Source organism: Quercus suber, unplaced genomic scaffold, assembly GCF_002906115.3.
Source record: "Quercus suber isolate HL8 unplaced genomic scaffold, Cork oak 2.0 scaffold_850, whole genome shotgun sequence".
Taxonomy (NCBI): domain Eukaryota; kingdom Viridiplantae; phylum Streptophyta; class Magnoliopsida; order Fagales; family Fagaceae; genus Quercus; species Quercus suber.
In genome coordinates, this window is record NW_027070280.1 from 1 (window position 1) to 65,841 (window position 65,841).

The window sequence follows — 65,841 nt, forward strand, 5'->3', positions numbered from 1 at the left end:
CCCTAAAATACCTCCTGCAAAGATAAGCTAGCACAAAGGATGACCCACCACAATGAGTGCTTAAATAATAGTCCAGCGGTAAATAAGAAAAACGTCTAGCGGCAGATGTTTGGAAAATCAATAAATGTATTTGCATAGTAAAAATTATGCATTTCTTCCATAGTTGGTTAATATAAAAGTGCGCCTGTTATAACAAGTACACAAGAGAAAAAATGGTTTAACAGTGAATATGACAAACCTCCAATGGTAGACGTCTGACAAGTTAATAAGTTTGTTTACATAGTAAAAATCATATGTTTTCCTTATTATTATTAACATAAGGGAAAAATTCCATATTATCCAAAACATTGTGGCTTTCATTATAATAACAATAAACAAGGATTAAAGGCTTTATAATTACAAATAAAAGAGGAAAAAATAGGATGGAATGAAGGAAGAGAGAGATTCCAGCTCAGTGTAGCAAATGTTGAACTAAGATTCTTGGTAAATATATATGTGTAGGGCATGAATGGGGTAGTGTAGGCTATTTTGAGTGAGTGGGCATTTAAGCTTGTGGTGGTGTGATGGAGTTAATGCTGAGGCTAAGGCTTTAATGGATAAAGAGTTGTTTGTGACTGATTAGGATGTACTTATGGGCTGTGAATATGTGAAAAAAGAAGGTGAATGTCTAAACCTAAGTGAGTGTGGGCTAAAGGGAACTTGGGGAAAGCTAAACCATAAGCAAAGTTATAAGAAAATCAGAAATTTCAGAGGGGTTGGTGTGTGTTTTGTGGGTTGGTGTGCTTACCCTTTTATAGTGGTGTTTAGAGAGGTATTAATTAACAAAAGTCCAAAAATGTAGGACTGATCAAAGGAAGAATAGCAAACTTAATTATCCTAGGATTTGGCCATAAATGGAAGATTTGTTTTTGGGGTTGCTTTGCTTCTTTGGGTAATATGATACATGGTGAGTATTTGGGATAATCTTGCATTAAATGCTAAGAATTCTGAGATTGTATTCAGCTAATGGGATTAAAGCAGGTATTAAGGAGGAATCCTAGTGCTGCAACTGAGATTTGGACCTTAGGAAGTAGGATTCAACATCCCAAGCCAGTTGTCAAAGTTTAAGTCCACTTTAGCGGGTTTTGTTGGAGATCCCTTTATGCCTTCTAAACCACATGTTCCCAAATTTTCCACTTTAGGATTCATAGGCTTGGTTCATGAATTAATTACATACTTTTTTTTTTGTAATAAAATAAACTATTTAGTTGAGGATTTCATGAGCTTGGAGGTCTTGGTTATGGCTTCCTTGAGTTGTGAACAAAACTTGGAGAGGAAAGGTATTTATTGTCCATTAGCTTTAGATGTCAGCCTCTGGTACTGTTCACGTTAGAGTTGGCAGTGGGACAGGTGGCCAGCTCTAAATTTGATTTGGGAGCTTAGTTGCTTCTTGAGGTAATCTCCAGCGGAAGGCAATACTGAATGAAGTTCTCCAGCTGGGTTAGTTTGCACACATGGGTTGTTTTGGCTGAGACTTCATGTTGGACTTGGCCATCAGGGCTGAGTACTTTGGTGGGTCTCTGACTTAGTGGCTCTCTCCACTTGGGCCTATCCTTTTGCTTTCTCATTGTGAGTCTTACAAAATGGACAAAACTACCATATATTGCCATGGATTTTTATTCCACATGGGCTTTAGTTGTTAGTAAAAATAATATGAATCCATGAACTTTAATAAATATTTATGATAGGTTTTGGGTATTAATTTCCATGGGCTCTAAATAACAACTTGTATAATTTCTCATAATTTTTGCTATGGATTATTTTTGTAAATGATTTTTTTTTGGGGCTTTTAAATAATGACCTCAAATATTTCTTGAGAATAATATTTACCATGAGTTTTAAATAGAGGTAATATCCATGAGTTTTAAATAAAATATGGTAACAACCACTATAGTGGAATAATGTGATATTCTCATTTTTTTTTTAAATTATAGATATTCATAATAAGGTGAATAATAGATATTAAGAATGTATAAGATAAATAGTGACTATGCGTTCTTATATAAATTCCATAGGCTTGTAATATGGTATAAATAAACAAATGTCATGGATTTAAGATAATCATAACTTTCCATGGGCTTTTATAAGATGATTCTTATGAGTTGAGAATAGATAATTGCTATAAATTCCATGAGCTTGTAATATTATAGTAATAGGTTTAAGAACTTAAAGTATTGTTCATTATTGGACTTTTAAGTAAAATAATTATGATATAGTATTTTGCCAAGTATTAATAACCTTGAGCTTTTGATAAAATAATGCGAAGTAGATAGCTTGAGCTTTTAATAATGTCAACGTAAATTGGGCTTTTGATATTGCCAATGAAAATTGAGTTTTTGATGTTGTCAATGAGAATTGGGCTTGGTTTTTTGATGTTGCCAGTAAGAACTGAGTTTTTGTTGTTGCCAATGAGAATTGAGTTTTTGATGTTGCTAGCAAGAACTGGGCTTTTGATGTTGCCAATGAAAATTAGGCTTTTTGATGTTGTCAGTGAGAACTGGGTTTTTGATAAATAAATTGCCATGGGTTTAAACTATGGACTTTGACTATGGCTTTGAATTTCATGGATAAAATTGTGTTGCCATGGACTTGAATCATGGGCTTTTCAAATATTACTAAGTATAAGTATTCTTGGCCTTTAAATAGAATGGGATGTGTGTATTGAGCTCATAGGGCCGATTTTGGGCTTAACTAAATAATAATAATAATAAAATTTGTTAAGATATGAGTTTTTTGTGATAGTTTATATCATGACTCAATTTAGATAATAAAATATGAAATATTTGTGGTTAACATAATAATAGGGCAACAAATATTTTGTAAAAGCCCAATAACTTCTTAGTGGTGTTTGAAATTAAATAGGTGATACTTAAATAATATCAGATGTAAAAAAAAATGTACCATAATAACCAACAACCAAAACCACAGCTCAAGATCCTCGCTTGGCCTAAATCTAAGGTCATTATTTCCCATTCACCTACTATGTTCTGCTCTGATCCCTCCAAATAATAGTTCATAATATTTTGTATTAATCTTTTTAGACCAAAGCTTGTTAGAAGTTTGAACTTGTAGGACAATTTGACTTTACTAATGTTAGAGATATCAAACCCAAATCGTTAAGGCTCAAACTCAATCCTATTTGGTGTGCAAGTAAAGAATTATACTTATACTACAAGTAGGATTAGGCTTGGTAGGAGATAGAGAGTGAAAGCATAAAGGGAACACAATAGAGAATAAGGGGATTTGTAGTTCGGCTTAACAGTCTATGTTCATGGAAGGAAATTCCTAAAGGCTACATTTATATTGTATGCTTAAATCATGCATTACAATAAACCCAAGATGAGTAATTTATAGGAGGCTAAACCCTCCTTAGACTAATCATATATTAACTATAGTTAATATACTTATAGTACACATATAATTCTTTGCTTGGCCGCCAAGTAAGATTGGGCTACTTACAAGTTAGAAGATAACTTAATCCTACTACAATAGTGTTAGTCTACAGTTACTTTGCCCATAAATATTCTGTATTATACAGCTTTACATACACACCTCAATTCAAATTCGCTTTCTTTTCACATGTTGACTTTTCATTTCAAACTCTACAGTGTATTGATATATTTGGATGTTCGAGAGTAACTACTTGGGATTGCTACAATCAGTCGTGGGAACGCATTTGATTCCATATGGTGCGAGGCAGAGGATGGACTGCCATAAAGTCGCTGCACTAATCCTTCTTGTATTTTTCCCACCACGCCACCACTCTGAAGTTGACATGACCGGATGACCCCCATTCATTACCATGTTGAAAGTTCATGAAATAATTCTTGTAAAATTCCAGGTTCACAGTCCTTTGTAAATTTTTTTAAAAAGAATCCACAGAAGTTTCTAGTTCTACACACGTTCTTGTACGAGCACCAGAGCATGATGGTGAATGAAATTTCCTCAACTGTCTAACACGGTATCAAGAATAATTAGAAGTAATGATAGGGATACAAAAATGTTATCAAATTTTGTTCACAACAGTCAGATTTTTTATAAGAACAAATTACAACATGTCACCTCAATAATTAAGAAAAAGTATACTAACATGTTTGAGCTTATATCCTGTTTCATACCAAGTCTTTAGATTTTTAATTTTGTCAATTGAATTCTCAAACTTATGAAATTGTATCAATTTGAAACGCACTTTCGTTTTTGTTATTCATTCATGTTATTCTGAATAATAATGAAGAATAGAAAAACAAAAAATTCTTGATAAAACTTTGAGTTTCACTTGGTAAATCAACATTGATTTCATAGTGATCACATTTTCAGTATAAGCAAAACTTTTGTTCTTTAAGCAGAGCTTCCTCTCTCTAATCTTTCTATTATATGACTAACAAATTAATTTATAAATAAATCCTAGGTAAAATTTAGGGTTTAATTAATGATTTTTACTACCAAGAATAATAAAATAAGTAATGGAGATAGACAGACTTCTTTTGAGAAGAAGATAGACATAGACTTTAAATCAAAATCAATGATTTCATAAATCTAGATATTTAATTAAAAAATAAAAATTTAAGACTAATAAAAACTCTATTTTCCTTTTTATGTAAAATACTAAAATGAGAAATTTTGGATCCTTACAATATTCATTGAATAATTATTAGACCTTCCCCTTTTATTTTCGAATTGACATTCGTGTGACCCAGCCACCATGTCCCACCATGAAAGCTTTGGACATAGATTCTAACATGTGGAAAGTTGTTAGACAATGTGGATTGATTGCTGAAGCTATATCGGCTCAAGGACAACACACAATTATAAACTCATAGACTACTTTGGAAGAAAAGCCAAGATGTGACTTGACGAAACTGGCAAATCAACAGAGTTTAACAGAAAGACCATTTCGTTCTTCTGGCCTGCCTTTCCACATGGTCTCTTTAACTCAGATTCACAACTCACAAGCATCAAATTAAGAAGTCGGTGTGGATCAGAGAATATAGCAGCAAAAGCAACAAATTGAATAAAAACACTTTAGCATTCAACAAAAAAAGAAAAACACTTGAAGGCAATAGAAACTATGGCACCATACCAACCTCTAGGGATGGAACTAGAATTTCATTTTAGTAAGGACCAAGATAAAATAATAATAATAATAAATAAATAAATAAATCACCATTTAAGAATGAGATTTATACAAAGAATCAAGACTAAATTTATGTGCTTTCTCAAAATATATATATATATATATACACACACACATATAAAAAATATAGTGTCTATTCAATGTTAAAAAAAAATATAAATAAAATAAAATAAAAGGCAGTAATTATTTCTTAACACACCTCAACTTAATTATCTATAAAAACATAACTCGACATTCTTTTAAATTATAAAATTTATCTATGATTGATTATGTACTAAATTTCCTAGCAATTTTCATTAACTTAAAAGCTAGGTGATGCCTAAGTCAATATAAACGAAATTCATGTTATCTGAAAGTTTTGCGTTTAGACATTAATATGAATTGCTATTGATTTTTTAACCAATTTTAAATTAACCAAATGATTAATTAATCAAATTTTAATTTGCACGTATCATGGATAAAAACATCAATAACTAAAACTCAACACACACACACACACACAAAGACAATATGTGTTTACAAAGAGAAATTCGAAAGGGACAAAAACTCTCAAGCTTAGCCTAGTTAATGGAATCCATTATGAAGATAATTGCAATACATAACGACTTACAAAACTTCCAATTATACAAAGACAATATACATGTACTCGAGCCTTCAGTTCTTGCTAGCAACAAACATCACATCACCAATCATTTCTCTTTACAGACTCCAAACACAAGTTGAGATGCGGACTACCAATCCGCTATCTTGGACACTTCAAGGCCATGTGAAGATTTGATTGAAGGTCTCTATGGTTTCCAACAACTCACGAACACTCAAGATTGCACAAGGTGTTGGGATGANAAAAAAAAAAAAAAAAAAAAAACTCCATCAAACAAAAACAAAAATGGTGCACTATTCATAACTAATATTCGTTTTCTTCTTTTCATTAGAATGCAAATTTCAATAATTATTACTTTAAAGCACATATATCTTCAATTCTCAACTAGTACATAATCATACAACTGTACTTCTTAAGTTAGTATATAGAAAATTAAAGATGTTTGACTTTTGATTGACTTTTTCAAATTAGGAGACATCAACTTTGAAGGCTTTACAATTTTCACTTCAGCGTTATTTTATTTTATTTTTTTGGTTAATTTATTTTAATTCTTTATTTTTCTGCCCTACTCTTGTTTCTTCTCATTGACTACTTCAATGCCACAAATTGTTCCAACTTAAAATAACCCAAGGTCATCACCAATGACCGATAAACACCACCAATGCCTCCACCACTACAATAGTCACTGTTATCAGCGGAGAGAGGGGGCATTGTAGATATCGATGACACTCATGAATGTCTGCATATAGGAAAGAAAAGCAAGGAATCTAAGCTAAAAACAATAAAAGCATAAATAAAATAGAAGCAAAACAAAAAGAATTTGAACTAAGAACATAGAAATTTCTAGTGTAGGGGTAAGAATAGCTCAAAATATTTTCATAAATTCAAAAAAAAAAAAAATAACAAAACAAAACAAAACAAAACAAAACAAAACAAAGCAAAACATGTAAGTTAAAGTTGAAGTGAACATGAAGGTTGCATTCGAGTTCATAACAGAGTGTCATCTTATATATTTTCTTAAGTAAATGTGGGTGGTTGTCATCTTTTATCTTTTCTTATGCACATGCTTGACAAATGAATTAGTTAAAATAACTTTTTAGATCAAATTTCCAAGATACATATTTGGAAATATAAGAGGCATATATCTACAACATGATTTGTAAACAAATTTATGCGGTTAAAGATCTATGGAGTTAATATTTTTTGCCATTGTAACGCGTGAGATTAAATTAAAAAAAAAAAAAAATACATGTCAACATCTAAGACTAGATTATGTTTTACAATTTCTTTATCCTTGAGGATTGAAATTTTTTGTATCTATCTTGGAAAAAATATAATTAAAATTTTAAATTTATTATACTTCTACACATTACTATAATTATGTATATTTTATTATGTCTGTGCGTATGCATAGGTTACAAGCTAGTATAATTAAAAGATCAATTAATTAATTCTATCCATAAAGTATGTATATTGAATAAAAAAATTTCTAAGAAATTTTCATATTCCTCTCCATGGTAACAATATTTGTGTAAAATCTGTAGATTAGGAATTCTAAAAGCATGGGAGGAAAATCAATATCAGTTCACTAATGATTTTTTTTTTTTTTTTTTAATTTTTTCCTTTCCTTTTTTTGGTATTTGTTGATTTGATCGCGGCATCACACTTATGTAGTTATGTTAACAATTTATGTTTATGGCCGAAGGTTGCTATTTTAAGTGTGAACAATAAACGTTATCCAACTATCATATTCAAATTATTTCATGTTTGGTTTCAAAATAAAAAAATAAAAAATTTATCATCCAAATGGACTCTACCCGATAAAATTCCCTTTACTGCAAGCCTGTAAACATTTTTGTTTATATGGATTGGAGTCGTGATTTGATTATTTATAGTTAGTGGGTGAATGCTTTTTCATTACCATCTTTTGCACGGTGATCAAGTATGTAAAGGGATCAAGTACACCAATGTCAATTATTCCATGGTAGGGAGACTGGTTAGCAAAACATGAAAGCTTGGACGCCTAATTACTAGGTGCTGATTTAGACACCCAACTTTTAATTACAGCCTAATCAATTCTAAGCTTATTACAATTAATGTGAAATTTATGTGATTAACCAATTAACCAAGCACGCTACTATCAATTTGCAAGGATAAACATAATTGAGCAATGCCATAATGCAAAGGGCAATAGGTAAAGAGAGAGCAAACCAAAGATAACACCCAATACTAGAGAACTGGGTGTAAAAATCTCTCTTTGTACCTTGAAGTCGGAAATGATCAACTAGCAAATAAGTTGGATTACATGAATACACAAAGACCCTCTAAGCCCAAGCTACTCAATGTACTCGAGCCCTTCATGCTCTAATTACCAATGGACTTCTCGGAAACTTGTCTTTCAACTAGATTTTCGGATCCTGTAACACTGCCCAGTTGCACCACTAAGCCTCACCAGTTGAAAATGTGGTCCAGCTCCAATGCTTCCCAAATGTCCAAGCAACAAGCAAAAATCTATGTAGAGAAGGTTACAATCTCCTCTCATGGATATGTAATTGTAAATTGGGAGAGGGAAGGAGATGAGGCTATAAAGATTTTTCTCTTAAGGGAATGGGGGTACTCTCTCAAGGTGGGTGTTTTTTATTTATAAAACCCTTAATCTCTGCCAACAATTTTTTGGAAAATGCGGGTATTTATAGAGGAAAAAGAATCCCAACTTATTCTAAAAATATGAACTGTCCAGAGGCACTCACGAGTACTCCAACTCTGATTGAGTTTTGAACTTCCTCAAGTGCTCATCACATAAAAACTTGAGGGTGCTGTAGTCACAACCCACTATATGAGTTCCATTGATTTAGCATGTCTTCTCTAACTCTGAAACTGTAAAGTTGTGATTTACAACTATGTGTTTTGTTGGCTTTTATTCCATGCCAAATTTGATTGTAATTACTATCAATTGTTTATACCCTGTATTTGTTGTGGGAATTGTTGTAAGGGGTGTGTGATAGAGAGTGTGTGAAGACTCAAGCAATTTGGAAGCTGATGGAATCTCGCGGGTATCTCGCGACTAAGCTTCCCGCGAAGTGAAGCATGTGCCCTGCACATGCTGAAATGCGAAGAGTCATGACAGATGGAGACAGCTGTCTCTCGTGAGTATCTCGCGGGTAAGGCCTTCCCGCGAGACACCCGCGAGACATGCTGTTCTGCCAGCCTGTACTGACTGACTCACACATTTTGCACCTATCCTATATAAACCCCCATTACCCACAAATAAAATCTCTCTTTGTACCTTGAAGTCGGAAATGAACAACTAGCAAATAAGTTGGATTACATGAATACACAAAGACCCTCTAAGCCAAGCTACTCAATGTACTCGAGCCCTTCATGCTCTAATTACCAATGGACTTCTCGGAAACTTGTCTTTCAACTAGATTTTCGGATCCTGTAACACTGCCCAGTTGCACCACTAAGCCTCACCAGTTGAAAATGTAGTCAAGCTCCAATGCTTCCCAAATGTCCAAGCAACAAGCAAAAATCTATGTGGAGAAGGTTACAATCTCCTCTAATGGATATGTAATTGTAAATTGGGAGAGGGAAGGAGATGAGCCTGTAAAGATTTTTCTCTTAAGGGAATGGGGGTACTCTCTCAAGGTGGGTGTTTTTTATTTATAAAAACCTTAATCTCTGCCAACAATTTTCTAGAAAATGCGGGTATTTATAGAGGAAAAAGAATCCCAACTTATTCTAAAAATATGAACTGTCCAGAGGCACTCACGAGTACTCCAACTCTGATTGAGTTTTGAACTTCCTCAAGTGCTCATCACATAAAAACTTGAGGGTGCTGTAGTCACAACCCACTATATGAGTTCCATTGATTTAGCATGTCTTCTCTAACTCTGAAACCATACACAAAAACTCCACAAAATACAAGAAATTAAAAGCATGAAATTACAATAAATTTGGCACAGAATAATGCCATTAAAACACCTATGGAAATTCACAACTTAACAAAACAGAATTGGTAAAGTCCTTTCCTTTGAGCTTTAAACTCAAATTTGCAATCATGAAAACCTTGAATTAGCTTACCAGTAGGTTCCTTTATCTGAAAATCTCAATATAATAGTGAGATTAATAAAGATTAATGAGTGAAGGATTATAAGGAAAACAAATCAAGAAAATAATAGGGCAAAGATGTCCACAAAACAAAATATAAAGTTCATTAGTATCAAACTTCCACATAATTAAAATATATACATCCTGATTCAATCAAAGTATGCCACAAAAAGGTCTCAGCCAATCAATTGAATATTTTGAGCATAATGGGCATCATTTTTATAGGAACTTGTATGTATATATAATCAAAGCTCTCGTGAGATTAATATTTACTAATAGATTTAATAATCAACAATTCATATCTATTCGTGGAAATAGAATTCCAATACCTTTATTGATATGGCACATTAGTTTTGTTTTTGATTTTTTTTTTTAAATCAAGGCACATAAGTAATAAAAATAAAAAATACTGAGGATTCTAAATCACATTTAGACTAGGCATTTACTTTCCTCAGAAAAATAACAAATAAATAATAAAAAAAATCCTAAAAAGACAAAGCCTCTCAATTCTTTCTTATCATATAAGAAATGGCTAGCGTTAAGGGATTAAGAGATGAAAATTAATATGGAGAGAGAGAGAGAGAGAGAGAGAGAGAGAGAGAGAGAGAGAGAGAGTGCGCTCATTAAACTCTTCAATAAGGGTGTAAAAACGAAAATTCAATAAATGAGCTCTTTAGTGCGTTCCCAAGAGTTTCCATATCAAAATTATTTTTTCACCTATTTATGAACACAAGTATTTTCAATTAGTGATGCCAGTTCCATATATTCATTCTACAACTGAAGAAGACTAACACTTCAAGAATAAGTGTGAATGGAAGGCTACAAACAATTTGTTGTGAAGATTTTTATAGTCGTATTGATGGCATTCTTAGTTTTTATTAGAAGCACACAAGGGCAACCAATATGTTGCTATCGTGACCCATGTTGTTGCAACTCTTGTGGCGGGCCTCACTCTCATCTACACCCAAATTGAAATTTGCAAAAACATATAAAATGTATGAGTAAAGTAACGAATGAAATATGTGAGTAAAGTAAGAATAACATATGAAGTATAGTGCGCTCATTAAACTCTTCAATAAGGGTGTAAAAACGAAAATTCAATAAATGAGCTCTTTAGTGCATTCCCAAGAGTTTCCATATCAAAATTATTTTTTCACCTATTTATGAACACAAGTATTTTCAATTAGTGATGCCAATTCCATATATTCATTCTACAACTGAAGAAGACTAACACTTCAAGAATAAGTGTGAATGGAAGGCTACAAACAATTTGTTGTGAAGATTTTTATAGTCGTATTGATGGCATTCTTAGTTTTTATCAGAAGCACACAGGGGCAACCAATATGTTGCTATCGTGACCCATGTTGCTGCAACTCTTGTGGCGGGCCTCATTCTCATATACACCCCAATTGAAATTTGCAAAAACATATAAAATGTATGAGTAAAGTAACAAATGAAATATGTGAGTAAAGTAAGAATAACATATGAAATATTTAACTTTTGGTTTATTTGCTCTCTCTCTCTCTCTCTCTCTCTCTCTATATATATATATATATAAATCAAAAGCTTAAAGATACTTACATGATAGCATGGTACAAACATGAAACACCCCAATATCAAATTTCCACATGATTATACAATATACATCCTTGTTCTCACTCAAAGTATGCCACAAAAGGTCTTGGTTAATCAATTGAATCTTTTGAGTATAAATAAATCATATGTTGGGCATCACCTGTATAGGAATTAGTAAGCATGTATATGTAATCAAAGCTCTCATGAGATTAATATTTACTAATAGATTGAACAATCAACAATTCCCTTTTATTCTTGCAAATAGAATTTTATACCTTTTTTTATTAAGGCACATTAGTTTTTTTTTTTTTTTTAAATCAAAGCACATAAGTTATATAAAAAAAATACTTGGATTTCTAAATCACATTTGATTGTTAAATATTATCGTACTGCATTATAAAAAATAGTATATAAGAATATAATGGTATTCTATTACATAAGACGACTTGATTAATTTGGTGTTTATTGCTATGTATTTTTTTTTTTTTTCTCTTTTTCTTCTCATCTTTTTTTATTCAACATTTAAATTTAGTCATATCATCTATATCATTAAAAAGCTAAGTATAGAATTTATTGTTGCTACACTCAGGTTGAGTATATCAGTGATCATGTCATTATTCTTTTTCTTTACAATTTTTCTTATAATTTTTTCAACATTTACTCATTTAAGGTGAATTAAAAACTCTATTATTTAACAATCAAAATATCATATCTTTTAAATTATCTTCTTATTATTCATTTCCCAACAATTATTGTTACAATTTTTCTAACCTTTCTCCATCCCTTTTACCTTTTCATCTCCCTACTACTATCTACTTTAATACCACTCTTCCTTTATCCATTTATCTTCCTTTTTATGACTCTAATTAATCTCATACTCTCTATTCTTGGAAATAGAATATGAATACCTTTATTGTCAAGTCACATTAGTTTTGTTTTTGTTTTTGTTTTATTTTATTTTATTTTTATAGCCAAGGCACATAAGTTATATAAAGAAAAAATACTTAGGTTTCTAAATCAAATTCAGGCCGTGCATCTGCTATCCTAAAATAAATAATAAATAAAATAAATAAAAATAAATTAATAAAACCATAAAAAAAACAAAACCTCCTGTTTCTTTCTTATCATATCTGAAACGACTAATGTTAATGGATTAAGAAATGACAATTTATGTGGAGAGAGAGGAAATGTTCATTAAACTATTCAATAAGGGTGGAAAAACGAAAATTCAATAAATGAGCTCTTTAGTGTGTTCCCAAGAGTTTCCATATCAAAATTATTTTTTCACCTATTTATGAACACAATTATTTTTAATTAGTGGTGCCAACTCCATATTTTTCTATCAAAAATTATATACCTTTCATTCTACAACTAAAGACGACTAACACTTGCTATCTAAAGAATTTTAAGAGCATGTGTTAATGGAAGGCTACAAACAATTTGTTGTGAAGATTTTTATGATTGTATAGATGGCGTTCTTAACTTTTGTTGAAAGCAGACAAGGGCAACCAATTTGTTGCTTTTGTGACCCTTGTCGCTATAAAGTTTGTGTTGGTAACCATACACTCTATTGAAATTTGCATAAACATATAAAATGTATGATTGAAGTATGAATTACATATGAAATAGATGAGTAAAGTATTTTAAACTTTTTTTTTTTTTTTTTGGGAAAGTTTCAACCTATGGCGTCTACTCCTTATGATAGCTTTTATCATCAGATCAAGGCATCAATTAGTTTATGGTGTAAGTGAGAATTGAACCTCAGATCTCTTATACAACCCATCAGAGACTTTCCAGTCGAGCTAACTGAAACTCTAAAAAAAAAAAAAAAGTATTTTAAACTATGGTTGATTTGCTTCATTTTTTGTATGTTTCCATATACACATTCTCTCTCTCTCTCTCTCTCTCTCTCTCTCTCTCTCTCAATATATATATATATATATATATTCATTCTCTTTTTAAAGAAATTAAACGCTCAAAGATGCTTAAATGATAGCATGGTACAAATATGAAACACCACAATAGCAAAGGGTGTTGACATGACAAACTTCGCAAATGAGGAATTTTAGACCTTCCACTTAGCAAAAATAAAAATTGGGATTTAATGAAATTGCATTTTCTTTTAAATTAAGCGTTAACTTTCTTTTTTTTGGGTTATTTTATGAGCTTTAAATTGATTAGAAGTTGCTTTTGGATGAAACACTATGATGGAGTTACACTATGGCTAGGGGGCCTTGGCTTTTGCTTACACTAATGATTGTGTTTCTTCCCGACTTTGTTCATACTAACAAAAAAATAGATCCAACTTCATATATATATTGATAAATCAGGGGGGGAAAAAAACTCCATCAAACAAAAACAACAATGGTGCACTATTCATTACTAATATTCATTTTCTTCTTTTCATTAGAATGAAAATTTCAATAATTATTACTTTAAAGCACATATATTTTCAATTCTCAACTAGTACATAATCATACAAGTGCACTTCTTAAGTTAGTATATATAAAATTGAAGATGTTTGACTTTTTATTGACTTTTTCAAATTAGGACACATCAACTTTGAAAGCTTTACAATTTTCACTTCAGCGTTATTTTTTTATTTAATTTATTTTAAGTCTTTAATTTTCTGCCCAACTCTTGTTTCTTCTCATTGACTACTTCAGTGCCACAAATTGTTCCAACTTAAAATAACCCAAGGTCATCACCAATGACCGATAAACACCACCAATGCCTCCACCACTACAATAGTCACAGTTATCAGCGGAGAGAGGGGGCGTTGTAGATATCGTTGACACTCATGAATCTCTGCATATAGGAAAGAAAAGCAAGGAATCTAAGCTAAAAACATTAAAAGCATAAATAAAATAGTAGCAAAACAAAAAGAATCTGAACTAAGAACATAGAAAATTTCTAGTGTAGGGGTAAGAATAACTCAAAATATTTTCATAAATTCAAAAGAAGAAAAAAAAAAAACAAAAAACAAAACATGTAAGCTAAAGTTGAAGTGAACATGAAGGTTGCATTCGTGTTCATAACAGATTGTCATCTTATATATTAAGTAAATATGGGTGGTTATTGATGAAGAACAGAATCAGTAGGCTGCACAACTCGGTTTCGATGGGCTGAAAGTGGTAGCGAAGGCCTGAAAGATAAAGAAAATATCAAAGGAGACCGGAGTGGACCGGCCTAAGACCCTCCGATGACTAAGTTAGTATCTTCTCTCGAATGGAGTTCTAACTGTATTGGGAGTCAAAATCTCAGAATTTCATACCTTTGTTTGGTTCAGACCAGTCCTTATATAGGGAACTTTGAGGCGGTTTATTGGTTCAATAACTTCCCCCAGATTTGTGGAATCTGGACATAACTTCCTCAACGGCTAGAAAAATCATAACCGCCGCTGGAAGTTACATGGGAGGAATTGGCGGCGATGAACACGGGTTGATTAACCGCTCCAAAATTTGCTAAGTATTGCATGGTCGTCCATGTGCAATGCCCATGGATGACCCTTTTTAAGACTGTTGTGTGGTCGTCCATGCGCTTTGCACATGGACGACTTCCGACCTAATTCCTTGAAGTTTATTTAGTTGATCAATACTCACGGATGACCTTTCTGGACGAATAAGGCAAGGTTTGGCCGTTTGGCTAACTGGTGATCATGGACGACTTCTCTGGACGAACTATAGATGTAATTTTTGCTATCCCATCAGTTGCCCCCTTGTCCAGAGCGTCGTCCAAGGATATTATAGGGATTTAGTTCCCTTTATGTAGCCACGTGTCGTGTTTTAATTTGTTGAACGGTCAAGTCGATTACGTTTTTCCACGCAATTGCCACGTGTCATCTTCTTAGTGGATAGTGTCGCTTCATTGACCCCACTCTTGGGCCCTATAAATAGGCACATTCTCTTTCTTGCCCTTCACCTTTCTCATAAACTTCCTTCTGCTATCTCGTCCAAGATTCTCGTCTAGCATTCGTCCTAGTTCTGTCAGGTATTTCCTCTTCCTTTTAGGTTTTCGTCTTGATCTTTATTTTAGTTATGTCTTCATCTAGTAGTACAGAGAGAGAAATAGACGAGTATCAGGACGTCTCGTTTGGGAGTTATGAGAGTGGTGAGGGTAGCACTAGTTATAGTAGTAGTTCCTTGAATGAGCATTATTCGTCCGGGGTTCCTGGTATTTCCTTAGAAGAATTTCAGGAAATGCAACGTAGGACAACCTCTGGAACTGGGGCTAGCTCGTCCAGAGCATCACCTAGCCCTTCTCAGGACGAGGAGGAGGAAAAGGCAAATATCATATACAGCTGTGCACCTGAGGTAGCGTCCACCCTAGATGCCCCTAAGTTAAAAACATTAATAGATAGATACCAAATTCCTAGGGAGTTTGAACCTCATCTGCCTAGGGAAGGAGAGTGGTGTTGTTCTCCTTCTTCTGGTTTGGGAGTATACTCGTCTTATCTTTTAGCTGGTCTTAGGTTTCCCCTAAATTCATTTTGTAGAGGTCTTCTTCATAGGTTAGGTATTGGTCCTAACCAACTTAACCCTAATGGTTGGAGGACGATAGTTGCCATGCAAGTGTTATGGCGTGAGGCATTAGAAGGGGAATGTCCTATAACAGTGGACGAGTTCCTCTACTGTTATAAGCCCTCAGAAATAAAACAGTCAGCTGGTTTTTACCAGTTCTCGTTCAGAGGCTCTCACTATAGCTTAATAAAGGGCCGTAGCTCGTCTGATAGGCTCTGAAAACAAGAGTTTTTTTTATTATTTCTGGAAACTGGGCTAGGGACCCAACAGATGTTAGTAATGCCCCCTTCCCTCCTTTTACCAGCCTCATAGGTCGCCTTCGTCCTGAGGGTATGTTTTCTTTCCATGTTATTTATTTTATTCCTTACACTTTTTCTAACTTTCAATCGTCTAACCAGCTTTCTTTTATTGGTGCAGCTGTTACTCGTCCACGTTCGAACAGGTCTTACTTGGATCGAATTGACCAAGTACGTGCCTTCCTTAGAAGGACTTTCCACAATTTAGTAACTTTCAGCAGTTTGGCTACGTGGGGTCTTGGTCCAGAACCAACTGCTGAGAACCTAGGCCACGAAGAAACTACTCGTAGAAGTAAGTATCGTCCATCTTGTTAGGATTGGTGCCCTTAAATCCTATTGTAAGATGCTATGTATAATATTAAGTGTGACATTGTGTTTGACATTATGTATGACTTAATATTATGTTTAATAAATTTGTTTTATTATTATCTGAAATAATGGTAACATGAATATTCAGACATTATCATATAGTCCATGAGATGCATAGTATTGATTTATGTGAAGAGTCACAGAAGATATAAATCACAAGTTCTTTGTAAACTCAGAATTATAGTTCGTAGTCGGTGATGAAATTGGGCATTTCATCTGCGAAGACTATAACATATCAACTACGATGATTTGTCTTGATCATGGAAGTGGAGACTTCTAGTTGATGTGTTAATATGTTTTAAGAGTTAAGACATATTGAACTGGACCGCTGTGAGATTTTATTCTCCTAAAGACTGTCAAATGAATAATAAATCTCACGACTTGTATTTGCATGAACTCTTAATCCTGAGAGAATAATGAACCTGATCATGAAGTGTAGGTTGCTTTGATATATCAGGAGTGAGATCTACAATTATGGTCAAAACCTCAGTATGTTGGGCAGCCACATTTAGTGTTGATGGAACATGTTATTCTCAAGATGGAATTCATAGTCTCTTAACGGAGATATAAAGTTTCCCTTGAGATAAGTTTAATGGGTTTGTTATTCAGAGAGTTAGGCCTAACCACTTTAGTAAGACTAAAGTATATATTTATGGAATTGGATTTCATAAATATATAATGAATAACATTAAAGGATTAAACCGGGTACTCAAGGATTAAGATGTAGTAATTTACAAAGTGGCAGTCTAAATGACTTTGTATTACTACGAATATTTTATGAAGGGGTTGCATGTATAATAAAGTCTTGGGATATAATTTATAGATAAGACCTAGAGTGCAACTATTTTTATATAGTGGTATTAAAAATAGTTAATGGTAACTTTGGACTTGTCAAGAGTTGACAGAAAAAGCCCAAGGCCCATTGGAGCTAGTGTCTTATTGGTCCCTTTTGGTCCCACTCCAAGCCACACACTTAAGCCCAATTGGTAAGGCCCGAAAGGCCGGCCCAATTAGATAAATTGGTTAGATACAAAGGGAAAAACGTACAGAAACATTTGTGACAAGAAAACATCATTGGAAAAAGTGGTGTATGAGAGTGTAAGTCATTTTTGGTCATCCCTTTGTTACCAATCTAGAGACCACACATCTTGGGCGTTAGTGGAATTGGAGTGAAGATTAAAAGTAGTCCCAAGTGCTTCAATCTTCAGTTTTGAAATTCATCGCTTCAAGGTACACTCTCTTGTTCTCTAATTCTGAAATTTACTTTGTGCATGTTATCAATATCGAATGAAGTAGATCCGTTTTAAAACTTATTTTCCGTTGCATTTATCATTATATCCATCACATCTCTACTCCATTTCCTTCTCTATTATTTTTTATTATTATTATTTTTTTAACCGATTTCCTTTGTTGTAGGAATACTTACAATGAGAGAAAATAAGGACAAAACAGTAACCTGTGGGGACGAGGGTGCTCCTGTGCCTCCTGTCGTCCAGAAGACTGCCGTCCAGGCTGGGAAGAGAAAGTGTAAGAAGATTTCAAGTGCTGTGGACTTGGACGACCTCCCCAGTCGTCGAGGCTCCAAAAAACCAAAGACCACTCAGACTTCTCTTCCTAAAGTCCCCAAGTTTACTTCTTCGACGGTGAATCTGGACGACCCTCCTACCAACGTGGAGCCCGTCCAGATAATTCATCCTGGTCAGATTGACCCTACTCCCCCTCCAGCTAAGACTCCTCGAAAGCCTCATCCGTTAGAGCAATCAGATCGTCCCTCTAACTTGGTGCTGGACGAGGGGTATGCATGGAGGACGTTCAAAGGAATCGTCACTGACAATGAAGTTAACCAATGCTACAACATGTTAGTGAAGGGATTTGAACGTTCTAGCATCCATGACCTCTTTAACGTAGGACCTTAATTCGTCCTTGTGTGCTTCTTTTTTTCTTTTTTCTTTTTTATTTATTTTTTTTATTTTTATTTTTTATAAAATCTCTAACTCTCCTTCGTCCATGCACAGGCTATGTCAAAGTTTTATACAGCGACGTGCCAGGCCGAGGAACTTGCTGAGGAGGCCAAGACGGCAAGAGAGAAGGCTAAAGAGCTGAGTAACGAAATTTTGTTGAAGAAGGGGGAGGTGATTAGGCTGACTGATGAAGTCAACCGTTTGCTAGCATATGAGACGAAGTTAAAGGAAAAGGTGGAAAAACGCAAAGCAGATGGTGTCGAGAAGGACACTCGTATTGCTTACTTGGAGGGAGAAGTTTCAAGGTTTGCTTCGTCCTTGGAGAAAGCAAGCGAGGAAGCCATTTTAGCCTTCAAGAAGTCTGACGAGCTTAAGAATCGTCTAGACAGTCACTATGCTGTTGGCTATGAGGACTTCCGTGCTGATGCCAAAGAAGCCTTCCCTGATCTAAACTTTGACTCCTTCAAGCTTCCTCTTGCTATAGAAAGTTCTTTGCTAGCGACGAGTTCTGAGGATGTAAATGTGGTGGACGACGCTAATAACGAGGTGACACAAGACGATCCAAAGAATGCTCCCAGTGGTCAATCCAAGTGATTTCATCTTTCCTTTAGAAAGTTTTATATTTTAATTTTATTTGGAGGTGCCCAGTGTTTTGGGCTTTTGCTTATTTCTTTTAGAATTTATTCAAGTACAATTTCTTCGTCCAAGTTTATGGACGAGTTTTATGAATAAGCACTCTACTCTTTAAGGGTTTTTGGACGGTGGTCATCTACCCTTTAAATTTTATAAATGAATGAATGCTTTTCCTTTTCATTGTTCATTGTGTTTGAATATTCCTTAAGCTTTGTGAACAAACTTCATTTATGTCGTCCATACCATTCTTGTGGTTGTGGGATTTTCTCCTTCATGGAGGTTTTATCTCGTCTTGAACATATGGACGAGCTCCTTCCTGTATAACATCATGAGATGTTTATTTTCTTAGTAAAGTTCGTCCATAAATGATGTCTTTTCGCCAGATTTAATCGTTGCTCAAATTTAGGACGATTGTTTACTCGTCCTTAATAAAATTTTCCCAACAAATGCTCATCCATGGGCTAGATTGTTAAGTTGGTTAGACTCGTCTATGGGGCTGTGGTGTTTTCACACGCACATTGTTCGTCCATGGTGTAGACAATTGTACTTCAGGTTTGTCTCGTCTTAAGCTTAGACGGACACACCTTGTTTATTTTTCTTGCTTTATCCTTATCTAAAGGAAAGCTTTTAGACGATACTTCCTTGCGTCCAAGGATTTTACTCGTCTTTGGCCTTTTGCCTTCCGTGAATCACTTTGAATCATAGAAAATGGAGGATTCCCATAAAATCATACATATATTTAAAACACATCATATATGTATTCAGAAATCCATACTATGTAATCATTCGTCCACAATCATGGCACATACCTAAGAGCTTGTGCTTTTAGGGAATTAAAAATACATAATACAACATAACTACGTCCATAGGTAGCATAAAATACTTATTTACTTAAAACACAATAATAATAAGCAAGTACTGGAAAATAATATTAAACACATTACTTCGAACGTCCAAGGATCTCGTCCATCTCATGGCTCGTCCATGATCACCCTTCATTGATAGTACCTCCTTAGGTGTTCAACGTTCCACGGGTGCTCTAACTTTCGTCCATTCAGGGCTTCCAAATAGTAGGATCCTTGTCTCTTGGAGTTGATAACTCTGTAAAGTCCTTCCTAGTTTGGTCCCAGCTTCCCATGGGCCGGGTTTTTGGTTGCCAAAGAGACCCTTTTAAGGACGAGATCTCCAATGTTGAAGCGTCTGGGTTTCACCATGGCATCATGTTGCTTCGCCATGAGATTTTTGTACCTTGCTGTTCGTTGTTCCGCGTCCATTCTTACCTTGTCTATGAGATCAAGGTTAAGACGCAGTTGTTCGTTGTTTTCCTCATCTTGATACTTCATCACCCTATGACTAGCCATATGCACTTCTGCAGGTATGACTGCTTCGCTCCCATAAGCCAGTTTGAAAGGAGTCTATCCTGTGGGAGTTCTCACTGTTGTTCTGTAAGCCCACAAAACACCTGGTAACTCATCCGGCCATATTCCATTTGCCCCCTCAAGCCGAGTTTTGAAGATTTTGAACAAGGATCGGTTTGCTACTTCTGCTTGTCCGTTAGCCTGTGGGTGGGAGGGTGAGGAATAATGATTCTTGATTCCAAACTGTTCACAGAATTCTCTGAAGGGTGTGTTATCAAACTGTCGTCCATTGTCAGATACCAGTACTCTTGGTACTCCAAATATGCATACAATGCTCTTCCAGACGAAGTTTTTGACATTTTGTTGTGTAATTTTCACCAAGGGTTCAGCTTCCACCCACTTAGTGAAATAATCTATCCCCACCACCAAAAACTTCGTCTGTCTAGTTCCAATTAGAAATGGGCCTAAAATATCCAAACCCCATTGTGCAAAAGGCCAAGGGGCCATCATTGGGGTAAGATATTTTGACGGCTGTCTAGGTATGTTACTGAAACGTTGACATTGATCACATACTTTAACATATGCCTTAGCGTCTGCTTGGATGTTTGGCCAATAGTACCCTGCACGGATGACCTTGTGGACGAGTGATCTGGCTTCTGAGTGATTACCACATACTCCTTCATGAACTTCACTCAATATGTAATTCGCTTCGTCTGGAGCTAAGCACTTCAGGTATGGTTGTGAAAAACCTCTTTTGTATAACACTTCGTCCATAAGGATGTATCTGGTTGATTTAACTCTGAGCTTCTTGGCTTCGTCCTTCCCTTCTAGAAGCCTTCCGTCCTTCAGGTATGAGACTATTAGGGTCATCCAATTCTCCTCACCTTCTATCTGTAACATTTCTGGAAGGTCTATGCTTGGCATGTATCGTATTTCATCTAACTTGTCCATTGCTTCATTAGCAGAGGCTTCCTTCGCTAGAGTGTCTGCTTCCATGTTCTCTTCCCTCAGGATTTGAACGAAATTAGCTTCTCTGAATTTCTTCACAAGGCATAACACCTTCTTTAAATATCTCTTCATTCTATCTTCCTTAGCTTCACATGTTCCATTTACTTGGCCTATGACCAACTGTGAGTCTCCGAGGACGAGTACTGAGCTCGCTTCTACAGATCTAGCCAACTCCAACCCTTTAAGAAAGGCTTCGTACTCCACCTCATTGTTAGTTGTCTGGTATTGCAAGCAAGCCTTGTACTTCAGTTTATCTCCTTCTGGTGACTGCAAAACAACTCTTATACCTCCTGTATACAGTGTAGATGACCCGTCTACATGGACGACCCATTTTTTACTGTCTTCTTTCTCATCCAAGTCCTCATAACTTGGAGTGAATTCTGCAATGAAATCTGCCAGGGCTAGAGCTTTTATTGCATTCGTCGGTTGGTACCGAATGTCAAACTCACTGAGCTCAACTGCCCATTGAATTAATCGTCCTGAAGCTTCAAGTTTGTTCATTGCCTTCTTGAGTGGATGATCAGTCATGACAATGACGACATGACCTTGGAAGTAGTGTCTTAACTTCCTAGAAGCGGTTATTAGCGCGAAGGCTAACTTCTCTATCAATGGGTACCTTCCTTCCGCTCCTCTCAATGCCCGGCTAGTATAATACACAGGCTTTTGCACCTTTTCTTCCTCCCTGATCAACGCTGAACTTACGGCATGTGGGGACACTGCTAAGTATAGATATAATTCTTCTCCTAGCATGGACGGACTTAGAATTGGAGCCGTAGTAAGATAATGCTTAAGGTCCTGGAAGACCCTTTGACACTCGTCCGTCCATTCAAATGCCTTCCTGAGAATCTTAAAAAAGGGTAAACATTTATCAGTGGCTTTTGAGACAAACCTGTTCAGAGCTGCAACTCTTCCAGTTAGGGATTGGACTTCCTTGATGTTCTTCGGTGGTTCCATGTTCAATATGGCTTGGATCTTGTCTGGATTTGCCTCAATTCCTCTCTGTGAAACCATGAATCCTAGAAACATTCCTGACGATACTCCGAATGCAGATTTACTTAGGTTCAGCTTCATTTTGTATCGCCTAAGTATTTCAAAGGTTTCCTGAAGATCGTCCAAGTGGCTTCCCTCATCTAAGCTTTTCACAAGCATGTCATCCACATATACCTTTACATTCTGTCCTATCTGTGAACGAAACATATGATTCACCAACCTTTGGTAAGTTGCCCCTACATTCTTCAGACCAAAGGGCATCACCTTGTAACAAAACAAACCTTGAATGGTAATAAAAGATGTCTTTTCCTGGTCTGCCTCATCCATCTTTATCTGATTATATCTTGAGAAGGCGTCTATGAAGCTCAACAGTTGATGGCCAGCTGTAGAATCAACCAGTTGATCAATACGAGGCAAGGGATAACTATCCTTAAGGCAAGCCTTGTTCAAGTCAGTGAAGTCAACGTACATCCTCCACTTGCCATTTCCTTTTTTCACCATCACTACATTTGCCAACCAATCCGGGTAATAGACTTCCTGGATGAACTGTGCTGTGGTTAGTTTTTGAACCTCTTCTTTGATAGCCTTCTCCCGTTTAGGGGCGAACACCCTCTTCTTTTGACGAATAGGCTTAGAAGAGGGGGACACGTTCAGTCGATGAGTGATTACACTTGGATCAATGCCAGTTATGTCGTCATGACTCCATGCAAAAACATCGGCATTCTTCTTTAGAAACTGGACGAGGTCTTCTTTAGCCTTCTCCTTCATACTTGTTCCAATTCTAGTGAATTTCTTAGGATCATTTTCTTGTAATAAAACATCTTCCAATACTTCAGTCGGTTCTGCAACAATTTTTCTTTCTTCTATACTCATAGTCTGCATCTGCTTGTCCATAGCCAACATGGCTAGATAACACTCCCTGGCTGCTAACTGATCTCCTTGTGCTTGTCCAATTTCGCACTCCATAAAGAATTTGATTGATAGATGGTAGGTAGATGTTACCACCTTCCAACTGTTCAAGGTTGGTCTTCCAATGATGGCATTATATGAGGATGAACAATCCACCACAAGGAAATTTACTTCCTTAGTTATCTGCTGCGGGTATGACCCTACCACTACAGGCAAGGTAATGGTACCTACGGGCTACACTTTCATTCCTCCAAATCCTATCAGTGCCGAGTATGCTGGATGAAGCTGATCTCGTCCAAGCCTCATCTGCTGGAAGGCAGGATAATACAATATATCCGCTGAACTTCCATTATCCACCAACACCCTCCTGGTTCTGTAATCTGCTATAAGTAGGGTAATGACAATTGCATCGTCATGTGGATGATGAATTCTTTTAGCTTCTTCATCTGTGAAAGAAATGGTTGGCTCGTCCGTCCCCCTCGTCCTTGGGGATCGTCCAGAGAGTTGGACATTTTGCACCACTTTAAGATACGTTTTCTTTGATCTTGAAGATTGTCCTTCAGAAATCCCTCCAATGATAACCCTTATTTCTCCGAGTGGGGGCCGTGATGACTCTTCCATCTTTGCTTTCAATTTTTCATCTTTATGATCCTTTCCAACGAAATGCCTCAACTTTCCTTGTCTAATGAGATTCTCAATCTACTGCTTCAAGTCATAACACTCGTCCGTGTCATGCCTGTGATCTCTATGGAAGCGACAATATTTATTCTTATTGCGCTTATTAGGATCTCCCTTCATCTTCTTTGGCCACTTCAAGGAAAGATCATCTTTGATTTGCATAAGCACTTGATCGAGTGGGGCATTCAAGGGTGTGTAATTCTGATTCCTTGTTGATGGGCCTGCCTTCCTACTATCCCTATCTCGATCCTTCTTATCTTCTGTTCGTACCTTCTTTGGACGAGGCCCTTGCTAAGAGTGACGTGTGTGGTTGACTTCTATTCTCTCAGCCCTCTTCCTCTTCTTAGCTATGATTGCGTCTTCTGCGTTCATAAAGTTTTGGGCTGAGTGGACAAGTTCAGCCATGGATTGGGGCTCTTTCTTATACAACTTGTGAATGAATAAGTCCGAGTTAACCCCATTGTGGAAGGCTGCCAATAGTAGTTTGTCGTCCACCTCGTCTACTGTCAGGGCTTCCCTGTTGAAGCATGTGATGAAGGAACGCAGGCTTTCATTCTCTCCTTGCTTTATGGTTAACATGCTGGACGAGGAACGCTTGTGCCTCTGTCCTCCAATGAAATTATTGACAAATAATTTGCTTAACTCCTCAAAAGAACTTACAGAATTTGGGGGTATTTTGTTGAACCACACTCGCGCTAGTCCCTTAAGAGTAGTAGGGAAGGCTCTACTCATAATCTCGTCTGGAACCCCTTGGAGATGCATGGTGGTCTTGAAAGTAGCGATATGATCAAAAGGATCGCACGCTCCATCATATGAATTCAGGGAAGGCATTTTGAACTTCGGCGGCAAGGGATACCCATTGATGGAAGCCGTGAAAGGGGAATCTGTTCGGTGAACCAAATCCTCTACAGGATTTGCCCTTCTCATGTTATCCTTCATCTCGTCCATAACCTTCCTCATCTGATCCATTTCCTTCTCCAGATGTGGCACCCTTCGCGAAGTGGTGCCTCTTGATTGAGTCTCGAGCTCAGCATGTCTCCCTCCATCTTCTTGACTCTGGGATTGTCTCTCAGCATGTCCTTCACGACCCTGCCTCTCTATCTCCCTAGTCAACTCTTGATTCTGGCGAGTTAACTCCGCCATAGCAGCCGCCATGGATTGCATGTGTTGGATGGAAGGCGATTGCATGACAGGCACTGATTGGTGATCTCGGTGGGGATGGCTAGAAGCATCCCTACTCTCTTGGTGGCTTGGGCTAGTGGCCCTTGATCTAGTCCGAACCATACAGCCTTTTGTCGAAGGAAGAAACTGCCAAACTTGAAGTTTCTCTTCCCACAGACGGTGCCAACTGATGAAGAACAGAATCAATAGGCTGCACAACTCGGTTTCGATGGGCTGAAAGTGGTAGCGAAGGCCTGAAAGATAAACAAAATATCAAAGGAGATCGGGGTGGACCGGCCTAAGACCCTCCGATGACTAAGTTAGTATCTTCTCTCGAATGGAGTTCTAACTGTATTGGGAGTCAAAATCTCAGAATTTCATACCTTTGTTTGGTTCAGACCAGTCCTTATATAGGGAACTTTGAGGTGGTTTATTAATTCAATAACTTCGCCCAGATTTGTGGAATCTGGACATAACTTCCTCAACGGCTAGAAAAATCAAAACCGTCGCTGGAAGTTACATACTTGGGAGGAATTGGCGGCGATGAACACGGGTTGATTAACCGCTCCAGAATTTGCTAAGTATTGCATGGTCGTCCATGTGCAATGCCCATGGACAACCCTTTTTAAGACTGTTGTGTGGTCGTCCATGCGCTTTGCACATGGACGACTTCCGACCTGATTCCTTGAAGTTTATTTAGTTGATCAATACTCACGGACGACCTTTCTGGACGAATCAGGGAAGGTTTGGCCGTTAGGCTAACTGGTGATCATGGACGACTTCTCTGGACGAACTATAGATGTAATTTTTGCTATCCTATCAGTTGTCATCTTTTATCTTTTCTTATGCACATGCTTGACAAATGAATTAGTAAAAATAACTTTTTAGATCAAATTTGACTAAAATCCCAACGAGGTTGATATGAATGTTTTAAGTCTATACCCAACGTTCTATTAGAATATTCTTTTTCAAAATTGGTAAAACTATCCTACTCAAATTATGGACAAATGTATACTTCTTTCCTTTGAAGTTTCTAATACTAGCCAAATTACTGTTAATTTGATGCTTTAAATACACAATTTGATGAAATAATGCTAATTATACTATGGTTAATTTTATACTAAAAATTGAATCTCATAGTTGAAGCATAAATTTTAACAAAAATAAATACAATTATCTACTATATAATAAAAGTTTAGCTCAGAAACTATAGTTGCATCAAGTAGCTACTCTCACTAATTAGTAAATTATTTTTATATTGTTTTTTAGGATATATTTCCTCAAATTAAGGGATAATTTTTAACAACTTTTTAATTTAGGTAAAATTTTATCATTTAAATTTCAACAAATTTAAATTTTATTCAAACTAAAAGTCTATTATAAAAAATTTTAAACTTAAATCCCAAATAACAACCCACATTTTCTTTATAAAAAAAAAAAAAACATGTTTTGACTTCTAGTCCAACTTGAAGTCTATTATCAATATTTTAAGAAAAACTAATTAGTAAATTAATTTTATACATTTAAAATTAAAAAAAAAATTAAATTCTATTCAAACTAAAAATATATTGTCAAAAATTTCTAAACTTAAATATTTCAACAAATTTGAATTCTATTCAAAGTAAAAATCTATTATAACAAATTATAAACTTAAATCTCAGACAACAACCCATATTTTATGTCTAACAAAACAACATTTTGACTTCTACTCCAACTAAAAGTTTATTATCAACATTTTAAGAACAATTAATTAGTAAATTAATTCTATTATATTTGTTATGATATATTTCCTCAAATTAAGGAATAACATTTAACAACTATTTAATTTAAATAAAAATAAAATTTTGTCATCAAAATTTTGTAAACTTAATCCAAAACATCTCACATTTTTTTTTCCCCTCAAGTTGCATCTTATTAAATTAATATTTTGTTAGGATATTAAGCTACAAGACTTTTGATTAATGGATAAGATTTAAAAATAATTTTATTTAAATAAAAATTTATCATGTAAGTTTTTTGAAATTTAAATTGCATATTAAGCCATAGCTTTTTAACATATATAATCTCTCTTAACCAATAAAGTCATCCTTATAATTAAATCCCTCATAATACACCCCTCGTTGCTGTATTTTTTTTTTTTTTCATTTTTTCCCAAGATGCTATTTACGCTTATGTTTTAATCTAATAAATTCATCTTATTTATTGTTCTTTACATATGAATTTGTGCTTAGGATATTATGTCAAAAGAAGATTACTATAAAGAAGCAAAACAACGGACACTCATTTAAGTTCTTGATTATCTAATGTAAATTTTTAATTTTTTTTTTATATTCTCAATTTTTGAACTCTTTTGCATATGTTTTGATTTTGGGTTTTGGTTATTGTATTTAATTTGTGAATGTGTTGATTTTTTTTTTTTTTTTAATTAGACTATCACTAGGAAAAAATTTGTATTGAGAAACTGTTTTGTTTGTGATGGCTAGAGCATAAATTAAACATAACCCAAATAGGAATCACCAAACTCATTCCATATCTCATATTAAGAAATTAATATAAAGCATAAAGAGTGATGGGATAGCAAAAATTACATCTATAGTTCGTCTAGAGAAGTCGTCCATGATCACCAGTTAGCCAAACGGCCAAACCTTCCCTGATTCGTCCAGAAAGGTCGTCCGTGAGTATTGATCAACTAAATAAACTTCAAGGAATCAGGTCGGAAGTCGTCCATGTGCAAAGCGCATGGACGACCACACAACAGTCTTAAAAAGGGTCGTCCATGAGCATTGCACATGGACGACCATGCAATACTTAGCAAATTCTAGAGCGGTTAATCAACCCGTGTTCATCGCCGCCAATTCCTCCCAAGTATGTAACTTCCAGCGGCGGTTATGATTTTTCTAGCCGTTGAGGAAGTTATGTCCAGATTCCACAAATCTGGGGGAAGTTATTGAACCAATAAACCGCCTCAAAGTTCCCTGTACAAGGACCGGTCTGAACCAAACAAAGGTATGAAATTCTGAGATTTTGACTCCCAATATAGTTAGAACTCCATTCGAGAGAAGATACTAACTTAGTCATCGGAGGGTCTTAGGCCGGTCCACCCCGGTCTCCTTTGATATTTTGTTTATCTTTCAGGCCTTCACTACCACTTTTAGCCCATTGAAACCGAGTTGTGCAGCCTATTGATTCTGTTCTTCATCAGTTGGCATCGTCTGTGGGAAGAGAAACTTCAAGTTTGGCAGTTTCTTCCTTTGACAAAAGGCTGTATGGTTCGGACTAGATCAAGGGCCACTAGCCTAAGCCACCAAGAGAGTAGGGATGCTTCTAGCCATCCCTACCGAGATCACCAATCAGTGCCTGTCATGCAATCGCCTTCCATCCAACACATGCAATCCATGGCGGCTGCTATGGCGGAGTTAACTCGCCAGAATCAAGAGTTGACTAGGGAGATAGAGAGGCAGCGTCGTGAAGGACATGCTGAAAGACAATCCCAGAGTTAAGAAGATGGAGGGAGACATGCTGAGCCCTAGACTCAATCAAGAGGCACCACTTCGCGAAGGGTGCCACATCTGGAGAAGGAAATGGATCAGATGAGGAAGGTTATGGACGAGATGAAGGAGAATATGAGAAGGGCAAATCCTGTAGAGGATTTGGTTCACCGAACAGATTCCCCTTTCACGGCTTCCATCAATGGGCATCCCTTGCCGCCGAAGTTTAAAATGCCTTCCCTGAATTCATATGATGGAGCGCACGATCCTTTTGATCATATCGCTACTTTCAAGACCACCATGCATCTCCAAGGGGTTCCAGACGAGATTATATGTAGAGCCTTCCCTACTACTCTTAAGGGACCAGCGCGAGTGTGGTTCAGCAAAATACCCCCAAATTCTGTAAGTTCTTTTGAGGAGTTAAGCAAATTATTTGTCAATAATTTCATTGGAGGACAGAGGCACAAGCGTTGCTTGTCCAGCTTGTTAACTATAGAGCAAGGAGAGAATGAAAGCCTGCATTCTTTCATCACATGCTTCAACAAGGAAGCCCTGACAGTAGACGAGGTGGACGACAAACTACTATTGGCAGCCTTCCACAATGGGGTTAACTCGGACTTATTCATTCACAAGTTGTATAAGAAAGAGCCCTAATCCATGGCTGAACTCGTCCACTCAGCCCAAAACTTTATGAACGCAGTAGACGCAATCATAGCTAAGAAGAGGAAGAGGGCTGAGAGAATAGAAGTCAACCACACACGTCACTCTGAGCAAGGGCCTCGTCCAAAGAATGTACGAACAGAAGATAAGAAGGATCGAGACAGGGATAGCAGGAAGGCAGGCCCATCAACAAGGAATCAGAATTACACACCCTTGAATGCCTCACTCGATCAAATGCTTATGCAAATCAAAGATGATCCTTCCTTGAAGTGGCCAAAGAAGATGAAGGGAGATCCTAATAAGCGCAATAAGAATAAATATTGTCGCTTCCATAGAGATCACAGGCATGACATGGACGAGTGTTATGACTTGAAGCAGCAAATTGAGAATCTCATTAGACAAGGAAAGTTGAGGCATTTCGTTGGAAAGGATCATAAAGATGAAAAATTGAAAGCAAAGATGGAAGAGTCATCACAGTCCCCACTCGGAGAAATAAGGGTTATCATTGGAGGGACTTCTGAAGGACAATCTTCTAGATCAAAGAAAACGTATCTTAAAGTGGTGCAAAATGTCCAACTCTCTGGACGATCCCCAAGGACGAGGGGGACGGATGAGCCAAACATTTCTTTCACAGATGAAGAAGCTAAAAGAATTCATCATCCACATGACGATGCAATTGTCATTACCCTACTTATAGCAGATTACAGAACCAGGAGGGTGTTGGTGGATAATGGAAGTTCAGCGGATATATTGTATTATCCTGCCTTCCAGCAGATGAGGCTTGGACGAGATCAGTTTCGTCCAGCATACTCGCCACTGATAGGATTTGGAGGAATGAAAGTGCAGCCCGTAGGTACCATTACCTTGCCTGTAGTGGTAGGGCCATACCCGCAGCAGATAACTAAGGAAGTAAATTTCCTTGTGGTGGATTGTTCATCCTCATATAATGCCATCATTGGAAGACCAACCTTGAACAGTTGGAAGGCGGTAACATCTACCTACCATCTATCAGTCAAATTCTCTACGGAGAGCGAAATTGGACAAGCACAAGGAGATTAGTTGGCAGCCAGGGAGTGTTATCTAGCCATGTTGGCTATGGACGAGTAGATGCAGACTATGAGTATAAAAGAAAGAAAAATTGTTGCAGAACCGACTGAAGTATTGGAAGATGTTTTATTACAAGAAAATGATCCTGAGAAATTCACTAGAATTGGAACAAGTGTGAAGGAGAAGGCTAAAGAAGACCTCGTCCAGTTTCTAAAGAAGAATGCCGATGTTTTTGCATGGAGTCATGACGACATGCCTGGCATTGATCCAAGTGTAATCACTCATCGACTGAATGTGTCCCCCTCTTCTAAGCCTATTCGTCAAAAGAAGAGGGTGTTCACCCCTGAACGAGAGAAGGCTATCAAAGAAGAGGATCAAAAACTAACCACAACACAGTTCATCCGGGAAGTCTATTACCCGGATTGGTTGGCAAATGTAGTGATGGTTAAAAAAGCAAATGGCAAGTGGAGGATGTGCGTTGACTTCAATGACTTGAACAAGGCTTGCCCTAAGGATAGTTATCCCTTGCCTCGTATTGATCAACTGGTTGATTCTACAGCTGGTCATCAACTGTTGAGCTTCATGGACGCCTTTTCAGGATATAATCAGATAAAGATGGATGAGGCAGACCAGGAAAAGACATCTTTTATTACCAGTCAAGGTTTGTTTTGTTACAAGGTGATGCCCTTCGGTTTGAAGAATGCAGGGGCAACTTACCAAAGGTTGGTGAATCATATGTTTCGTTCACAGATAGGACAGAATGTAGAGGTATATGTGGATGACATGCTTATGAAGAGCTTAGATGAGGGAAGCCACTTGGATGATCTTCAGGAAACCTTTGAAACACTTAGGCGATACAAGATGAAGCTGAACCTAAGTAAATCTGCATTCGGAGTATCGTCAGGAAAGTTTCTAGGATTCATGGTTTCACAGAGAGGAATTGAGGCAAATCCAGACAAGATCCAAGCCATATTGAACATGGAACCACCGAAGAACATCAAGGAAGTCCAATCCCTAACTGGACGAGTTGCAGCTCTGAACAGGTTTGTCTCAAAAGCCACTAATAAGTGTTTACCCTTTTTTAAGATTCTCAGGAAGGCATTTGAATGGACGGACGAGTGTCAAAGGGTCTTCCAGGACCAAAAGCATTATCTTACTACGGCTCCAATGCTAAGTCCGTCCATGCTAGGAGAAGAATTATATCTATACTTAGCAGTGTCCCCACATGCCGTAAGTTCAGCTTTGATCAGGGAGGAAGAAAAGGTGCAAAAGCCTGTGTATTATACTAACCGGACATTGAGAGGAGCGGAAGGAAGGTACCCATTGATAGAGAAGTTAGCCTTCGCGCTAATAACCGCTTCTAGGAAGTTAAGACACTACTTCCAAGGTCATGTCGTCATTGTCATGACTGATCATCCACTCAAGAAGGCAATGAATAAACTTGAAGCTTCAAGACGATTAATTCAATGGGCAGTTGAGCTCAGTGAGTTTGACATTCAGTACCAACCGACGAATGCAATAAAAGCTCTAGCCTTGGCAGATTTCATTGCAGAATTCACTCCAAGTTATGAGGACTTGGATGAGAAAGAAGACAGTAAAAAATGGGTCGTCCATGTAGACGGGTCATCTACACTGTATACAGGAGGTATAGGAGTTTTTTTTCACTCACCAGAAGGAGATAAACTGAAGTACAAGGCTCGCTTGCAATACCAGACAACTAACAATGAGGTGGAGTACGAAGCCTTTCTTAAAGGGTTGGAGTTGGCTAGATCTGTAGAAGCGAGCTCAATACTCGTCCTCAGAGACTCACAGTTGGTCATAGGCCAAGTAAATGGAACATGTGAAGCTAAGGAAGATAGAATGAAGAGATATTTGAAGAAGGTGTTATGCCTTGTGAAGAAATTCAGAGAAGCTAATTTCGTTCAAATCCCGAGGGAAGAGAACATGGAAGCGGACACTTTAGCGAAGGAAGCCTCTCCTAATGAAGCAATGGACAAGTTAGATGAAATACGATACATGTCAAGCATAGACCTTCCAGAAATGTTACAAATAGAAGGTGAGGAGAATTGGATGACCCCAATAGTCTCATACCTGAAGGACGGAAGACTTCCAGAAGGGAAGGACGAAGCCAAGAAGCTCAGAGTTAAATCAACCAGATACATCCTTATGGATGAAGTGTTATACAAAAGAGGTTTTTCACAACCATACCTGAGGTGCTTAGCTCCAGACGAAGCGAATTACATATTGAGGGAAGTTTATGAAGGAGTATGTGGTAATCACTCAGAAGCCATATCACTCGTCCACAAGGTCATCCGTGCAGGGTACTATTGGCCAAACATCCAAGCTGACGCTAAGGCATATGTTAAAGTATGTGATCAATGTCAACGTTTCAGTAACAAACCTAGACAGCTGTCAAAATATCTTACCCCAATGATGGCCCCTTGGCCTTTTGCACAATGGGGTTTGGATATTTTAGGCCTATTTCCAACTGGAACTAGACAGATGAAGTTTTTGGTAGTGGGGATAGATTATTTCACTAAGTGGGTGGAAGCTGAACCCTTGGTGAAAATTACACAACAAAATTTCAAAAACTTCGTCTGGAAGAGCATTGTATGCAGATTTGGAGTACCAAGAGTACTGGTATCTGACAATAGACGACAGTTTGATAACACACCCTTCAGAGAATTCTGTGAACAGTTTGGAATCAAGAATCATTATTCCTCACCCTCCCACCCACAGGCTAACGGACAAGCAGAAGTAGCAAATCGATCCTTGTTGAAAATCATCAAGACTCGGCTTGAGGGGGCAAATGGAATATGGCCGGATGACTTACCAGGTGTTTTGTGGGCTTACAGAACAACAGTGAGAACTCCCACAGGATAGACTCCTTTCAAACTGGCTTATGGGAGCGAAGCAGTCATACCTGCAGAAGTGCATATGGCCAGTCATAGGGTGATGAAGTATCAAGATGAGGAAAACAACGAGCAACTGCATCTTAACCTTGATCTCATAGACAAGGTAAGAATGGACGCGGAACAACGAACAGCAAGGTACAAAAATCTCATGGCGAAGCAACATGATGCCATGGTGAAACCCAGGCGCTTCAACATTGGAGATCTCGTCCTTAAAAGGGTCTCTTTGGCAACCAAAAACCCGGCCCATGGAAAGCTGGGACCAAACTAGGAAGGACTTTACAGAGTTATTAACTCCAAGAGACAAGGATCCTACAATTTGGAAGCCCTGGATGGACGAAAGTTAGAGCACTCGTGAAATGTTGAACACCTAAGGAGGTACTATCAATGAAGGGTGATCATGGACGAGCCATGAGATGGACGAGATCCTTGGACATTTGAAGTAATGTGTTTAATATTATTTTCTAGTACTTGCTTATTATTATTGTGTTTTAAGTAAATAAGTATTTTATGCTACCCATGGACGAAGTTATGTTGTATTATGTATTTTTAATTCCCTAAAAGCACAAGCCCTTAGGCATGTGCCATGATTGTGGACGAATGATTACATAGTATGGATTTCTGAATACATATATGATGTGTTTTAAATATATGTATGATTGTATGGGAATTCTCCATTTTCTATGATTCAAAGTGATTCACGGAAGGCAAAAGGCCAAAGACGAGTAAAATCCTTGGACGCAAGGAAGTATCGTCTAAAAGCTTTCCTTTAGATAAGGATAAAGCAAGAAAAATAAACAAGGTGTGTCCGTCTAAGCTTAAGACGAGACAAACCTGAAGTGCAATCGTCTACACCATGGACGAACAATGTGCGTGTGAAAACACCACAGGCCCATAGACGAGTCTAACCAACTTAACAATCCAGCCCATGGATGAGCATTTGTTGGGAAAATTTTATTAAGGACAAGTAAACAATCGTCCTAAATTTGAGCAACGATTAAATCTGGCAAAAAGACATCATTTATGGACGAACTTTACTAAGAAAATAAACATCTCATGATGTTATACAGGAAGGAGCTCGTCCATATGTTCAAGACGAGATAAAACCTCCATGAAGGAGAAAATCCCACAACCACAAGAATGGTATGGACGACATAAATGAAGTTTGTTCACAAAGCTTAAGGAATATTCAAACACAATGAACAATGAAAAGGAAAAGCATTCATTCATTCATAAAATTTAAAGGGTAGACGACCACCGTCCAAAAACCCTTAAAGAGTAGAGTGCTTATTCATAAAACTCGTCCATAAACTTGGACGAAGAAATTGTACTTGAATAAATTCTAAAAGAAATAAGCAAAAGCCCAAAACACTGGGCACCTCCAAATAAAATTAAAATATAAAACTTTCTAAAGGAAAGATGAAATCACTTGGATTGACCACTGGGAGCATTCTTTGGATCGTCTTGTGTCACCTCATTATTAGCGTCGTCCACCACATTGACGTCCTCAAAACTCGTCGCTAGCAAAGAACTTTCTATAGCAAGAGGAAGCTTGAAGGAGTCAAAGTTTAGATCAGGGAAGGCTTCTTTGGCATCAGCACGGAAGTCCTCATAGCCAGCAGCATAGTGACTGTCTAGATGATTCTTAAGCTCGTCAGACTTCTTGAAGGCTAAAATGGCTTCCTCGCGTGCTTTCTCCAAGGATGAAGCAAACCCTGAAACTTCTCCCTCCAAGTAAGCAATACGAGTGTCCTTCTCGACACCATCTGCTTTGCGTTCTTCCACCTTTTCCTTTAACTTCGTCTCATATGCTAGCAAATGGTTGACTTCATTAGTCAGCCTAATCACCTCCCCCTTCTTCAAAAAAATTTCGTTACTCAGCTCTTTAGCCTTCTCTCTTGCCGTCTTGGCCTCCTCAGCAAGTTCCTCGGCCTGGCACGTCGCTGTATAAAACTTTGACATAGCCTGTGCATGGACGAAGGAGAGTTAGAGATTTTATAAAAATAAAAAAATAAATAAAAAAATAAAAAAATAAAAGAAAAAAAGAAGCACACAAGGACGAATTAAGGTCCTACCTTAAAGAGGTCATGGATGCCAGAACGTTCAAATCCCTTCACTGACATGTTGTAGCATTGGTTAACTTCATTGTCAGTGACGATTCCTTTGAGCGTCCTCCATGCATACCCCTCATCCAGCACCAAGTTAGAGGGACGATCTGGTTGCTCTAACGGATGAGGCTTTCGAGGAGTCTTAGCTGGAGGGGGAGTAGGGTCAATCTGAACAGGATGAATTATCTGGACAGGCTCCACGTTGGTAGGAGGGTCGTCCAGATTCACCGTCGAAGGAGTAAACTTGGGGACTTTAGGAAGAGAAGTCTGAGTGGTCTTTGGTTTTTTGGAGCCTCGACGACTGGGGAGGTCGTCCAAGTCCACAACACTTGAAATCTTCTTAGACTTTCTCTTCCCAGCCTGGACGGCAGTCTTCTGGACGACAGGAGGCACAGGAGCGCCCTCGTCCCCACTGGTTACTATTTTGTCCTTATTTTCTCTCATTGTAAGTATTCCTACAACAAAGGAAATCGATTAAAAAAAATAATAAAAAAAAAAATAGAGAAGGAAATGGAGTAGAGATGGACGATACTTACTTCTACGAGTAGTTTCTTCGTGGCCTAGGTTCTCAGCAGTTGGTTCTGGACCAAGACCCCACGTAGCCAAACTGCTGAAAGTTACTAAATTATGGAAAGTCCTTCTAGGGAAGGCACGTACTTAGTCAATTCGATCCAAGTAAGACCTGTCCAAACGTGGATGAGTAACAGCTGCACCAATAAAAGAAAGCTGGTTAGACGATTGAAAGTTAGAAAAAGTGTAAGGAATAAAATAAATAACATGGAAAGAAAACATACCCTCAGGACGAAGGCGACCTATGGGGCTGGTAAAAGGAGGGAAGGGGGCATTACTAACATCTGTTGGATCCCCAGCCCAGTTTCCAGAAATAAAAAAAAAAAACTCTTGTTTTCAGAGCCTATCAGACGAGCTACGGCCCTTTATTAAGCTATAGTGAGAGCCTCTAGACGAGAACTGGTAAAAACCAGCTGACTGTTTTATTTCTGAGGGCTTATAACAGTAGAGGAACTCGTCCACTGTTATAGGACATTCCCCTTCTAGTGTCTCACGCCATAACACTTGCATGGCAACTATCGTCCTCCAACCATTGGGGTTAAGTTGGTTAGGACCAATACCTAACCTATGAAGAAGACCTCTACAAAATGAATTTAGGGGAAACCTAAGACCAGCTAAAAGATAAGACGAGTATACTCCCAAACCAGAAGAAGGAGAACAACACCACTCTCCTTCCCTAGGCAGACGAGGTTCAAACTCCCTATGAATTTTGTATCTATCTATTAATGTTTTTAACTTAGGGGCGTCTAGGGTGGACGCTACCTCAGGTGCACAGCTGTATATGATATTTGCCTTTTCCTCCTCATCGTCCTAAGAAGGGCTAGGTGATGCTCTGGACGAGCTAGCCCCAGTTCCAGAGGCTGTCCTACGTTGCATTTCCTGAAATTCTTCTAAGGAAATACCAGGAACCTCGGACGAATAATGCTCGTCCGAGGAACTACTACTATAACTAGTGCTACCCTCACCACTCTCATAACTCCCAAACGAGACGTCCTGATACTCGTCTCTCTCTGTACTACTAGATGAAGACATAACTAAAATAAAGATCAAGACGAAAACCTAAAAGGAAGAGGAGATACCTGACAGAACTAAGACGAATGTTAGACGAGAATCTTGGACGAGATAGCAAAAGGAAGTTTATGAGAAAGGTGAAGGGCAAGAAAGAGAATGTGCCTATTTATAGGGCCCAAGAGTGGGGTCAATGAAGCAACACTATCCACTAAGAAGATGACACGTGGCAATTGCGTGGAAAAACATAATCGACTTGACCGTTCAACAAATTAAAACACGACACGTGGCTACATAAAGGGAACTAAATCCCTATAATATCCTTGGACGACGCTCTGGACAAGGGGGCAACTGATAGGATAGCAAAAATTACATCTATAGTTCGTCCAGAGAAGTCGTCCATGATCACCAGTTAGCCAAACGGCCAAACCTTCCCTGATTCGTCCAGAAAGGTCGTCTGTGAGTATTGATCAACTAAATAAACTTCAAGGAATCAGGTCGGAAGTCGTCCATGTGCAAAGCGCATGGACGACCACACAACAGTCTTAAAAAGGGTCGTCCATGGGCATTGCACATGGACGACCATACAATACTTAGCAAATTCTGGAGCGGTTAATCAACCCGTGTTCATCGCCGCCAATTCCTCCCAAGTATGTAACTTCCAGCGGCGGTTATGATTTTTCTAGCCGTTGAGGAAGTTAGGTCCAGATTTCACAAATCTAGGGGAAGTTATTGAACCAATAAACCGCCTCAAAGTTCCCTATATAAGGACCGGTCTGAACTAAACAAAGGTATGAAATTCTGAGATTTTGACTCCCAATACAGTTAGAACTCCATTCGAGAGAAGATACTAACTTAGTCATCGGAGGGTCTTAGGCCAGTCCACCCCGGTCTCCTTTGATATTTTGTTTATCTTTCAGGCCTTCGCTACCACTTTCAGCCCATCGAAACCGAGTTGTGCAGCCTACTTATTCTGTTCTTCATCAAAGAGAATTTTCAAATATAAAAATAGATAAACACTAATAAAGTCCAAACTCTAAACAATTAGAACTTGAAGCAATTCTTTTAATTAAAATTATTTACTTATTTTATAATTTATTATTACTATTTATTTAATAGTTTTGTAATTTAATTTTATATGTGGTTTTTAAGAGAGAGAGAGAGAGAGAGATATTGTTTGGTGTGTGGCTTTGTTTAGATGACCAGTGTTGACAATCAATCATTTAGGATATCGGTTAACAATCTTCTAAAAAAATGATATTGGTTTACCAAAATTAAAGTATTAAATTATTAGGGGAAATTAATCATCATTGATTATCTAACACGTTTTCAATTTTGGGAGGGTGGGGGGAGGTAATTGTAGTAAACCCACATGTGATTTAGTCTATTTTAACTAAATCTACTTGTCATTTAAGAGTTATCACTTAACCCACCCGAGGTGCCCTCTTCCTAAGGTTAGGCTATGATTACAAAGAGAGAGAGAGAGAGAGAGTTGTTCAGGAGATTTGATTTCTAAGATAGTGAGAGAGTTGTTCGTCAAAGATATGTTGTTCTAGATGGGGTTTTTTATTTTGACTTATATACTAAGGGTGTGCTCCTAATGGTAAAGGGAGAGGTGTATTACCGTTGTCCAACGGAGGGCACCTCAAGTGGGTTAAGTAACTCTTTTTCAACTATGGGTAGGGTTAGTTAAAACCAGCTAAACCATAGGTGGGTTAACTACAGTTACCCTTTTTGTTTAAACAGTTTAGGGTTTTAATTGGGTTAGGTTTATATTGATCTTTTATTTATAAGGCCTTATAAAGAAATGAAAAAGAAAAATGCTAACACTATTATAAAATATGATATGACAATGACTGTGAGATGAAGTTAAACTTAATTAATAAATGTTTGAATTGCTTTTATGTGATTAGTGGCATGCCAGTTTGTAAAACTATAGTAAAATTTTGTTGGCATCATTCTTACAATGTAGAATATCATTTTGGTCCTTATATTTTGAGGTCATTGTCAATTTTGTCAATGTTGTTTTCAATTTATGGTCAACTTGCAGTCAATTTTTATTAGTAAGTGTCAATGTTGTTTTCAATTTACGATCAACTTGCAGTCAATTTTTATTAGTAAGTTGATGGTATGGACTAAATTAACAATGACCTCAAAATATAAAAACCAAAAAAGTATATTTGCCGATCTTCAAAAAAATGCACAACCATTTAAATGAATGTAGTATTATAGAGTTTTGGGTCTTTTATAATAGTGCCTATTTTACTATAGGTAGAAATACTTTGTGGTAGGGGCTAAGGGGCTATATAGTTGGGGTATTTCCTTTTTCTTTCTTTTTGTCTTTTTCTTTCTTTCTTGTTATGTTCTTTTATGTTCTCTTGTGTTTTAAATTTTTTTTTTTTATTGATGCCGTTTCCTTTTTTATTTTTTTTTTAAATTTTAGTTTTCTCTCATGTTGTTTGGTTGAGAGGGTATAAAAGGAAATTATGGAAAATTCATTTATTTGGTTGAAAAGAAAAATGAGAGAATAGAAAATGTAAGTTGTATAAGTTTACTCTTATGCCCTTATTTCATTATATATATGAAATAATTTCTTTTTAATAAAATTTTACTTATTTATCAATTAAAATTAATAAAATCACATTCAATAGAAATTAAAAAATTATACATATTAATTTTTTTTTTCTCTTTGATATTATATTTATTACTTTTTTAGTATAAAACAATGGGGAAAAAAAAAGCACACAGGTAGATACTGAACAAGCAGAAAAAGAAAGAATAAAACAAGGGGGACAAAGTAAACAACTTCAAAAACAAAAAAAAAAAAACAAAAAAAGTAAAGAAGAGAAAATAGGAAAAGGAAAAACTAATGAAAGATGCTACGTCTACAACAATTTTACAACTTTTTTACAACAAATCACAGGTGGTTAGTTGTTATTGGTTCAAATTTGAAACTAACACTAATTACTTTGTTGCCCCAACAATAACAACTAGTAATAACCTACCACTTAGGATTTACTGTAAAAATGTTATAGACATATCATTTCTCAAAACTAAAAGGACGAAAAGAATGAAGAAATAGGAAGAAAGAAATCAAAGAGAGAGAGAGAGAGAGAGAGATGCCTATTAACCCTGTTCATCATTACATTAAAGAGAAAAAAACATAACTAACTTGACTGCAACAAAATTAGTCGAGTTTTCCCCTTGAATTGGAGAAAACATTTTGGTTGGTTCAAGAAGAAAATACTTAGGTCCAACCAAAATTTTTCTAATTTTCCACCCAATCAAACAACTCTTTTCTCTCTCCCATTTTTTATTTTCTTTAGAGTTTGTTTGGTTAGAGTGAAAAATAAGGGAGAAAAAAGTGGGAAGATAACTTTATTTTTCTCTAGTTTTGATGGGAGAAGAAAATTAGGGAAAAGATGAGTGATCCATGGTATTTTCAACTGAAAGCGGTTCCACCAAAATACAATTGCCGTGACTCAGAGAGAAAACTAGGAACGAACAAAGAATGGTGATCTCGTCCTTGCTTACAATTACAACACCTGTTTCTTATATATATATATATATATATATTTTTTTTTTTTCATCAATTCTGCTTCTTTTTCCGTTCCTCAAAAAAAAAAAAAAAAAAAAAAAAAAAAAAAAAAAAAAAAAAAAAAAAAAAAAAAAAAAAAAAAAAAAAAACTCCATCAAACAAAAACAGCAATGGTGCACTATTCATTACTAATATTCACTTTCTTCTTTTCATTAGAATGAAAATTTCAATAATTATTACTTTAAAGCACATATATTTTCAATTCTCAACTAGTACATAATCATACAAGTGCACTTCTTAAGTTAGTATATATAAAATTGAAGATGTTTGACTTTTTATTGACTTTTTCAAATTAGGACACATCAACTTTGAAAGCTTTACAATTTTCACTTCAGCGTTATTTTTTTATTTAATTTATTTTAAGTCTTTATTTTTCTGCCCAACTCTTGTTTCTACTCATTGACTACTTCAGTGCCACAAATTGTTCCAACTTAAAATAACCCAAGGTCATCACCAATGACCGATAAACACCACCAATGCCTCCACCACTACAATAGTCATAGTTATCAGCGGAGAGAGGGGGCGTTGTAGATATCGATGACACTCATGAATCTCTGCATATAGGAAAGAAAAGCAAGGAATCTAAGCTAAAAACATTAAAAGCATAAATAAAATAGAAGCAAAACAAAAAGAATCTGAACTAAGAACATAGAAAATTTCTAGTGTAGGGGTAAGAATAACTCAAAATATTTTCATAAATTCAAAAGAAGAAAAAAAAAAAAAAACAAAAAACAAAACATGTAAGCTAAAGTTGAAGTGAACATGAAGGTTGCATTCGTGTTCATAACAGATTGTCATCTTATATATTAAGTAAATATGGGTGGTTGTCATCTTTTATCTTTTCTTATGCACGTGCTTGACAAATGAATTAGTAAAAATAACTTTTTAGATCAAATTTGACTAAAATCCCAACGAGGTTGATATGAATGTTTTAAGTCTATACCCAACTTTCTATTAGAATATTCTTTTTCAAAATGGGTAAAACTATCCTACTCAAATTATGGACAAATGTATACTTCTTTCCTTTGAAGTTTCTAATACTAGCCAAATTACTGTTAATTTGATGCTTTAAATACACAATTTGATGAAATAATGCTAATTATACTATGGTTAATTTTATACTAAAAATTGAATCTCATAGTTGAAGCATAAATTTTAACAAAAATAAATACAATTATCTACTATATAATAAAAGTTTAGCTCAGAAACTATAGTTGCATCAAGTGGCTACTCTCACTAATTGGTAAATTATTTTTATATTGTTTTTTAGGATATATTTCCTCAAATTAAGGGATAATTTTTAACAACTTTTTAATTTAGGTAAAATTTTATCATTTAAATTTCAACAAATTTAAATTTTATTCAAACTAAAAGTCTATTATAAAAAATTTTAAACTTAAATCCCAAATAACAACCCACATTTTCTTTATAAAAAAAATTAAAAAAAAAAAAAAACATGTTTTGACTTCTAGTCCAACTTGAAGTCTATTATCAATATTTTAAGAAAAAATAATTAGTAAATTAATTTTATACATTTAAAATTAAAAAAATTAAATTCTATTCAAACTAAAAATATATTGTCAAAAATTTCTAAACTTAAATATTTCAACAAATTTAAATTCTATTCAAAGTAAAAATCTATTATAACAAATTATAAACTTAAATCTCAGACAACAACCCATATTTTCTTTCTAACAAAACAACATTTTGACTTCTACTCCAACTAAAAGTTTATTATCAACATTTTAAGAACAATTAATTAGTAAATTAATTCTATTATATTTGTTATGATATATTTCCTCAAATTAAGGAATAACATTTAACAACTATTTAATTTAAATAAAAATAAAATTTTGTCATCAAAATTTTGTAAACTTAATCCAAAACATCTCACATTTTTTTTTCCCCTCAAGTTGCATCTTATTAAATTAATATTTTGTTAGGATATTAAGCTACAAGACTTTTGATTAATGGATAAGATTTAAAAATAATTTTATTTAAATAAAAATTTATCATGTAAGTTTTTTGAAATTTAAATTGCATATTAAGCCATAGCTTTTTAACATATACAATCTCTCTTAACCAATAAAGTCATCCTTATAATTAAATCCCTCAGAATACACCCCTCGTTGCTATATTTTTTTTTTTTTTCATTTTTTCCCAAGATGCTACTTACGCTTATGTTTTAATCTAATAAATTCATCTTATTTATTGTTATTTACTTATGAATTTGTGCTTAGGATATTATGTCAAAAGAAGATTACTATAAAGAAGCAAAACAATGGACACTCATTTAAGTTCTTGATTATCTAATGTAAATTTTTAATTTTTTTTTTATATTCTCAATTTTTGAACTCTTTTGCATATGTTTTGATTTTGGGTTTTGGTTATTGTATTTAATTTGTGAATGTGTTGATTTTTTTTTTTTTTTTTAATTAGACTATCACTAGGAAAAAATTTGTATTGAGAAACTGTTTTGTTTGTGATGGCTAGAGCATAAATTAAACATAACCCAAATAGGAATCATCAAACTCATTCCATATCTCATATTAAGAAATTAATATAAAGCATAAAGAGTATTTTCAAATATAAAAATAGATAAACACTAATAAAGTCCAAACTCTAAACAATTAGAACTTGAAGCAATTTTTTTAATTAAAATTATTTACTTATTTTATAATTTATTATTACTATCTATTTAATAGTTTTGTAATTTAATTTTATATGTGGTTTTTAAGAGAGAGAGAGAGAGAGAGAGAGAGAGATATTGTTTGGTGTGTGGCTTTGTTTAGATGACCAGTGTTGACAATCAATCATTTAGGATATCGGTTAACAATCTTCTAAAAAAATGATATTGGTTTACCAAAATTAAAGTATTAAATTATTAGAGGAAATTAATCATCATTGATTATCTAACACGTTTTCAATTTTGGGAGGGTGGGGGGAGGTAATTGTAGTAAACCCACATGTGATTTAGTCTATTTTAACTAAATCTACTTGTCATTTAAGAGTTTTCACTTAACCCACCTGAGGTGCCCTCTTCCTAAGGTTAGGCTATGATTACAAAGAGAGAGAGAGAGTTGTTCAGGAGATTTGATTTCTAAGATAGTGAGAGAGTTGTTCTTCAAAGATATGTTGTTCTAGATGGGGTTTTTTATTTTGACTTATATACTAAGGGTGTGCTCCTAATGGTAAAGGGAGAGGTGTATTACCGTTGTCCAACAGAGGTTACCTCAAGTGGGTTAAGTGACTCTTTTTCAACTATGGGCAGGGTTAGTTGAAACCAGCTAAACCATAGGTGGGTTAACTACAGTTACCCTTTTTGTTTAAACAGTTTAGGGTTTTAATTGGGTTAGGTTTATATTGATCTTTTATTTATAAGGCCTTATAAAGAAATGAAAAAGAAAAATGCTAAAACTATTATAAAATATGATGTGACAATGACTGTGAGATGAAGTTAAACTTAATTAATAAATGTTTGAATTGCTTTTATGTGATTGGTGGCATGTCAGTTTGTAAAACTATAGTAAAATTTTGTTGGCATCATTCTTACAATGTAGAATATCATTTTGGTCCTTATATTTTGAAGTCATTGTCAATTTAGTCAATGTTGTTTTCAATTTATGGTCAACTTGCAGTCAATTTTTATTAGTAAGTGTCAATGTTGTTTTCAATTTACGATCAACTTGCAGTCAATTTTTATTAGTAAGTTGATGGTATGGACTAAATTAACAATGACCTCAAAATATAAAAACCAAAAAAGTATATTTGCCGATCTTCAAAAAAATGCACAACCATTTAAATGAATGTAGTATTATAGAGTTTTTGGTCTTTTATAATAGTGCCTATTTTACTATAGGTAGAAATACTTTGTGGTAGGGGCTAAGGGGCTATATAGTTGGGGTATTTCTTTTTTCTTTCTTTTTGTCTTTTTCTTTCTTTCTTGTTATGTTCTTTTATGTTCTCTTGTGTTATTAATTTTTTTTTTTTTTATTGATGCCGTTTCCTTTTTTATTTTTATTTTTTAAATTTTAGTTTTCTCTCATATTGTTTGGTTGAGAGGGTATAAAAGGAAATTATGGAAAATTCATTTGTTTGGTTGAGAAGAAAAACGAGAGAATAGAAAATGTAAGTTGTATAAGTTTACTCTTATGCCCTTATTTCATTATATATATGAAATAATTTCTTTTTAATAAAATTTTACTAATTTATCAATTAAAATTAATAAAATCACATTCTATAGAAATTAAAAAATTATACATATTAATTTTTTTTCTCTTTGATATTATATTTATTACTTTTTTAGTATAAAACAATGGGGAAAAAAAAGCACACAGATAGATACTGAACAAGCAGAAAAAGAAAGAATAAAACAAGGGGGACAAAGTAAACAACTTCAAAAAAAAAAAAAAGTAAAGAAGAGAAAATGGAAAAGGAAAAACTAATGAGAGATGCTACGTTTACAACAATTTTACAACTTTTTTACAACAAATCACAGGTGGTTAGTTGTTATTGGTTCAAATTTGAAACTAACACTAATTACTTTGTTGCCCCAACAATAACAACTAGTAATAATCTACCACTTAGGATTTATTGTAAAAATGTTGTAAACATATCATTTCTCAAAACTAAAAGGACGAAAAGAATGAAGAAATAGGAAGAAAGAAATCAAAGAGAGAGAGAGAGAGAGAGAGAGAGAGAGAGAGATATGCCTATTAACCCTGTTCATTGTTACATTAAAGGGAAAAAAACATAACTAACTTGACTGCAACAAAATTAGTCGAGTTTTCCCCTTGAATTGGAGAAAACATTTTGGTTGGTTCAAGAAGAAAATACTTAGGTCCAACCAAAATTTTTCTAATTTTCCACCCAATCAAACAGCTCTTTTCTCTCTCCCATTTTTTATTTTCTTTAGAGTTTGTTTGGTTGGGGTGAAAAATAAGGGAGAAAAAAGTGGGAAGATAACTTAAGTTTTCTCTAGTTTTGATGGGAGAAGAAAATTAGGGAAAAGATGAGTGATCCATGGTATTTTCAACTGAAAGCGGTTCCACCAAAATACAATTGCCGTGACTCAGAGAGAAAACTAGGAACGAACAAAGAATGGTGATCTCGTCCTTGCTTACTATTACAACACCTGTTTCTTATATATATATATATATATTTTAATCAATTCTGCTTCTTTTTCCGTTCCTCGCCGTTACTTCTTTTTTTTCCTCCACCTATTTTTTTCCCTCTTCTTTCTTTTCCTTTTGCTTTTCGTCGGTTTTGTTGCCTAAAAGAGGGCATCTATTTTCTCACTGGATCTAGATTTTGATCTTTCAATCACTCTTCTTTTTTTTCTTTTTTCTTTTTTCTTTTTTGTTGAGAAATGTCGGTCTATATTATTTATCTTCTTTTTAATATTCTTTGTTTTTTTTTTTTTTGACCCTCTTTTTAATATTCTTTGTTGAAACTTGAAATTGTGTTTTATTTTTATGTGTCATCATAGTCTATTGACATCATTTAAGAAAAAGACACATTACTAGCCCATATAAATTATGTGTTTCTATCCTAAAATTTCCCAATTAATAATACCTTTTAAAAAAAGTTGGGGAATTGGTTTAATGAAAATAAAGTTGGGGATTTGGTTTTGGCTTTACTGACCAAGACCAATGTATTTGCATTAATATTTATATGGCTATACATGTAAATCTGTTACACCTGAAAAGATATAGCAATAATTCAAATTACAAGAAGAATATAAATTTTAGTTGTATGTATTTTTATCTCAATATTCTGCCGCATCTCTGTTTTATAGGATATTTGGTCTTATCTTAATCTTGAAATGATGAGATTTGAACTTGATACTTATCTTCTATCTTTCTCAAAATTAGCATCAATAGTATTAACTTAATCCTAATGATATGATATCTTAACACAACCAAACACATATAGCGAAAAAATAAACTCTCTTCTATCGTTCACCTTTTCTATCTTATCGCCATTTTTTCCCTTATCAATTTTCTATTCGTCCGACTAAATAAAGCCGCATACCTCTCTATAATAGTCTCCACAATGGACAATGCGTGCATGTCAAGAAACGTCGGCAGCAAAATCCAAAGTTTGCACGTGTCATCGGCACGTGACTCTTTCATGATCAGCACGTCACCCTCTCTCTCCCTCTACGCCACGTGTCTTTTTGTCATCTCAACAAGTTCTAGACGTTACAGTACTTGGTCCAAGTTGAACACAGTGTCTCTTAAATACCCAAAAATACCCCTCACTAGTACCGTCTACATCAAATCCCGACAGACCCATTTTTTGTAATTTCACCTTATTTAATATATCCGAAGGAACATGTTCCAAGACTTTCACTCAAGTGCCACTCCATTCATATATGTGGTCTTGTTCCCCGCTTTTTCTAGCTGTGATCATACATTAGCACACAGAGACAAGTTTCTTCCTTCTTGTCAAGGTGAGAATTTCCATTTTCATTTTCATTTTTATTTTCATATTTTAAGTTTCATCCATGCTTGTTTCATTCTTGTCTTGGTGAGATTGTTTTTCCTAATTTTTTTTTTTTTTTTGGAGATGTAGTTGTCAGAATCAGCTTTATTTTNGTTTTGGGTTTTTTTTTTTTTTAGGTAGGAAATTTCATAATTTGTGATGATTGATTAGTTATGAAGTGGAAACAACAGTGTCTGATCATAATAGTTCAAGTGCAACCAAGATTGACAATTTTTTTTGGAATTATATTAGAAAAGGAAAAGGGAAAGACACAAAGGATGTGTACTAGCGCAATTCAAAGAATACAACTCAAAATGAAAGAGTTTCAATAAAATCAACAAAAGACATTAAGGGGTGATTCCTAAAGCATGAATCCAATAAAAAAATATCCGTGAAATACGTTTTTTGGTGATAAAGGCAGGACATTTGATGCCATCAAACCCTGTCTGTTTCTTTCAAACCATATATTCCACATGATGCACGAGGGCAAGGTGTGCCACACCATGGCAGCTCTATGGTGCTGAATATGAATAGCAAGCACACCCAATTCATGTGGTCGTATGCCTTCTCAATGTCAAGCTTACATATGACAGTCGGAATACACGTTCTCAACCTACTGTCTAGGCATTCATTTGCTAATAGCACAGAATCTGTGATTTGTCTCCCCCTAACAAAAGCATTATGTGTATCATAAATTACGTTCCCAATAAAATTTTCAACCGATTAGCCAACACTTTAGAGATCAACTTATACATGCTCCCAATTAAACTTATGGGTTGAAAACTCTTTATATTTGTAGCCCCAGGTTTCTTAGGAATCAGGCTCCTGGAATACTTGCAACACAGTCTTCTCTTTCTAACTTTTGATTGCCAAACATTGGAGGTTGCTTATTATTTGTACCAGAACTGCCAAAGTTACCAAATTTTGTTTAAGTGATTTTTTATGAAATGTTCCGGATTTCATTGTTGCTGTTGGTCTACTTTGGATGTTATGCAGTCCATGTTACCTATATAACTAGACAATTCTTAGTTTTTAAAACACATGCCATAGTGCCATTGGGTATTTAGTACACAAATTACCCAGTTTGAACCTATTTTAGTCCTATTCAATACCTTTTGTGGGATGAACGTTAGTGTTATTGGTCAGTTCATTGTAAGTCAAAAGTGGATTATGTTTCTAATCCTTGTCATCTATTTTAGGTGATCAGTTGATGTGTTGTGCAAAAGAATTTTTGTAAAATAAACATTGAAAATGGGGGACTCTGAGGGAGACTTGTTGAGCTCACCACCAATGGAAAAATTGGGTGCTGGTGACCACTTGTCAGTTTGGAAAGACTATGGGGTATATGGAATTGTGGGTGCTGTTGTTGTTGGTATACTCATACCTATAGTACTTTCTTCTGTGTTCATGGGAAAGAAAAAGGAAAAGCAAAGAGGTGTGCCGGTGGAAGTTGGTGGTGAGGCAGGTTATGCTGTTCGTAATGCTCAGGCAAGTGAGTTGGTTGAAGTTCCTTGGGAAGGAGCCACAACCATGGCAGCTCTGTTTGAGCAATCTTGTAAAAAGAATTCACAATATAACTTTCTTGGTACTAGAAAGCTAATTAGCAAGGAATTCATCCCAGCTAGTGATGGTAGGAAGTTTGAGAAGCTACACTTGGGCGATTATGAATGGCAAACTTATGGAGAGATATTTGATCGTGCTTGTAACTTCGCATCTGGGCTTGTCAGATTAGGTCATAATTTGGACAGCCATGCTGCCATTTTTTCTGATACTCGGCCAGAGTGGTTCATTGCCCTTCAGGTAGCCTTTTCATCACAAGTAAATTTCATAGATCTCTTTCTGTTTTTTGGGGTTGGGGGTGGGTAATTTCTTTTTCTTTTCCTTTGATTTATATTTGTAGATGCAGGAGATGCTAAAAGAATTTCATTTTTTTGATTCTAGGGATGCTTTCGACAAAATATCACTGTTGTTACTATTTATGCTTCCCTAGGCGAGGATGCCCTGATCCACTCACTTAATGAGGTTGGTAATCACTGCTCTTGTATACTTAGGAGATTATATTGTCTAGGATATGGATGATTAACTCTGTGCAAATCCATATAATATTAAATAGCTAAAAACACAGGTTATGTATAGTCCTAAGTCAGAACTGTAAAATTTTGACAGACCCAAGTATCAACACTTATCTGTGAATCCAAGCAATTGAAGAAGTTAGCTGCGATAAGCTCAAGCCTTGAGAGTATCCAAAATATTATATACTTTGAAGATGATGGAACTGAAAATGATATTAGTGTTTCTGGAAGCATGAGCAACTGGACAGGCTCAGCTTTTTCTGATGTTGAGAAACTTGGGAAAACAAGTCCTGTTCATCCAAGCCTGCCTTCCAAAAATAGTAATGCTGTTATCATGTATACAAGCGGCAGTACAGGTCTACCAAAGGTTTGTTCCTGCTTCTAATTCCTTATGTTGTTCAATTGTTCTTTGCTGCATATGCCAGCAAGAGGATAAATTAAGAATCGTGCTTCATAACTCTTTCCCAATTGCCAGCACTGGAAGTCAAAGAACTTCGAGGCTTTTTTTTTTTTTTTTTTGGGTTTCGTTTTCTGGGTTGCAGATGCCCAGTTTGAATGTGGTCCAGAAACCCCAGTAATTTGTCTTTCTATAACTTATATTCCTTGACATTAAAGGTGTTAAAATTTATGTTTGCAAGTTCTTGGGGCAAGTTCTACTCCAGTTCCCGGAGATTTTCTAAGTGCTTGAATCCTGATAAACACTTTCTCAATTGTGTTTCGCCTCTTTTTTTGTTTATGTTTGTTGAAAGCTTTGTATCCTTACTCAATTTTTATTTTTATTTTTAAGATGGTATAATCTGTATCAATGTAGGGAGTCATGATTACTCATGGAAACCTTGTAGCAACTGCTGCAGCTGTTATGATGGTGGTCCCAAATATTCATAGAAGTGATATATACTTAGCATACTTGCCCTTAGCTCATGTTTTTGAACTGGCAGCTGAGGTATCTTCTTGTTTGCATTCTTATTTTCAACATTAATTGGTTGAGATTGTTTTACATGATTGTGGTTGTCCAGTCTGTGATGTTGGCTGCAGGTTGTTCAATGGGCTATGGTTCGACATTGACTTTAACTGACACTTCTAATAAAATTAAGAAAGGAACCAAGGGAGATGCTTCTGTGTTAAAGCCCACCATCATGACAGCCGTTCCAGCTATTCTTGATCGTGTTCGAGATGGAGTTCTAAAAAAGGTTTTGAGTTAAATATATTTTGTTGTACTGCATTTGTGATTAGTGCTTATTGGTGGTTGAGGCAAATAGTCAGCTCTCTTCTTTGCCATCTGTTATGATGTGATCTAGGTTGAAGAGAAAGGGGGGTTAGCGAAGAATCTATTCAACATTGCATATAAGCGACAATTATCTGCTATAGAAGGAAGTTGGCTTGGGGCTTGGGGCTTGGAAAGAATGTTGTGGGATGTCCTTATCTTTAAAGGAATACGCGCTTTACTTGGAGGAGACATCCGATTCATGCTATGTGGTGGAGCTCCTTTATCTGCGGATTCACAGCGGTTTATCAACATCTGCATGGGGTAATTGGATTTTCAATCATATATTATTCGTATTTTTTTAGTTTAGAATCGAAAGTTTAAAATGGTCTAAACTACCTCAGAAGTTCAAGTTCAATTCCATGCTAGATGCTCCATGGCTTACAATGGGTCGGTGTGCGTAATTTGCTCATAACAGTTTCTTTCTTGCGCTTTGTATTCAAGTTAAAGATGATTTTCTGAACACATTTCCCTTTTTCAGGTCTCCTATTGGTCAAGGATATGGCTTGACTGAAACATTTGCTGGAGCTGCTTTTTCGGAGTTTGATGACACAACAGTGGGACGTGTTGGGCCACCTCTTCCTTGTTGCTACATTAAGGTATGCCTCTACCTCTTAATGAAATTTTTTTACAGAATCATGTAAATTGTACTGTGGAGGGCCCAAATCAGCTCATAGTGGCTTAGCTTTGGTGAGTGCTTCCAACTGACAGTATCGTTCACAAGTTTGTGTTTCTGTGGAAGTTAATTCTTTTCTATTTCGTTGAATAAGACATGACTTGTACATTCCATTAAAAATTCATGATAATAAGCGTATTAGGTGTACTAAGTAGAATACTTTTCAATTGGGTTTTAAAAATATTGTTGATAGCATGCTTATGTACTTAAAGCTCAAAGCTCAAAACCCCAAGGTCTAAGTGCTTCTCTTGGTCAAGGTGAAGCTCATTTAATGAAGTATGTCTTGGGCACACTTTTCTGGTGCTTTTTGAAGAAACACAAAGGATGCCTAGGGGTGTGTGTGTGTTCTTTGTTAAAAAAATGAACAAAGTTTCTCTCCAAACTAGTTTGGAGAAAAACTCTACAAACTCCTCATATATCTCTATATTAACTGTGAATTTTGAAAATCTAACCGTTAAATTGCATGTTTTTATTATATTCTTTATGCATGTAAAATTTCAAGACGATCAAAGATTAATTACTATCTCATCAAACAAATGTTAAAATTTTAAATTTTTATGATCTAAAATTATGTATAAAAAATAAGTTTATTGATCGAATAGTAAATAATATCTAATTTGAACGAAATTTGATATGCATGTTAAGAACATAAAGAACATGAAATTTAACGATTAGATTTTCAAAATTCACCAAAAAAAAAAAAAAAAATGATATATGAGAAGTTTGAAAAGTTTCTCTCCAAACTAGTTTGGAGAAAATATTTGTTCTAAAAAAATTGTGAATCATTAAAATTAATTGCTCAATCTTGAAGGAAATGACATGGACCTTTGATTTATTGTAAGAACACTATTCTTAAGGTGCTATATTACACACAAAAAAGAATTGTTTACATATAAAATGCCTTGAACCTTGATAATTTACTTTTCTTCCTTTTTGTTCTTTGGCTTTTGGATATATTTTCATTGAACCATATACTTCTTTTAATCTTAGCTATTACAGTTATGATTTTTATAAGCACAAGAGGATTATATTAATATTATGTTTAAACTTTCCGTGACTAGATTATTATCATACTGTCCATTGATAATTGTTTTCAAAATTACTATATAAACATTTTAAGAAATTGGAAGAGCTTATGAAAAATTTGAACTTCTAAACTTTGTGTGATTGTACTATCTATTTTAGCTAATAGGAAAAATATTACAATTTTGATTTATTAAATTTTTAATTAAATGTTATGAATCTTCTGTTAGAGGTAATAATATATTGTTTTTTAAAAAGTGCACATTTTACTTCAATTAGATGCACTCTTGCACTTTGCACGTACGCTCCAAAATCCCTGTGTGCTTAAGTCCGCTTCGCACTTTTACTAGCACTGGTTTTAATAAGTTCCTATTATTTGTTACTGTAGCTTGTTTCTTGGGAAGAAGGTGGATATAAGTCAACGGACAAACCAATGCCTCGAGGGGAGATTGTAGTAGGGGGATTTAGTGTAACTGCTGGTTACTTTAAAAATCAAGAAAAAACTAATGAGGTGTACAAGGTAATTTCCAAGCTGTGTCTATGTGTCTTACTTCTATTTACTTTTCACATATGCTGCAACTTGATCTTGCAGTCTGTATATACTGCTACTCATGATCTGTTACATGTTACAGGTTGATGAAAAGGGCATGCGCTGGTTTTATACTGGTGACATTGGACAATTTCACCCTGATGGATGCCTTGAAATTATTGACAGGAAGAAGGATATTGTGAAACTTCAACATGGAGAATATGTCTCCCTTGGAAAGGTGCATTAAACATTTTGCCTTTTATTCTTGATAGACTAAGCCTTGGAGAAGAAGTTTTGCTTGGTGCTGATTGGATTAGTGGCTGCATTATTACAGGTTGAGGCAGCTCTCTCGACAAGTAATTATGTGGATAATATCATGTTACATGCAGATCCCTTCCATAGTTATTGTGTAGCACTAGTTGTTCCTTCACATCAAGTCCTAGAGAAGTGGGCACAACAAGCTGGCATCAACTACAGAGATTTCTCTGAGCTGTGTGACAAGGCTGAAACTGTCAGTGAGGTCCAGCAATCCCTTTCTAAGGTTTGTGTGTTTTTGTTTATCTCCTGAATCCAAAACTATGTTGACAAAGTAATATTTGTTATATCACTACTGCTGCCAGCGCTCAGAAGACAAATTTAGGAGATATGTAGGTTTCATTGTTGAGAGATACAAATACACTTGCATTTGGTGGTGGGGGAGGGGAAGTCAATCCTGTGAGCGTTAGGTAGTCTGGTTTGGAAGGTCTCACTCTCAATTTTGTGCCATCACTGTGCATGTTGCCAATCTACTTCCAAATTCATGCACTTACACAGAAAAAAAAAATGCCATTATGCACTTAAAGCAAGTGAGAGACTGACAAAGTCATACTAGTTCCTCGCATCATAATGCCATTTGCATTGTATATTTCACCGATTCTTTTGTTTCCTTTGAAACAAACCAATCCGCATATGTGAAAATAATACTATATTCCACCATCTTCATGAATTTTCTTGCATTCATCCCTGTTATTGGTATGTCATAATATGCACAAAGGGGCGATGAACTTTTTCTTTGATTTTTTAAATGTCTGCAGGCTGCAAAAACAGCAAAATTGGATAAGTTTGAAACTCCTGCAAAGATTAAGTTGCTGCCTGAAGCATGGACCCCCGAGTCCGGATTAGTCACGGCTGCTCTCAAGATAAAGAGAGAACAACTGAAGGCTAAGTTTAAAGATGAGCTTCAAAAATTATATGGGTGAAATATGTATATAAAGAGAGAACAACTGAAGGCCAAGTTTAAAGATGAGCTTCAAAAATTTTATGGGTGAAATATGTATTTGGTGTATGTATTTTCCTCTGTTGTGCATTTCTGCTATATTTTCAAGACACGCAAGTAATGTTTTTCTCAATTTTCAAAATTTTCCAGTAAAGAATATATTCTGACAGCATGATACTAATGTTCATAATTAAAATTTCATTTCATGCTGCTTGCCATAATTACATTATTTGTGGCATTTGGGCAAACGGCAGAGACCGTATTGATATTTAAATTACGGGGAGAAAAAAGTAGACCATATTGCTCTGTCAAAATCAAACTATTGCCCGAAAAAATCTAGTGACATTTGTTGGCTGGGGGTTTATAATATGATGTTTATGGATTATTAGAGATGTAGAAGCATAAAGTTTAGCCCAGAAAATTTGAGTTTTGCTAAAACAAAACTGAAACGTGAGTAAATTTTGTTCAATTGGAATTGTTGTGCTACGTAGTCCCAGGACTTTAGGTAGAAATAAATTTTAGGGGTGACAAAATCAACTTTAGACCCATTTGCGCACCTAAACCCAGATCCAAACCTCTCATCAAAAATAAAAAATAAAAAATAAAAATCCAAACTCACTTCATTATTAATTGGATTAAATGGGTATTAACTCAATTAAAATCCCAACTCACTCAATTATTAATTGGGTTAAATGGGTTAATACTCAATTAAATCTAATTAACATTAATGTTTATTGGGTTTTAACTGGGTATCAAATTAGACCCAATTATGATATAAATATCATTTTAATAGTTCATCCAATTCTAAAATACTCTAAAACCACAAAAAATTAACAAAATACCCCCTAGACCTAAAAATGACCAAAATATCCCCTAAATCTAAAAATGAGCAAAATATTCATAAAACCTTTTTTTTTTTTTTAAATCAAAATCAAAATCAAAATACTCCTAAATCCAAAAATTTCCAAAATACCCCAAAACCTAAAAAATGACCAAAATATTCCTAAAACCTAGAAAGTGACCAAAATACCCCTAAACCTATAAAGTGACAAAGATACCTCCAAAACCTAAAAATTGCTAAAATACCCCCCTCTAAACCTAAAAAATGACCGAAATACCCTTGAAATCGAAAATACCACCTAAATCAAAAAAATGATTAAAATACCTCCGAAACCTAAAAATGACCAAAATAACCCCAAAACCTAAAAAATTGACCAAAACACTACCTAAACTTAAAAATTGACCAAAATACTCTCGAAACCTATAAATTACCAAAGTACCCCCTAAACCAAAAAAATGAAATACCCCAAATTAACCAAATTACCCCCAAAAAATGAAATACCCCAAATTAACCAAATTACCCCCTAAAAATTGACCAAATTACCCCCTAAACTTAAAAGTAAAAATTGACTAAAATATCCCCTAAACTTAAAATGATTGCAATACCCTCAAAAAAAAAAAAATGAAATATCCCCAAAACCTAAAAAATGACCAAAATAACCCCTAAACTTAAAAAATGACCAAAATATCACCGAAATCTATAAAATGACCAAAATACCCCGAAACCTATAAAATGACAAAAATGCCCCTTAAACCTATAAGACGATTAAAAATACACCCTAAACCTAAAGAATGACCAAAATCCCCCCTAAAATTATAAAATGACCAAAATACCCCCTAAACATAAAAAATGACCAAAATACCTCCTGAACCTAAAAATTAACTAAATATCCCAGAAACCTAAAAAATTATCGAAATATCCCCAAAACTTAAAAAATTACTAAAAGATCTCCAAAACCTAGGAAAATTACCGAAATAGCCCTAAAATCTAAAAATTAACAATACACCCCTCAAACCTAAAAAATTAGTGACATTCCCTCAAAACCTACAAAATGATTGAATTACTCTTAGAACCTTTAATTTGATGAAAATACCATCCAAACATCTAGAATACCCTAAACCTTTATTTTGGTAATTTTAGAGGCTTCGGGTGTATTTTGTTTATCTTATAGGATTAGTGGTATTTTGGTCATTTTAGACATTTTGAGGGTTATTTTGATCGTTTTAGAGGTTTAGTGTTATTTTGGTTGTTTTAGAGGTTTTAGGGTATTTTTGGTAATTTCAGAGGTTTTGGGTTATTTTTGGTTATTTTAGATGTTTTGGACATATATGGGTCATTTGGAAGGTTTAAGGGTACTTTCATCATTTTATAGGTTTGAGGGTTTTATTCATCTTATAGGTTTTGAGGGTTTTTTGGTCATTTTATAGGTTTAGAGGTATTTCGGTCACTTTTTAGGTTTAGATAGTATTTTGGTAATTTTTAGGTTTCGAGAATATTTTGGTCATTTTTTAGTTTCAGGGGTATTTTGATCATTTTTTTAGGTTTATGGGGTATTTTGGTCAATTTTAGGTTTTAGGGGTTTTTTAAATCATATTTCATCTTTTTTTAGGTTTATGGGGTATTTTAGTAATTTTAAAGGCTTTTAAGAGTATTTTGGTCATTTTTCATATTTTAGGGGCATTTTAGTAATTTTGATTATTGGGTAATATGGTGAGTTGGGGTTTACCCATAATAATTGGATTGGGTCGAGTTTGGATTAGAAGTAATTAGTTAATGGGTAATAACTAATAAATGGGTAAATGTGTTTTATGTACCCAACCTAATTATGCTCACCCCAAACTCACTCATTTGATGCCCTTATGTAGAATAGGCATTGTGCTTTGTAATGTCCTTGGATTGAATTCCTAATTAATGTCTTAATTCGCTATTGACTTTGTGGGAGATATTTGTATGTGGTTGTTGTTGTTGTTGTTGTTGTTGTGTATGTGTATTAATAGGTAAAAACTTAGAGAAAATTCAATTAGAATTTAAAATTAGAGTCCAATTTTGCATCATGTGTCTAAATTTATATGGGAATCACACCATAATTATCTACTTAAATTTGTGCCATGTGTCTACTTAAATTTTTTAATCTTTGTGCCAAGTGAGTTAATAAGGGCAAAATACTAAGAATCTAATATTAATAAACTATAAAATATATAATAATAATATAATAATAATAATAATAATAATAATAAACCAATCACATATACTCAATAAAAATCACTACACAACAAAGATCATCACATGTTCTATCTTATTAAAAACTAGAAAAAAATTATCATAATTAGTATTAAATTTAGTTAAGCATTTTAATATGTGACTAGTTACATTTACTTAAAAAAATGATTAATTGTTTATATTTTTGTGATAAAAATTGTGTTTATTTTATTTTTTATTTTTTGGAAACTGAAATAGGATTCATTTATTCATTAAAAAACTAGAATCCAAATACAAAGCCATAAGGGCCAGTGGTGGTGACTCTTCCATCCATACAATGTCATTATCTATTGACTAGCATAACAAGCTAAAGAGTGGGCAACTGCGTTGACACTACGACGAACACAACTAATAGCTACACTCCAAAGACCTATTGCAATGCAGCAAATGTCCTCATAAACTAGTCCCAGCCAAGACAGATTTAAAATTAAAATTTTGTTTAATTTTAAATATATCTATAGGTATAAATGTTTTATATGCTATTTTTTTATAAATAATTTGACTAATTATTTATAATTTTGTAATAAAAATTATGTTTAATTTTAAATGAATTCATGTGTTTGCATGGATTACATGTTTGTTTTGTGTTAATAAGGGGTGCATATGATTCAAGGAAAAAAGAAAAAAAGAAAAAAAAAAAGTATGGTAGACTTTAGCTATCGGACCTAATAATCTATCAAATCTGATGGAGGATTTGTGGCAATGCTGGATAAGAACAATAATATGTTCAACTTACTCTAACTTAGATATAGTATTATAGGTATAATATGTAAACTTAATTCTTTATGTTGTTAAAGCATTCAACAAAAACTTTTAACTTCAGTATGTAGAACTTACTCTAGATTTCACACCGATATAAAACACAATAAAATGACCATAATAAAATAGTCATGAGACTTACCTAGATCCATTGATGCAATTCTCTTGAGATCCAGTAAATAATAATAATTCCCTATAGGATAGGTTTATCTCTCTTCACCTTGTATACACTCAGTTTAGTCAGATTCAGTCTATGATGAGAAAAAAACTGAATACCTTAATGGTAGAGAGAGTACCAATTTTCTAGTTTACTTTAATCTCCACTTCACCATCAAAGTTTGAGTCACGTTTAGGAAAACATTTCTCTAATTAACCAATCAGATAAGATACTAATCCTATAAATATAATAAACAAAAAAAAGATAAGACACTAACGAATATGCGTTTATATCCCCATTAAACCTCTAACTTATCACACGTGCCTTATCATGTGGACCACTAAATTAAATTAATAAATTAATTTAGTCTTACATAGTATATTAATGTTTTGCATTAATAAATCAAAAAAAATTCCAACTATTGTTAGTTTTTCCATTCAATTTTTGAGAGGGGCATGAGATCCATGTTTTTTTTTTTGGGACAGGAAGGTAGCACTGTGATTGTTAAGCAATATTGGTGAGGTAGTATTAAAAGCCATTCCAAATAGTTTGCTACATTCAGAACGAATGATATGGCATACACATTTCAATAGAATTCAAATAGCTTTGATTAGTATTAAATATACGGAATGGGTGCCACATGCTAGCAAAGGGATCCAGATTAGATCTAGTGCTTCCAGTACACTAGACCCGGTTGAATGGTGACACGTGTCCAAAAATGGACACGTGTCACAATCCTAACAAGTCCAGTGCCACTGGACATTGAACCCAAACCTCCCCCCTAGCCAAGTGGTAAGTAATTTTAATAATCAAGATGATGACCCATTGGGCTAGCCTGGTGATGGAAATATCTTGGACCTAAATGTGTTTCAATCTAACCTTTCTTGAGGCCAATGCCCCCGTCAATAGGCTCGAGTAAAACTATAAAACTAAGGGTGGGCTATGCATTAGCCCTAAATGTTTTGCAAGCCCAAGTCTTTTTTTTTTTTTTTGGTTGCTCTATGATATAATTTTACTCTAACATAATTTAAGTGTATATATGTGTGAAGAAGCTCTCTTATAGAAACTTGAACCCTGACCCTTGCCCCCACACCTTGCAATCTTGAGCCATTTTGAAAGTGGGGGAGACTAGGAGAGTTCTAATGCTATCTCAACTCAGACCCTTTTGTTCTAGGCAAGTGGGCCAACAATTTTCAAGTAATTTTAATTTCATGATTCTCGATGGGTATTGGGTGTTTGACTTGGTTTCAAAGAGAGATGGGCAACCATCGATGACGACAATTGTGTGGTTGACCTTCCTATGCTAGCTAATCTATTATTCCCCTTTTGTTAACCTTACTCTCATCGAGATATGGGAGTTGTGTCTTGGTAATGGTGGAGGTATTTTCGTCCCATTCAATGTTGATTTTGGAGAGAGAGAGAGAGAGAGAGAGAGAGAGCAAATCAACCAAAACATTGAACATCAAATGACCTCCAATTATTAGTACATTAAAATACTCTATTCATGCATTTCATATGTTATTGTCAATGTCGAGGCTATAACCAAACTCATTCTTCTTGTGGAGGAGCAACATACATTATAGGTTATACTTTCACTTTGGTCCATGGTTGTCAAGAGCACAATCTAAGATAGTAGCATTGTAAAATCCTACAATCCTATTGTATAGAATTTGATTTGGATTGTATTGGGATCATTTGTAAAGAAAAATCAGAATAGGATCGTGAGTCAGATCACAGGATCATACAAAATTGCAGTCCCACAATGATTTTACACAATTTTACCACATCTACTTTAATTATGCTTATTTTTGTTATTAGTCCTTTAATATAAGCCCAAAATAAAAGGAATTTTTTGTCTCGTACAAAAGCAAGCATTGTTCATTAAAAAATAATAATAATAAATATAAATAAATAAAATCAAGTACCAATTGTCCCAAAGCCCATAAAATGAATTTAAATGCTTTAAAAGAAAACCCCATTTTTGTCAATTCTCAATCTATTTTTGCTAAGTTGGAGCACTAAACAATTTTCATTTAAGGCATGTGTTGTGTCGAAAACCATATCTATTATGTAAGTGTGTGTGTGTGTGTGTGTATATATATATATATATATTTTTTTTTTTTGAGAAGGAAGACGTTAAACTTTATTAAGAAAACCCAGCAATATCAGCTATGATAAGAGAAACAAGGGGTGGTGGAACAGTCTCCATCCACACCGAAAAATCAGAAATACAAATCGAATGTCTTGCTAAATTATGCGCTACCTTATTACCCTCTCTTTGTATGAGAGTAAAGTAATTGATTAAACAAAGTAGCATTGAATCTGATGTCCTCCATTAATATCTCAACTTGTGTCATAACATTCCTTAATAGCCCTGTACCCTGTTTTTCTTACACTCATGTTTTTCATGCTATGTAAAGATTCAAATGCCACAAGAATATTATCAAAAATCAACCTATTCTTAGCAAAAGCTGATTGGTGAGTGATGATGGTGGGTAAAATATGTTTAAGTCTATTTGTTAGAACTTTAGAGAAAATTTTGTAGAGGACATTGCACAAACTAATGGGACAATATTGAGTGACAAATTCAGGGTTTTTTATTTTAGGGATAAGTGTAATGAAGGTGTGATTTATTGGATAATGGATTGTACTTAAATTGAGCCAAGATAGGACTGAATTTGTTATATCATTATCAACCATCCCCCCCCCCCCCCCCCCAATGTGTCTTACTTCTATTTACTTTTCACATATGCTGCAACTTGATCTTGCAGTCTGTATATACTGCTACTCATGATCTGTTACATGTTACAGGTTGATGAAAAGGGCATGCGCTGGTTTTATACTGGTGACATTGGACAATTTCACCCTGATGGATGCCTTGAAATTATTGACAGGAAGAAGGATATTGTGAAACTTCAACATGGAGAATATGTCTCCCTTGGAAAGGTGCATTAAACATTTTGCCTTTTATTCTTGATAGACTAAGCCTTGGAGAAGAAGTTTTGCTTGGTGCTGATTGGATTTGTGGCTGCGTTATTGCAGGTTGAGGCAGCTCTCTCGACAAGTAATTATGTGGATAATATCATGTTACATGCAGATCCCTTCCATAGTTATTGTGTAGCACTAGTTGTTCCTTCACATCAAGTCCTAGAGAAGTGGGCACAACAAGCTGGCATCAACTACAGAGATTTTTCTGAGCTGTGTGACAAGGCTGAAACTGTCAGTGAGGTCCAGCAATCCCTTTCTAAGGTTTGTGTGTTTTTGTTTATCTCCTGAATCCAAAACTATGTTGACAAAGTATTTCTTACTTATCAAAAAAAAAAAAAAACTATGTTGACAAAGTAATATTTGTTATATCACTACTGCTGCCAGCGCTTAGAAGACAAATTTAGGAGATATGTAGGTTTCATTGTTGAGAGATACAAATACACTTGCATTTGGTGGTGGGGGAGGGGAAGTCAATCCTGTGAGCGTTAGGTAGTCTGGTTTGGAAGGTCTCTCAATTTTGTGCCATCACTGTGCATGTTGCCAATCTTCTTCCAAATTCATGCACTTACACAGAAAAAAAAAAAAGCCATTATGCACTCAAAGCGAGTGAGAGACTAACAAAGTCATACTAGTTCCTCGCATCATAATACCATTTGCGTTGTAAATTTCACTTTCACCGATTCTTTTGTTTCCTTTGAAACAAACCAATCCGCATACGTGAAAATAATACTATATTCCACCATCTTCATAAATTTTCTTGCATTCATCCCTGTTATTAGTATGTCATAATATGCACAAAGTGGCGATGAACTTTTTCTTTGATTTTTTAAATGTCTGCAGGCTGCAAAAACAGCAAAATTGGATAAGTTTGAAACTCCTGCAAAGATTAAGTTGCTGCCTGAAGCATGGACCCCCGAGTCCGGATTAGTCACGGCTGCTCTCAAGATAAAGAGAGAACAACTGAAGGCTAAGTTTAAAGATGAGCTTCAAAAATTATATGGGTGAAATATGTATATAAAGAGAGAACAACTGAAGGCCAAGTTTAAAGATGAGCTTCAAAAATTTTATGGGTGAAATATGTATTTGGTGTATGTATTTTCCTCTGTTGTGCATTTCTGCTATATTTTCAAGACACGCAAGTAATGTTTTTCTCAATTTTCAAAATTTTCCAGTAAAGAATATATTCTGACAGCATGATACTAATGTTCATAAGTAAAATTTCATTTCATGCTGCTTGCCATAATTACATTATTTGTGGCATTTGGGCAAAAGGCAGAGACCGTATTGATATTTAAATTACGGGGAGAAAAAAGTAGACCATATTGCTCTGTCAAAATCAAACTATTGCCCGAAAAAATCTAGTGACATTTGTTGGCTGGGGGTTTATAATATGATGTTTATGGATTATTAGAGATGTAGAAGCATAAAGTTTAGCCCAGAAAATTTGTGAGTTCTGCTAAAACAAAACTGAAACGTGAGTAAATTTTGTTCAATTGGTATTGTTGTGCTACGTAGTCCCAGGACTTTAGGTAGAAATAAATTTTAGGGGTGACAAAATCAACCTAGATCCATTTGTGCACCTAAATCCAGATCCAATCCTCTCATCAAAAATAAAAAATAAAAATTCAAACTCACTCCATTATTAATTGGATTAAATGGGTATTAACTCAATTAAAAATCTAACTCACTCAATTATTAATTGGGTTAAATGGGTTAATACCCAATTAAATCTAATTAACATTAATGTTTATTGGGTTTTAACTGGGTATCAAATTAGACCCAATTATGATTTAAATATCATTTTTATAGTTCATACAATTCTAAAATACTCTAAAACTATAGAAAATTAACAAAATACCCCCTAAACCTAAAAATGACCAAAATATCCCCTAAATCTAAAAATTAGCAAAATATCCCTAAAACCTTTAAAAAAAAATCAAAATCAAAATACCCCTAAACCCAAAAATTTCCAAAATACCCCAAAACCTAAAAAATGACCAAAATATTCCTAAAACCTAGAAAGTGACCAAAATATCCCTAAACCTATAAAGTAACCAAAATACCTTCAAAACCTAAAAATTGCTAAAATACCCCTCCCTCTAAATCTAAAAGATGACCGAAATACCCTTGAAATCGAAAATACCACCTAAATCAAAATAATGATTTAAATACCTCCAAAACCTAAAAATGACCAAAATAACCCCAAAACCTAAAAAATTGACCAAAACACTGCCTAAACTTAAAAATTGACCAAAATACTCTCGAAACCTAGAAATTACCAAAGTACCCGCTAAACCAAAAAAATGAAATACCCCATAAACCTAAAAATTGACCAAATTACCCCCTAAACTTAAAAATAAAAATTGACTAAAATATCCCCTAAACTTAAAATGATTGCAATACCCTCAAAAAAAAAAAAAAATTTCCCAAAACCTAAAAAATGACCAAAATAATCCCTAAACCTAAAAAATGACCAAAATATCACCGAAATCTATAAAATGACCAAAATACCCCGAAACCTATAAAATGACAAAAATGCCCCTTAAACCTATAAGACGATTAAAAATACACCCTAAACCTAAAGAATGACCAAAATACCCCCTAAACATAAAAAATGACCAAAATACCTCCTGAACCTAAAAACTGACTAAATATCCCTGAAACCTAAAAAATTATTGAAATATTCCCAAAACCTAAAAAATGACTTAAAGATCTCCAAAACCTAGGAAAATTACCGAAATAGCCCTAAAATCTAAAAATTAACAAAACACCCCTCAAACCTAAAAAATTAGTGACATTCCCTCGAAACCTACAAAATGATTGAATTACTCTTAGAACCTTTAATTTGATGAAAATACCATCCAAACATCTAGAATACCCTAAACCTTTATTTTGGTAATTTTAGAGGCTTCGGGTGTATTTTGTTTATCTTATAGGATTAGTGGCATTTTGGTCATTTTAGACATTTTGAGGGTTATTTTGATCGTTTTAGAGGTTTAGAGTTATTTTTGTTGTTTTAGAGGTTTCAGGGTATTTTTGGTAATTTTAGAGGTTTTGGGTTATTTTTGGTTATTTTAGAGGTTTTGGGCATATATGGGTCATTTGGAAGGTTTAAGGGTGATGAGTTCTTAGAAATCAGTGGGCTGAAAGGTCTTCGGATGTTGATGATCTTAAAGAGTGAGTCCTGAAAAACCAAAGAAGATCAGAGAAGACCGGTGGAGGCCGGTCTTGAATCCTCCGATGGTAAAGTTAGTGGATTGAAGTAGAAAAGAAAGCACTTCAAAGACTTCACCAATTTTTCTCTAAAATAAAAAAAGTGTCCATACCTCTGCGCAGAAGGGTCTTTATATAGTGTTAACTTGACAGTTATTTCTCTTATCGTTGTAGAGTTTGGAGGATTCAGAGGGTAACTTCCATAACTGTCATTTGAGTTACCTCATCGGGACTTGTGTTCTGATTCAAACAACATGACTCTTGGCTTTTGGAAGAGTGTCATGACTCTTGGTGAACCTCACTCGTCCATCACTAAGGACGGACGAAGTTCACTGTCGTCCATTACTAAGGACTAACGAGGTTCACTGCTAGTACATCCTTCATTGGACGAGTGAATGAAGGACGAGTGTAAGAGGACGGTAAGAGAGGGATGAGCGTATCAGCCCTTCATTCTCCACTTTGTACGTTGTTATGGATGGCCACATGGACGAGTAATCAGCTTGGCGTTTTTCTTGCACCATTAGTTGCCCCCTCGTCCATGTGTCGTCCAAGAAAATATAGTAATTTACTTCTCTGGATGGACGAGTTTCTTTCAACAATCAGAGATGCCACGTGTTACAATCTAATTGATGGTTCATTTCGTCGATTCATTTTTTTGAGACGAAGACTACGTGTCATCATCTGGTTGGTTGTCGTTTCATGTGCTTAGGTCAGCCATCTATAGTGGAATGCCCCCATTACCCTCCTCACTTCTGAGATTTTCCTTCCTTGACATTCATCATCTAGAGCCTCGCCTAAGAGTTTCCTCACGTCCATAGTTTCAGTTCGTCCTAGAGCCAGGTACTCCCTCTCTCCTCGTCTTTTTGGTTTTCAAAATTTTCTTTTCAAAAAATGTCAGAAATCACCATTTCCTCGTTTAGCGATAGTACAGAAAAAGCTATAGACGAGTATTACGACGAGAGTAGTGATAACTCTAGTGATACCAGTAGTACTAGTGGAGGAAACACCACTAATGAGGAGTATATCTTAGGGGTCCCTAGGCTTCCTTTAGAAGAAGTACAGAAACAACTTAGAAAAACTTTAGGGTCCTAGGTAGGTACCTCGTCTTCCATCCCTCCGTCCAGTCCTTTGGACGAGACGGAGGTAACTGTATATAGTTGTGCTGTAGATATTCCTTCTAAGATGGACGAGGAGAGATTAAATAACCTTAGGGAGTGGTACCAAATCCTAGACGAGTTTAATCCTAGATTACCCGTTGGTGGAGAGTGGTGTTGTAACCCCCATTTTGGATAGGTGTATATGAGGCCTACCTTCTTGGAGGTCTTAGGCTTCCTTTAAATTCTTTTACCAGAGAGCTGTTAGTTAGGTTAGGTTTAGGAGTGTGTCAATTCAACCCAAATGCATAGAGATTAATTATCTCTATGCAAGTTTTGTGGAGGGAAGTGTTTGGAGGGGACCGTCCTATTACTGTGGACGAGTTCCTCTACTGCTATAAACCCTCAGAAATTCATCAATCTCCTGGCTTTTATCAATTCACAACCAGAAGTAAAGATTGTAGATTGGTGAAATCATTGGCCTTGTTTGAC

At 35.1% G+C, this 65,841-nt stretch overlaps 4 protein-coding genes across 5 annotated transcripts; 3 read left to right on the forward strand and 1 right to left on the reverse strand.

Annotated features, from left to right (window-relative positions):
- Positions 1–20,653: 20,653 nt before the first annotated feature.
- Positions 20,654–23,560, reverse strand: LOC112029605 (uncharacterized). Its single transcript, XM_065767808.1, has one exon. The coding sequence runs from the start codon at positions 23,558–23,560 to the stop codon at positions 20,654–20,656; it is 2,907 nt and encodes a 968-aa protein (XP_065623880.1).
- A 5,927-nt stretch (positions 23,561–29,487) lies between these two features.
- On the forward strand, positions 29,488–30,549 carry LOC136065108 (uncharacterized). The gene has a single exon (XM_065767809.1). It carries the CDS (start codon positions 29,488–29,490, stop codon positions 30,547–30,549), a length of 1,062 nt encoding a protein of 353 aa, XP_065623881.1.
- Positions 30,550–47,062: 16,513 nt separating this feature from the next.
- On the forward strand, positions 47,063–54,210 carry LOC112029596 (long chain acyl-CoA synthetase 8). Of its 2 annotated transcripts, none has more exons than XM_065767806.1 (12): positions 47,063–47,187; positions 48,419–49,019; positions 49,161–49,241; positions 49,386–49,658; positions 50,103–50,234; positions 50,308–50,481; positions 50,590–50,819; positions 51,037–51,154; positions 52,643–52,774; positions 52,887–53,021; positions 53,118–53,324; positions 53,857–54,210. In XM_065767806.1, exons 2-12 carry the CDS (start codon positions 48,471–48,473, stop codon positions 54,019–54,021), a joined length of 2,196 nt encoding a protein of 731 aa, XP_065623878.1. In that variant the 5' UTR covers positions 47,063–47,187; positions 48,419–48,470; the 3' UTR covers positions 54,022–54,210. The 2 variants fall into 2 exon arrangements, with proteins under 2 accessions (XP_065623878.1, XP_065623879.1); XM_065767807.1 differs by having other exon boundaries at positions 47,082–47,187; positions 48,427–49,019.
- Positions 54,211–60,452: 6,242 nt separating this feature from the next.
- On the forward strand, positions 60,453–62,236 carry LOC136065109 (long chain acyl-CoA synthetase 8-like). Its single transcript, XM_065767810.1, has 4 exons — positions 60,453–60,532; positions 60,826–61,000; positions 61,097–61,303; positions 61,883–62,236. The coding sequence occupies exons 1-4, from the start codon at positions 60,453–60,455 to the stop codon at positions 62,045–62,047; spliced, it is 627 nt and encodes a 208-aa protein (XP_065623882.1). The 3' UTR covers positions 62,048–62,236.
- Positions 62,237–65,841: the final 3,605 nt, after the last annotated feature.

Excerpts from the sequence above, each read along its gene's own strand:
- LOC112029596 (XM_065767806.1), top strand. The coding sequence starts at position 48,471 with ATGGGGGACTCTGAGGGAGACTTGTTGAGCTCACCACCAATGGAAAAA. Across the intron at positions 49,020-49,160 it reads AGTGGTTCATTGCCCTTCAG|GGATGCTTTCGACAAAATAT; the intron begins GTAGCCTTTTCA and ends TTTTGATTCTAG. Across the intron at positions 53,022-53,117 it reads AATATGTCTCCCTTGGAAAG|GTTGAGGCAGCTCTCTCGAC; the intron begins GTGCATTAAACA and ends GCATTATTACAG.
- LOC112029605 (XM_065767808.1), bottom strand. The coding sequence starts at position 23,560 with ATGGAGTGCGAAATTGGACAAGCACAAGGAGATCAGTTAGCAGCCAGG.
- LOC136065108 (XM_065767809.1), top strand. The coding sequence starts at position 29,488 with ATGGCTGAACTCGTCCACTCAGCCCAAAACTTTATGAACGCAGTAGAC.
- LOC136065109 (XM_065767810.1), top strand. The coding sequence starts at position 60,453 with ATGTTTTTCATGCTATGTAAAGATTCAAATGCCACAAGAATATTATCA. Across the intron at positions 60,533-60,825 it reads TTCTTAGCAAAAGCTGATTG|TCTGTATATACTGCTACTCA; the intron begins GTGAGTGATGAT and ends TTGATCTTGCAG. Across the intron at positions 61,001-61,096 it reads AATATGTCTCCCTTGGAAAG|GTTGAGGCAGCTCTCTCGAC; the intron begins GTGCATTAAACA and ends GCGTTATTGCAG.